This window comes from Ahaetulla prasina, chromosome 5, assembly GCF_028640845.1.
Source record: "Ahaetulla prasina isolate Xishuangbanna chromosome 5, ASM2864084v1, whole genome shotgun sequence".
Taxonomy (NCBI): Eukaryota; Metazoa; Chordata; class Lepidosauria; order Squamata; family Colubridae; genus Ahaetulla; species Ahaetulla prasina.
This window is the reverse complement of record NC_080543.1, coordinates 119777794-119849882: the sequence shown is the minus strand read 5'-3', so window position 1 is coordinate 119849882 and position 72089 is coordinate 119777794. Positions and strand designations below refer to the sequence as shown.

General features: G+C 41.9%; 1 protein-coding gene and 1 long non-coding RNA gene across 3 annotated transcripts in view; both read right to left on the bottom strand.

The window, feature by feature from the left end:
- Positions 1-8314, bottom strand: part of LOC131199357 (uncharacterized) — a 10575-nt gene extending 2261 nt beyond the window's left edge. The window contains exons 1-3 of the long non-coding RNA XR_009155332.1: positions 8153-8314; positions 2584-2664; positions 2423-2505 (exon numbers count right to left, since the gene is read on the bottom strand). This is a non-coding gene — a long non-coding RNA (uncharacterized LOC131199357). The remainder of the gene's footprint in view (positions 1-2422; positions 2506-2583; positions 2665-8152) is intronic.
- Positions 8315-61512: 53198 nt separating this feature from the next.
- SPRY2 (sprouty RTK signaling antagonist 2) lies at positions 61513-68804 on the bottom strand. 2 transcript variants are annotated; one of them, XM_058185060.1, is made up of 2 exons: positions 67813-68804; positions 61513-63320 (listed from the first exon to the last, which is right to left on the bottom strand). In XM_058185060.1, the coding sequence occupies exon 2, from the start codon at positions 63267-63269 to the stop codon at positions 62325-62327; it is 945 nt and encodes a 314-aa protein (XP_058041043.1). In that variant the 5' UTR covers positions 63270-63320; positions 67813-68804; the 3' UTR covers positions 61513-62324. The 2 variants fall into 2 exon arrangements, with proteins under 2 accessions (XP_058041043.1, XP_058041044.1); XM_058185061.1 differs by lacking the exon at positions 67813-68804 and adding an exon at positions 67425-67611.
- Positions 68805-72089: the final 3285 nt, after the last annotated feature.

Genomic DNA, 72089 nt, shown 5'->3' with positions numbered 1-72089 from the left:
AAGCTCCAAATTTGGGTGCAATTTATTTCTTTTAAATATCAAAAATATACCTGAAACTCTGACAATGGTATAAAAATATCATGCAATATGAAAGGGAATGAATATTTTTTCACATATCTATATTTATCACAGGCACAATTTTCACATAGCTATTCATATCCCACATTCAACATTTTCCATTGAAGCTGCTCTCTTTCTCTCATCTGTCTGTCATTTATGTCTGTCTGTCTATCTATCTGTCCTATCTATCTATCTATCTATCTATCTATCTATCTATCTATCTATCTATCTATCTATCTATCTATCATCTATCTATCTATCATGTCTCTCTCACACTCTCATTCCCTCTCTCTCTCTCATCTAGTGAACTTCCCTAACTGAGGGTGGATTAGAATTCTTCTTTGCTTTAATTCCAACAACTTAACCAAGACACCATGATGGTTCTCTCTGTAAAGCTTTACCTTCCTATATAGCAAATACAGGAAACCTGTGACTTTACAAACCTTCTGAACTAGAAGTCCCAGAGTTCCCCTCCACTGGCCATGCTGACTGAGAATGATACAACATGCATTCCCCACCTGTTACATGACTAAAGATAAATGTGACAAATATCCAAACATGGATATTTGGCAGCTGCTTCACCTCTGAATCAGTTCCGCCATATAAACTTACCCCCATGACTTCGGTAAGCTATGACAAGAGAGATCGTCTAAAAAATCTAAAAATCTAATAAAATAAAAATCTAATAAAATAAACTGTCTCGTACCGTTGTATGCTTCTGTCTCCTACGCTTTATATTGTACCCCAAGACTTTGCTTCTGTGTCCTGGTAGCTGTCAGAAAAGATAATAATGGGACATTTACAGCTACCATATCCTGAAATCTACCATACCATCAGCTGTTTTCTGGACTACACTCTGGTTTAGATAGACTGCTGTTCTCTTGCCAGCTCTTCAGAGTCCAGGAATAAATATAGGAAACAATGGAAGGTCGAATGCTTTCATGCCACTTTGGTGGGGGGGAGGTTCAGTAATCATATCTAATGATCTAAGTGCTAAAGCCCACTGTAACAACATCTCCAAAAAGGCATTAAGAGTTGTAAACCTAATCTTGCATAGCTTCTTCTCTGGTGATATCACACTATTAACCAGAGCATACAAAACATTTGCTAGACCAATTCTCAAATATAGCTCATGTGTCTGGAGCCCACACTGCATATCGGACATTAATACAATTGAACGTGTCCAGAGATATTTCACGAGAAGAGTCCTTCACTCCTCTGCTCACAACAAAATACCTTATGCCACCAGACTTGAAATTCTGGGCTTAGAAAACTTAGAACTATGCCACCTTTGGTATGACCTAAGCACAGCTCATAAAATTATCTGCTACAATGTCAATGACTACTTCAGCTTCAACTGCAACAATACACGAGCACACCATAGATACAAACATAAGGTAAACCGCTCCAAACTCAATTGCAGAAAATATGACTTCAGCAACACAGTGAGCAATGCCTGGAATGCACTACTGACTCTGTGGTTTCATCCCAAAACCCCCAAAACTTTAACTTTAGACTGTCTACTGTAGACCTCACCCTCCTAAGAGGTCTGTAAGGGGTGTGCATAAGAGCACCAGTGTGCCTAACATCCCTGTCCTAATGTTCCCTTTAATTGTATTCATTTTATGTATCCAATCCATGTTTAGAATATTAGAATTAGAATATTTTTATTTATAGACCGCCCTTCTCCCAAAGGACTCAGGGCGGTGTACAGCCACGAATAAAATACAGAAAGAAAACAACAATACAAAACTAAAAACAACCCTTAAAAAACCTATTTGATATGGTTTATACTTATTACTTAATAAGTTCTTGACAAATAAATAAATAAAATAAATAAATAATTCAGAACATCAAAATTCAGAGAAAAAGAAAGTTATGTGGTCTGTATCACAAAAATTTAAAAGGAAAGGTAACTATTTGGGGGATAAAATAAACTTGTAGTACAAAAATTGCAGTTTGGAAAAACCAGATTCTTTATGGAAATTTAATAAGTTAGTGAATCTCATATCAGCAAATCAAAATGTCTTTTCATTGAAAACATGAATTCCCACCAAAATTGCAGTCCCATTTCTCCTGCTTCTCAGTAATATTTATTTATAAAAGCTTCAAATGTAGTTTCAATCTTATGGGATTCTAACTGGTGTTACCTGGTTCTTTCTAATAACATAGAAGTGTGATGTGGATTCATAGTTCTCTGTTCCCCACCCTTTCATAAAGTAGTCAGAGGTGCAGAGTGATGGCAGGAAATGCTATAATCCAGTGAAATTAAGACCCATTTGCAGTATAACCTATAATACAGCACAAACAAGAGAGGGGGAAATTTGAGCTACTGTTTTTCAACAGCCGTCACTTACAGTACCTTCTAAACAGAACCAGCTCTGTCTTTCTGTTTTGAATGAAGGATGAAACATGTCTCTTCACCCAGTTATCCAAGGGAAGACCCTAAAATAGAAAGATGGGATAGAGAATGAATGAATGAATGAATGAATGAATGAATGAATGAATGAATGAATGACCGACCTTCTAAACAGAACCAGCTCTGTCTTGCTATTTTTAATGAAGGAAACATGTCTCTTCACCCAGATAGTGAAAGGAAGGACCCTAAAAAAGAAAAATCGGGTAGAGAATGAAAGAATGAATGAATGAATGAATGAATGAATGAATGAATATAGAAACTGGTTAGACTATAGTTTAGAATATTGCTTATCAATACTGCAGCTGGCCATCATTCTTTACCACATAGAAGAGAAGAGAAGAGAAATTTTATTGGCCAAGTGTGATTGGACAAACAAGGAATTTATTTTGTTGCATATGCTCTCAGTGTACATAAACAGACAAGATACGTTCATCAAGAATTCTAAAGTACAACACTTAATGATAGTCATAGGGTATAGATAAGCAATCTGAAACTGGCAGATGACTTAAATGACACAAAACAGGGTATGTGTTCCATTGAACAGTCCTTTAACAGTACTTTTGTCCTTTAACATTTTATTATCATTCTCACCACCCAGCATTGGATATATATTGTAGTAAGTCAATTGAACTGATTGGTCTAGTTTCTTTATTCATGTCAAAAATGCCTATGAATTATCGACATAACGCATTCAACACACAGCAGATACAATAGGTATAAAATTAGTCATTGAAATATAATATGCAGAATAAATAGGATTAAAACTAAATGACATTTGTCCAGTATTGGGCTATTTTCTCTCACAGGTATGGAGTCTTCCTTCATACATGTAGAATGCACCATAGCTTATGTGAGATGGATTGTTCTTCATCATATCAACACAGAGTATCTTCTATGGGGAAGCCCCATTTTGTTAGATCTTCCTATCCTGGTGCACAGTATATTTAGCAATTTCCATACAGGCCAAGATTGTTTTTGAACAGGTGGCAGTATTGTACTTGGCTACAGTATTTATGGTGTCTTGTTTTCTTTCCATCTGGCAGCCAAAGAGCTGGATGGCTGACATTTTAGTCGGGGTGGGCTTCAAAAATTTTAGCAAGGGGTTCTGTGCCTGGTTGCTGGGTGGGTGTGGCCATGGTGAGCATGGCCTAGTTGGCCTCCTGCACCATGATGGGGAGGGAGTTTTTGCCTTCCCCAGACTCCGGAGACTTTTCCTGAGCCTCCGGGAGGGTGAAAACAGCCCCCCCAGGCTCCAGATACTCTCTGGAGGCAGGAAGCAGGAAACTTAGAACAATTAATAAGTGGAATGACTTGCCTGCAGAAGTTGTGAATGCTCCAACACTGGAAATTTTTAAGAAAATGTTGGATAACCATCTGACTGAGATGGTGTAGGGTTTCCTGCCTGGGCAGGGGGTTGGACTAGAAGGCCTCCAAGGTCCCTTCCAACTCTGTTGTTTCTTTGTTTGTTTGTTTGAAACAGGCCTGCTTCCGGCCTTTCTGAACTTCCAGTAGGCCCATTTTTCATCCTCCCCGAGCCTCCGTGCACACCCTGCACTTACCTGGATAAAAAATGGGCCACGTGGGGACTTCTGGGAGGGGCAGGGCCAGCCAGGAGTGGGATTTGGGGGTTCTCCAAACTGCACAGAATCTTAGCTAGAGGTTCTCCTGAACCCCTGAGAACCCCCAGCAGCCCAGCCCTGATTTTAGTCCAACACTTCCGTTTCTTTTTGGTTTACCACCATCCATAGTATCCTTCTAAAAGGGGGAGCCTAGTATCTACGCATTGTATTTTCTAAGCAAGGCCCAACAATTTGATGAACATAATGCATCAGAAAGAGCTGATCACCTATTCTGGTGTATGAGGGGAACAGATGGTAACAAAACCAGCTTTTCTCTCTCTCTCTCTCTCTCTCTCTATGTATACATGGTAAATATTTGTTTGGCTCTTGTCAATCTGATATCACAGCTGGGAGAGGAAGTCGCTTGTGAGAATTATTGACAGAAAGTTAGTCGTGGAAAGAATCCTTTAGAAGAGGAACAGAAAGGAACAAAGTGCATATGGTTGCAAGGAGATGAAGGTCTCGGTTGACTCAAAACAGATACATTAAGCAGACTTGCCTGTACAAAGAATGAACTTGAAAAAGCAAGTTCAGCAGAAATATCGAAGGAAAATTAAGCCTATAACTTCATTTCACTCAGATCTGATGTCCACGAAACAAAAGGAAAAGCAAGATGCTCTGGGCATGGCCACCTTGGGAAATTTCATAAATAATTCTTTGCTGGTGCTCGGTTTTATGAAATATCAGGTTTTCATCAAAATACATACAGGCCACAGTCATATATTTTGAGAGCCAAGGAGACCCAGTTCAAATTCCCACTTGACTATGGCTCTTGAACCAGTCACTCTGATGGAAGTCTGTTTAATGGAAGTCACCAGGGGTGTCTCACAGTACGGTCCATATAATCAAGATGGAGCAATGGCAGTGTGATCAAAAGTCTGGGATCCTCCTAAACATGATTTGGAATGCAAATTGTCCAATGACTACTTCAGCTTCAACCACAACAATACACAAGCACACAATAGATACAAACTTAAGGTAAACCACACCAAACTCAATTGCAGAAAATATGACTTCAGCAACAGAGTGGTCAATGCCTGGAATGCACTACCTGACTCTGTGGTTTCATCCCAAACCCCCCAAAAATTTAACCTTAGACTGGCTACTGTTGACCTCATCCCATTCCTAAGAGGTCTGTAAGGGGCGTGCATAAGAGCACCAGCGTGCCTACTGTCCCTGTCCTTTTTCTTCTATTTGTATCTATTTTATGTATCCAATCCATGCTTATACATTTTACCTAATACATTCTTGACAAATAAAAAAATAAAATAAAAAACCTAAATTGGCCAGCATGAATACAAATGAATTGAGGTAAGGACACAATTCATCCTCCCCTAAGAATTCTAACATCGTAAATTGCAGATGTCTACATTCAATAATTAAACCTGATTTGCTTTCCGTAGAAGAGACTACAGTGGGCTTTGGCACATCTACTGCATATTTTATAACGCTTTCTCCATTAAAAAGAACTGTAGCCAAACTAATGACTCACTGCATGTATGTGTTTTACTGTCCAAGAGTTTAGAATAGAATAAAATAACTGACCCTTGGCTCTTGACTTTTCAGTTTATTCTTAAGCCCTCTGCTATGTTCTTTTTCCTATAAAATAATAAAACACCCTATTTTGGGGTAGCTGGTTATGATTTGAGGAATGGGAATCCAAATGCAGCAGGCTTTATGTAGTTTACAGCCTGGCAGTCATTCAGAAATGTTTTGACCAAGGAGAAATGGGGGGGGGATTGGGGGGGAGGGAGAGATGGAGGGAGAGAGAGAGAGAGAGAGAGAGAGAGATGTGAATCATCAGCAATAAAAGACAGAAATTGTACACACAGGAAAATGCATATCATGAAAGACAGACAAAAGCAGCTACATTCTGCTTTTCGCTTATGCATGCTAGTGGGAAAGCAGAGTTAATTTTGTCACCGAGTGTCATGCATATTGCATACTAAGGACCACTGCTTAAATGAAGGCTCTTCTTCTCTAAATTGTGTATGTGTAGATGGGAACATTTATGGCCTACAGTTGCCAAGTTCTTTTGTCTGCTCCACTTGGGAAATTAACTCTACTAGGGCATGATGGAAAAGCAGCTCGCTCAAGCTCAACTTGTTCCCTATTTTTCACTCGCTTTGTCAACCGGTCAGCAGTAAAAATGGATATCCTATAATTGACACTGGGGGTTGAAAAACAGATCAATTCCAGACTTTGCTAGTCCAGCTTACATCCTTATACCCGTAGCTTCATATCCCTCTAACCAAATTTTAATATATCATGATCTGCACAAAACCAGAAAGTGCCTTTATGTAAAAATTAGATTATGAGTACTTCCAGAAGAAGCTTTTAGTCCAGGGGGTCTCCAACCTTGGCAACTTTAAGACTTGTGGACTTCAACTCCCAGAATTCCCAGCAAAGATGTCTGAGGAATTTTGGGAGTTGAAGTCCACAAGTCTTAAAGTTGTCAAGGTTGGAGACTCCTGTTTTAGTCTGTTTTAGTCTACAATTGTCCTGTTGCACTCCCCAAAGTGTATAAATGGCCAAGAGGTGTCATTTTCCTGTATTTCCCCACCATTCCTTTTCTCTGTCCAGCAAAAAGCCAGAGACAGCTGCACAATGTAGATGACAATTTAGGGCCAACATCTTTTAATTGTCTACCAAACTACAATATTTAAGCTGTAAAAATCTGGGCGTCCACTAGATGACAGAAAGATTTTTGCAAAGAAAATGTGCTAGCTTTATTCAATGATGTTCATTCTGACTAGCAAAAGTTCACCAGTACCCTGATTGGTTTAACTACTGTAAACCTTCTGCATTGACTAAACAGCATTTCAATTTTGGCACACAAACTACTTCATAAAATGCTTACCTAAAGGGTCAATATTTTTGCTGTGAAAATTGGTAAATCTCTTTGATACAAGAAGCATTATAGTGTTCAGTGGCAGAGCCAGTTCTGCTAAAGCCTAATTATTCTTAGATTATTTTTTTAATCTAAAGAAGGCATTAAAGATGTCTTAATCCTCTCAGTTGGAATAATAAGTTTACAAAAGAATTGGGGGGGGTGCTAAATCTTATATATAAATCATGCGATTCAGTATATGCCATGTGATTTAAGGTAAAACTTCAGTTTTGCCATTGCAAAGTTGAGAATTTAAGCAAATCATCATGCTTTATACCAGAGGTGGGTTTCAGCAGGTTCTGACCAATTCTGGAGAACCGGTAGCGGAAATTTTGAGTAGTTCAGAGAACCGGTAGTAAAAATTCTGATTGTCTCCGCCCCCATCTATTCTCTGCCTCCCAAGTCCCAGCTGATCAGGAGGAAATAGGGATTTTGCAGTATCCTTCCCCTGGATTGGGGAGGAAATGGAGATTTTACAGTATCCTTCCCCTGCCACGGCCACCAAGCCATGCCAAGGCCACCAAGGCACATCCATAGAACCGGTAGTAAAAAAAATTGAAACCCACCACTGCTTTATATCTTATAGAAAAATTCTCACTATCTAGAGCTGGCTAGATATTACAATTTATATCATCTAATTCTAATTAAACATACTGCCAGTAGTAGAATGCCTAGTTGCTTTCGAATTGTGCACTTGGAGATTTTTGAGAGTCCCTTGGACTTCAAGGAGATTAAATCAGGCACTCCTAAAGGAAATCAACCCTGACTGTTCTTTGAAAGGACAAAGACTGGAGCTCAAATATTTTGGCCATCAAATGAGGCGAGAGGACTCATTGGAAAAGACACCGGTGTTGCGAAAGGCAGAGGATAGTAGAGGATGAGATAGTGAGATAGTGCTATCGACACAATGAACATGAAGTTGAGCTGGAGACAGTGGAGAACAGGTGGGAGGGGGCTAGCATACTATGATCCATGGGGTCACAAAGAGTTGGGCATGGCTTAATGATTGAACAACAACAAAGGGTGCCTAGTAGTGCTTTAGGCGTAGATGCTTGTTTTAAGCAAAAGGGAAATTGCTCTTCCCTACCACGAGGTAACATGTGGTTCAGAATAGACATTGAATCTTCTTGTAGATAACACACAAGCCTAAGACTTAATCCTTACCTTAACCTCGGGGAAACAGCTGCTTCTGTTCTTGTCTTCCATCTTTTTAAGATGCCCTGCCTAAAGATAAATTTTGCTGTGATAAGAGGTAATGGGTCTTAGTTAATCCTAGGAATGTAAAGTTTAAGCCCCAAGAGTCAAATTAAAGTAGATAAATATATTGCAAGGACATCCTCAGAACATTTCAAATGCCTAACCACATGAAAATCAGTATCCTGTGGTATTTCACTGTAGAGAAAAAATAAATAAATAATAGATTTCAAAGCTTCCCTTGTCAAAAACATCCTGGATTTTGATTGCAGAAGAGATAAATTGCCATACTTCCTGTTGGGTTGCTTTTTTAAGAAACCAAGGGAGTTATGTATCTAGACAAAAATACTCAATCATGTGATCACATGGTCCATGGAAGCAAGTCCAGAATTATAATTCTATTCTACCGGTAGAAATATTCATCCCTGTAATCCTGCTAGACTAGATTTTATTTGCGTAGTCAAGACCAACATTGGGGAATGTGTACATGAACACACATTGAGAACTTGTCCCCACTGTTAACATCTCAATTTCTACAATTTCTAAGGTTTTAGCTTTATCAAATGGAACCAGTGGAGGGATTCAACCAGTTTGCATCATTTCAGCCAAACCAGTTGTTAAATTGCTGGCTGGCCCCTCCCCTCCCTGCCCCTCCCCTTCCAGAAGTCCCCACACGCCCCATTTTGGCTCCCAGGAGGCTGCAGGGAGGCCTACTAGGCCCAAAATGGGGTGTGGGGGTGTGGCATAACCCCCTGTGGCCCATTTTTGCTCCCAGGAGGGTGCAGGAGGCCGAGTGCTATCTATCATACCCCTGGCCACGCCCACCATGGCCACACCCACCCAGCCGGTCATTAGAACAGAGAACCGGTTGTTAAATTATTTGAATCCCACCACTCGATGGAACAGAAAGGATTTAGGGGGATTTCCTCTCATCGTTGCTTTAATGCGAATTGAAATGTCCATGCCACAAGAAACATGGAAGCTTCTTGGAAAGCTGTACAGTAACTTCACATTTGTAAGCAAAAGGACACCAGTGCTTGAAATAACTATTTCATCTAGTAGGGCAGTTTTTAATCACTAAATTTCTAAGCTTTCTTTAACATTTTCGACAGCTCAAAAAACAGTTCAGATAAATTGTGGCTAACTACTGTATAGTCCAGTGGTAGTCAACCTGGTCCCTATCACCAACTAGTGGGCGTTCCAGCTTTCATGGTGGGCGGTAGGAGTTTTGTCCGATACTGAAGCACTTTCCTTTTTTTTAATTGACTTTTTTAAAAAAATTCATAGTATTATTTAAAAACATTTTCTGTAGGTTTTCATAAAATTCCCCGTGACAATTTAAATTTCTGAAAATATACTATTTGTATCGCTCGCGCATAAGTTTAGTTCATGTTATGTAAGTGAAACTAATGGTGCTATAGTGCGACCATGCATCTCCCCCCACACCACCCAGCTGTAACAGACAGGCAGAGCTGGTAGCCGACGCTCCCCCCTCAAACCCAATCCAAGATGCGTGAGAGGCATGCACAGATGACAATACATGGCGCATTACTGTGGAACCGGTGGGCGGTTAGAAAATTTTACTACTAACAGAGATACAAAAGTGGGCGGTAAGTATAAAAAGGTTGACTACCCCTGGTATAGTCTATTTCAGGGGTGAAATCCAGCAGGTTCTAACAGGTTCTAGAGAACCGGTAGCAGAAATTTTGAGTAGTTCGGAGAACTGGCAAATACCACCTCTGGCTGGCCCCATCTATTTGGTACAGCCTGCAAAAGTAATTGAACAATCAGAAGGCAACTTGCTTAGAAAGGGTTACAGGTTTTATAAGGAGCGGTTGGTCGCAGAATTTTTCACTAGGAAGCCCATTACCAATTTGCAAACCACATGCCGACCATCTCCTTGTAATGAAGTAAAAATATTACCTTCCTGGTATTTCTTATCTTACTACAAATAGATACTTGCATGCGGTTTGCAAATGAATCCCACTACCGATCTTTCGATAACTATTTGTAGATGATGGAATATATCAATCCAACGATCAAGATCCATGAGTGGTATTTTCTTTGTGTCATTTAACAGTACCCTATACTTACAGTTGTTTTAGCCATAAAACCACATCCTAGTGGCTTTATTTCAAAATCCCCCCAAACTCAAATTGCACTTTAAAACCAATGTGTGTATTGGTTTAAAGGCAAGTATTATGTTAGCAAATCTGGAAGTTAGTTCTAAATAGGACTGTTTTTACAGCACCACAGATTCTCTGGGGTGGTAGTGGGGGAAATAATGGTGGTTTCTATTCTAAGACAATATCCACAAGCTGGGAGAAAAAAAGAGAGAACTTTGATGTCTTCTTTCCCTCCTATTCACTAGTAAGATCTCTAATTGCCAGGGTTTCTAATGATGACCTATGGTTCCTTGCTGGGATAATGCAAATGTTAAAAAATGGGGTTGCTGCAAAGGCAAATGGTATTTACTATTTCCAGGAAGCTCCCAGGTCTCAAGCTGTCTAAGTTCAAGTTCCAATAGTGCAGCTCAGCCGGGCTAGGTGTAAAAATTCAGAGCAGGGGTGAAATGTGACCAGTTTGGCCGAACCAGTAGCAGCAATGGTGGTATGTGGTTTGGAGAACTGGTAGTGGTGGTAGCGCAAGGCTCTGCCCACCTGCCCAGATGTCATTACTTCCTGGTTTTAACCTGTTTTTGACCCTCTGTGCATGCGCAGAGAGTCAAAATATCACACCTGAGACGTGTGGGTGGAGCGGTAGGGAAGGTAAGTAGATTTCACCCCTGGTTCAGAGCCTCTTTAGCCAAGTGAGGGTCACCAGATAGAAAGTGGCAAAGGTAGACGAAGCAAAACAGGTTCGGCATTTGGAGAAGCCATGGATAATATGGACAAGTTGAACCCAAATGAGGCTGACGTGCAGATTGACTTATCCTCTTTGAAAACTGCAAGCCATATCTACATTCTTGACAATTGATTTCAAAAATAACCGAATAGCAGTTAAGGGTCAGAATATTCATGAACTGGAAGGAAGACATGGTAACAAGGTCACAACAGCCAATGAATAAACATAGCAACTAATAGACATAGCAACTAAGTCAGCAAATGAGGACTGTTTGGAAACTGAAACTGGAAGGAGCCTGGGTGTGGCTTTGTAGCTCTGAGTCTGTGCAAAAGGAACAAAACTAGTCTGGTCTCTGAACTCTGAGCCAAAACTGATCTCTTCTCTCTACCATGTTGGAAGAACCACTCTTGGTATTGTATATATGTCTTATGTGTAATTATGTATATAAAGAGAAGTTAATGAATTCTACTGAATCAGTTACCTGTGTGTGCTTTCTGGATTTGATTACTGCAACAAATTCTGACAAAAGGGACCTTGAAGTCTTCTAGTCTAACTCAGTACTCAAGCAGGAGACCCTATTCCACTTCAGGTAAGTAGTTGTCCAATCTCTTCTTAAAAACCTCTAGTGAGGAAGCACCCACAACTTCTGAAGGCAAGCCGTTCTACTGATTAATTGTTCTGTCAGGAAACTTCTCCTTATTTCTGGGTTGCTTCTCTCCTCGATTAGTTTCCATCCATTGCTTCTTGTCCTGCCTTCAGGTGCTTTGGAGAATAGGTTGATCCCTTCCTTCTTTGTGGCAGCCCTTTAGATATTGAAACACTGCTGTCATGTCTCCCCTGGTCCTTCTTTTCATTAAACTAGACATACCCAGTTCCTGCAACCATGTCTCATCTTTTTAGCCTACAGTTGCCTAATCATCTTTGTTGCTCATCTCTGCACTATTTTTAGAGTAATAAATAGAATCATCCATGGTGGAAACTCCTAAGATCCAAAACTGAACTATTTGTTACTGGAAGGCCCATTATAGTAATGGCTACAAATTCTACCTTAGCATTTTATATACAGTACTTGTATATTTATATCACTCTGTTTTTCTGGTTTGATCTTTGGTAGAAAGATGGCAGTACCTCTGCAACATCAGCTACTGATCCACAAAGCTAAGAAGGATTGAATCTGGTTAGTATACGGATGGAACATCATCAGACCTGTATCTGAGATTGCTAAATTGAAGAACCTTTCCTCCTTATTATTGTCTAACAAGTCATTACACGTTGAATTTTACTAATGGTCTTTGGCTCCAAGGGGTTCTCTAAGTAGTTTCAACTATATGAGACTTTACAGAAATTGAATTTGCTGGTGGAGACATGCGACCATCATTGATAAAGTCCTATTTTATTCGTTTTTGAAGAGAGTGGTGAAATCCTGCCGGTTCTATCCGGCTCACGCAAGCCTGTAGCGCCAGCGACACATGGTTCAGTGAACCAGTAACAGAGGCAGCTTAAGGCTCCGCCCAGCCACTTGGACATCATTACTTCCTGGGTTTACACCCTCTGTGCATCCTCTCGCCCCTTCTGTTCAACATCTATATGAAGCCGCTGGGTGAGATCATCAGTGGCTTCGGTGTGAGGTACCAGCTGTACGCTGATGACACCCAGCTGTACTTTTCACACGGGCCACCCCAAAGCTATGGAAGTGTTGCCCCGGTGCTTGGAGGCCGTCCGGGCCTGGATGGGGAGAAACAGGCCCAAGCTCAATCCCTCCAAGACAGAGTGGCTGTGGATGCCGGCATCTCGGTACAGTCAGCTGAGTCCTCGGCTGACTGTTGGGGGCGAGTCATTGGCCCCAATGGAAGGGGTGCGCAACTTGGGCGTCCTCCTGGATGAGCGGCTGTCTTTTGAAGATCATTTGGCCGTCTCCAGGAGAGCTTTTACCAGGTTCGCCTGGTGCGCCAGTTGCACCCTTTCTGAACCGGGATGACCTATGCACGGTCACTCACGCCCTCGTGACGTCTCGCCTGGATTACTGCAATGCTCTCTACATGGGGCTCCCTTGAAGGGCATCCGGAGGCTGCAGTTAGTTCAGAATGCGGCTGCGGGTTATAGAGGAGCCTCATGGCTCCCGTATGACACCAATCCTGCGCAGGCTGCACTGGCTACCTGTGGCCTTCCGGGTGCGCTTCAAGGTTTTGGTAACCACCTTCAAAGCGCTCCATGGCATAGGGCCGGGTTATTTACGGGACCGCCTACTGCTACCGGATACCTCTCACCGACCCGTGCGCTCTCACAGAGAGGGACTCCTCAGGGTGCCGTCAGCTAGGCAGTGTCGTCTGGCGACGTCCAGGGGAAAGGCCTTCTCTGTGGGGGCTCCCACCCTCTGGAACGAACTCCCCCCAGGACTCCGTCTACTTCCGGACCTCCGAACCTTCCGTCGCGAGCTCAAGACACATTTATTCATCTGTGCAGGACTGGCTTAGATTTTAAATTTATAGGGGTTTTAAATTGGTTTTAATATTTATATTTCTATTTTTAATAATTGGGCATTAGAATAAGTTTTTTAATGATCATTTTAATTTGTATATAAATGTTTTATATGCCTGTGAACCGCCCTGAGTCCTTCGGGAGATAGGGCGGTATACAAATATGAATAATAAATAAATAAATAAATAAAAATCAGACCTGAAGTTGACGCGCGTGTGAGCGGAGCAAGCGCGAGCACACGGTGTGCACACTTCCAAACCGGGAGGGGAGGTAAGTAGATTTCACCTGGATAGGGCCCATAAACTTTCAAACTTCAGACAGGTGTTTGTGCAAACAAGCTACCATTCAATTTTGCAAATCCTAACCAATAACTGGTCAGAATCCATAATTGGCATTTTAAATGCCAATTATGGATTATGCCCCCAATGAACTGAAACTTCACAGACATTGAATCTAATTTCAGTATTTTGTAATGCTAATATAAATTTCAATTGAAGAGGCTTCAATTTTTTGCAGTCCTCAAACACGGCAAGCCGAACTATTTCTGGATAGGATGAGTCATAGTTGGTACATTCACTGACGTAGTGGGGGGAAGGGAGAGGATGTTGCCAAGTATAAAATGCTTTATTGGGTCCAAAATACGCATTATGCCCCAAGATCTGACTTCTGGAACCCCTTATTTAGATGGATGGTGCAAAATCACCTCTCTTGGGAGGTAAACGAAGACTAGAGTGGCACCTGTAGAAAGTTAGCATCCTCCCCCCAGAAGAATGAAATATTTTAGAAAATATTAAAAAGGGCAGAATATTATATTTCCCTGGATAAGAAATGGAGAAATATGATTTTAGGACAAAGCAGCTTCCTGCAACTTCCTGCCACCCCCCACCTTTGTCAATGGGCCATTAAGGCCTCAGCCAAGCTCACTCATTTCCCCCCACCTTTGTCAATCGGCCAGAGGCAGAAGCTCATTCTCCCCAACTTTATCAATGGACCATCATCTGCAACACAATAGGACCATCATCTGCAACACAATGGACCATCATCTGCAACACAATGGACCATCATCTGCAACACAATAGGACCATCATCTGCAACACAATAGGACCATCATCTGCAACACAATGGACCATCATCTGCAACACAATGGACCATCATCTGCAACACAATGGACCATCATCTGCAACACAATGGACCATCATCTGCAACACAATGGACCATCATCTGCAACACAATGGACCATCATCTGCAACACAATGGACCATCATCTGCAACACAATAGGACCAGAAAGAATGTCTGTTTCCTTCCTTCCTGTTGAGTGTTCTGCCCGAGTGAACAAACTGAATAGCCCTTCACTTCATAGCAACATCGGGCTCTAGCACAGGCAAAAACCAACAAAGAGCCATTCTAGGGCACTTCCAACTGTACCTAAGCCAAGCCGCTGAGCTATGGTATCATCCGGGCAGGGGGAGGACAACAACCACAAAGGCAGACAAGGCTAGGGGGAGGTGACAGCGACACAAAGGCACCGTAAACATCCAGGTTATTGTGCTTTTTTTTCCTCCCTTCCTTTTTTTAAAAAAAAGAAATGTCACATGGGTGGCTTGCTTTCTCCCCTCCCCATGCCACCACTCACATTTGGAGATCTGAAAAGAGAAAGAAAAGAAAAGAAAAGAAAAGAAAGAGAAAGAAAGAGAAAGAAAGAGAGAGAGAGAGAGAGAGAGAGAGAGAAAGAAAAGAAAAGAAAAGAAAAGAAAAGAAAAGAAAAGAAAAGAAAAGAAAAGAAAAGAGAAAGAAAGAAAGAAGTTTGGGACTTTTTCCCCCTCTTTGCACATTACTAGTTTTCAGGGACAGATTAAGGCCTTAATCCTCGCCCCATGAAATGAAGCTCTTTTAAGTCCACTTGGCTTTCAGGCAAAAAAAAAAAAAAGACTTCCGAGGTTGTAGTTCTGTATGGGCCTACCTGGGAATAAATGTCACAAAACACAATAGCAGTGATTCAAACTTCCACGTTAAACAATTGGCTATCAATCACTTCTTTTGAAATTAATCAGAACTCATAAGACTTGTTGGGTTGGCATCAGGTGCAGTAGTTAAAGTGCACCATTGCAGGCTAATTCTGCCGACTGCCAGAGTTCAATTCTCACTGGCTCAAGGTTGACTCAGCCTTGCATCCTTCAGAGGTCGGTAAAAATGAGGACCCAGATTGTTGGGGGCAATAAAAAAATTGACTTTGTATATAATATACAAATGGATGAAGACTATTGCTTAACACAGTGTAAGCCGCCCTGAGTCTTCGGAGAAGGGCAGCATATAAATTCAAATAAAAAATAAACAAAACACTGAAGTGGTCAAGGTGGCTTCGATCAGGTCAGCTTCAGGGTTGACACCTTCCTGCTCAGCATCAGGAAGGGCATCCGGCCAGTAAATGCTCAATTCCATCCAGTCTCCCTGATCCTGCCCCAAATTAAGGGATTACAGGGTCACAAAAAGGAGGGTTTTTTTCTTAATATAAGTCTGAATTCACGCGTGACACTAGGGCAAAATCAAATAAAAACACATGATGGCTTAATAAGCTTTCAGTGGTCCTACTTAACAGTTGGGAAAGAAGGTTGCAGTGGGCATGGTGATCATGCAAAGTAGGCAGAACTGAAAGTCTGTGTCGCACCCCCCATAGAATATACTTTTAAAAAATTGTGGTAAACCTATTGCTTTGGAAAAAAAGTTGGAAAATTGCTTTTCCAACTTGGATTGAATAGAATAGAATAGAATAGAATAGAATAGAATAGAATAGAATAGAATAGAATAGAATAGTATAGTATAGAATAGGATTGAATAGAATTTTTATTGGACAAGTGTGATTGGACACACAAGGAATTTGTCTTGGTGCATATGCTCTCAGTGTACATAAAAGAAAGAAAGAGAAAGAAAGAGAAAGCACACACACACCTCTCTTTTAAATGCAACACTTTGGTATAATTAGAAAGAAAGAGAGAGAGAAAGCACACACACACCTCTCTTTTAAATGCAACACTTTGGTATAATTAGAAAGAAAGAGAGAGAGAGAGAAAGAGGAGAAGAAAGAAAGAAAGAAAGAAAGAAAGAAAGAAAGAAAGAAAGAAGGAAGTTTGGGACTTTTCCCCCCTCTTTGCACATTACTAGTTTTCAGGGACAGATTAAGGCCTTAATCCTCGCCCCATGAAATGAAGCTCTTTTAAGTCCACTTGGCTTTCAGGCAAAAAAAAAAAAAAAAAGACTTCCGAGGTTGTAGTTCTGTATGGGCCTACCTGGGAATAAATGTCACAAAACACAATAGCAGTGATTCAAACTTCCACGTTAAACAATTGGCTATCAATCACTTCTTTTGAAATTAAGCAGAACTCATAAGACTTGTTGGGTTGGCATTTAAGAGATGTGCAGGTGCAGTAGTTAAAGTGCACCATTGCAGGCTAATTCTGCCGACTGCCAGAGTTCAATTCTCACTGGCTCAAGGTTGACTCAGCCTTGCATCCTTCAGAGATCGGTAAAAATGAGGACCCAGATTGTTGGGGCCAATATACTGAGTCCATAAACTGCTTAGAGAGCACTGTAAAGTACTATGAAGTGGTATATAAGTCTAAGTGCTATTGCCATTAAGTGCTAAAATGGACTGCCTGTTTTCTGCCTGTTTTCTGCCTGTTTTCTGCCTGTTTTCTGCCTGTTTTCTGCCTGTTTTCTGCCTGTTTTCTGCCTGTTTTCTGCCTGTTTTCTGCCTGTTTTTTTTTTCCCTCTTCTTCTTTCTCCTCCTCTCATCATCAACAGAGATTGACGGGAAAATGTCTTTTAAAAGACTATATGTAGGTATAGCTACAAATTATAGTTATTTCTTTTCCTTTCCCAGTTGTTGCTAACCATAGTCTGCTATGATATCAGAGTTATAAACCTAATGCTGGCTAAATAGTTTATATAAAGTTTATTTAAATCTGGTTCAGAGGAGCATGGTGGCCTAGTGGTGAAGATGCTTGCCTCCCACTTGGAAGTTTCAGAGTTCAATTCTCACTGGCTCAAGGTTGACTCAGCCTTGCATCCTTCAGAGGTCGGTAAAAATGAGGACCCAGATTGTTGGGGCCAATATACTGAGTCCATAAACTGCTTAGAGAGCACTGTAAAGTACTATGAAGTGGTATATAAGTCTAAGTGCTATTGCCATTAAGTGCTAAAATGGACTGCCTGTTTTCTGCCTGTTTTCTGCCTGTTTTCTGCCTGTTTTCTGCCTGTTTTCTGCCTGTTTTCTGCCTGTTTTCTGCCTGTTTTCTGCCTGTTTTCTGCCTGTTTTCTGCCTGTTTTCTGCCTGTTTTCTGCCTGTTTTCTGCCTGTTTTCTGCCTGTTTTCTGCCTCTATTTTTTCCCCTCTTCTTCTTTCTCCTCCTCTCATCATCAACAGAGATTGACGGGAAAATGTCTTTTAAAAGACTATATGTAGGTATAGCTACAAATTATAGTTATTTCTTTTCCTTTCCCAGTTGTTGCTAACCATAGTCTGCTATGATATCAGAGTTATAAACCTAATGCTGGCTAAATAGTTTATATAAAGTTTATTTAAATCTGGTTCAGAGGAGCATGGTGGCCTAGTGGTGAAGATGCTTGCCTCCCACTTGGAAGTTTCAATCCTAGGTAGCGGCAGATGTTTCTCTCTCCTGGGACGCAAAGAAAAAATACTTGCATAATAATGTCATACTATCAGGGTTCTAAGTAATAGTCCTATAGCAAGCAAAACTCCAAAGCAGGTGAATTCCTCAAAGAATAGCTTCATTAGAAATATCATATTGGCACAGATCTGCTGAAAACCGACTCTGAACACTCCTGTGGTTTTCCACCTAATTAAAAGTAAGAGTTTTTCACTTCCCCAAAACAATAGCAATAGCAATAGCACTTAGACATATACCGCTTTACAGTGCTTTACAGCCCACTCTAAGCGGTTTATAGAGTCAGCGTATTGCCCCCAACAATCTGGGTCCTCATTTTACCCACCTCGGAAGGATGGAAGGCTGAGTTCAACCTTGAGCCTGGTGAGATTTGAATTGCCAAATTGCAGGCATCTGGCAGTCAGCACAATGTACTGTATTTAATAAGAATATTTCTTTCCTTCAGATCTAGGATGTCTTACAGTATTTTTGTGTTCCCTTTATTTTTTTGAGCAGTGTATATTATTTTTCTGGCATCATATGCCAATGCTGCCTTATTTTCTAAAAGTTCTGTTCAAAATTATATTGGCTAATGTAAGATTAATACATTTCTTAATTTTGCAAACTGGGTGTCAATTTTATACACTTTGTATACTGTTCCAAAACATAGTGAAAGACTGAACAACTTTTTCTCTTGTGTCTTTGCCAGGAATCTCTGGAACTGCTTTGAATTTCAAATAAAAAATAAATAAAACACTGAAGTGGTCAAGGTGGCTTCGATCAGGTCAGCTTCAGGGTTGACACCTTCCTGCTCAGCATCAGGAAGGGCATCCGGCCAGTAAATGCTCAATTCCATCCAGTCTCCCTGATCTTGCCCCAAATACACTTTTCCCAAAAGTTTCCACAATTTTGGCCAAAACTGTAAATTTACATGGAAGGAAGCATGCAGTGGGATACCTCAGGAGTCAAACTGGAACTAAGGAGGAATTTCCTGACAGTGAGAATAATTAATTACTAGAACAGCTTGAAGTTGTGGGTGCTCCATCGCTGGAGGTTTTCAAGAAAAAATGGACCACTGTTTGTTGGGATTGGCCAGAGGTTTGAACATCTGGCTGACTGTGTGGTTGGAAGAAGACTTCCAAAGTCCATTCTATGATTCCAGATAAGGTGGCAAATTCTCTTTTTCCAGTATGTGGGAACGAAACTTCTCCGTTTCAGAAGCAGCTGATATCTGGAACAGTTTCCATTATGGAAATATATATAGCAGTGGTGGGTTGCTCCTGGTTCACCCTGGTTCGGGCAAACCAATAGTGGTGGTGGCAGGAGGCTCCACCCACCCATCCAGACATCATCAAAAACCGTATGCTTCAGGGGTGAAATGCTCCCGGTTCAGACCAGATCACTCGATCCGGTAGCGATGGGGGCGGGTAGTTTCGGAGAACCGGTAGCAAAATCCTGCCCGCCCCAGCCACGCCTCGTTGTTCCTTTTCTCTGTCCCTGAAGCTCTCGGTGGTGATATAGTTGCAAACGGCCTTAAATGACTGCTGTGGCGCTTCAAAGGGCCGCACTACAGCTGATCAGCGCTGTAGGCAGCTAGTAGACCAGTGACTTTATTTTTAAAGAAGGTAGACCAGTGACTTTATTTTTAAAGAAGGTAGACCAGTGACTTTATTTTTAAAGAAGGTAGACCAGTGACTTTATTTTTAAAGAAGGTAGACCAGTGACTTTATTTTTAAAGAAGGTAGACCGGTGTGCTCCCAAGTTTTGTATACTTTATTATTTTTATTATTTATTATCATTGGCCATGCCCCTTCAGTCACCTGACCACCAAGCCACACCCACCCAGCCGGTCATTAGAACAGAGAACCGGTAGCAAAATCCTGCCCGCCCCCGCCACGCCTCGTTGTTCCTTTTCTCTGTCCTGAAGCTCTCGGTGGTGATATAGTTGCAAAGCGGCCTTAAATGACTGCTGTGGCGCTTCAAAGGGCCGCACTACAGCTGATCAGCGCTGTAGGCAGCTAGTAGACCAGTGACTTTATTTTTAAAGAAGGTAGACCAGTGACTTTATTTTTAAAGAAGGTAGACCAGTGACTTTATTTTTAAAGAAGGTAGACCAGTGACTTTATTTTTAAAGAAGGTAGACCAGTGACTTTATTTTTAAAGAAGGTAGACCAGTGACTTTATTTTTAAAGAAGGTAGACCAGTGCGCTCCCAAGTTTTGTATACTTTATTATTTTTATTATTTATTATTTTTATTATTTATTATTTTTATTATTTATTATCATTGGTCATCAATGGAACTACAGTAGTGGCCAAAATTGTGGAAACCTTTTGGGAAAAATGTATTTTCTAAAACTAGCTAATCACACCACTTTTTTTGGGGGGGGGGAGTAGTACCATAAAATTATATATCAATGGAAAGATAATTTAATCAAGAATGTAATGCAATAACGTTTATGAAGGATTTGCTATTTAAATAGCAGTTAAAGTATAAAGAAGAAAAGTGAAACATGTAGAAAAAACGAGATATACAAAAATTATCACCATAGAAAAAATGAGATATACAAAATTTATCATCATGTCAGATAATACTTAGTTGGGTAACCTTTAGCATGAATTATGGCCTTATAACGTCTTCCCATGGAGTGAACGAAGTCTTTTAGTTCTGCAGCTGTTATAATGTGAAACCAAGATTGAATGATGGTTTCTATTAACTGGGTTTTATTGCTGAGTTGCTTCTGACTAACAAGTTTCTTTAGTCGGCTCCATAGATTTTCAATTGGGTTAAAGTCTGGGCTATTCCCAGGCCATTCCAGCAGTGGAATATGATTATCCTGAAAAAAGTGGTGTTATTAGCCCTCAAACCTCAAAAATACACTTTTCCCAAAAGTTTCCACAATTTTGGCCAAAACTGTAAATCTACATGGAAGGAAGCATGCAGTGGGATACCTCAGGAGTCAAACTGGAATTAAGGAGGAATTTCCTGACAGTGAGAATAATTAATTACTGGAACAGCTTGAAGTTGTGGGTGCTCCATCACTGGAGGTTTTCAAGAAAAAATGGACCACTGTTTGTTGGGATTGGCCAGAGGTTTGAACATCTGGCTGACTGTGTGGTTGGAAGAAGACTTCCAAAGTCCATTCTATGATTCCAGATAAGGTGGCAAATTCTCTTTTTCCAGTATGTGGGAACGAAACTTCTCCGTTTCAGAAGCAGCTGATATCTGGAACAGTTTCCATTATGGAAACATATATAGCAGTGGTGGGTTGCTCCAGGTTCACCCCGGTTCGGGCAAACCAATAGTGGTGGTGGCAGGAGGCTCCACCCACTCACCCAGACGTCATCAAAAACCGTATGCTTCAGGGGTGAAATGCTCCCGGTTCAGACCAGATCACTCGATCCGGTAGCGATGGGGGCGGGTAGTTTCGGAGAACCGGTAGCAAAAATCCCTGCCCCCGCCCCCCGCCCACGCCTCGTTGTTCCTTTTCTCTGTCCCTGAAGCTCTCGGTGGTGATATAGTTGCAAACGGCCTTAAATGACTGCTGTGGCGCTTCAAAGGGCCGCACTACAGCTGATCAGCGCTGTAGGCAGCTAGTAGACCAGTGACTTTATTTTTAAAGAAGGTAGACCGGTGCGCTCCCAAGTTTTGTATACTTTATTATTTTTATTATTTATTATCATTGGCCATGCCCATTCAGTCACCTGACCACCAAGCCACACCCACCAATTAAGCTACGCCCACAGAACTGGTAGGGAAATTTTTTAGATTTCACCGCTGGGTCACTCGCTTTGCGAGCACGCACGTGTACCCATGCGCTACTGATAGTGAACTGGGATTTGAATCCCGCTATTGATACATAGTCTCTGGAGGAAAAGGACTAACTGCCTTCAGTCCCCCTACTTCTTTCAATTACCATCAGCATTTTGAACATTTGCAAATTCTTGTTGGGCACTTTGGGGGCTGAACGTATCATGCAAATAGCATATTAAAAAAACATCAGTCGGATGTTTGAATGACTTGCTGTAAATGTGATCTGAAAGAACTCAGGTTGTCAGCCTCTTTGATGCTTGCTTGCTATCGGCTACCATAATAATGGGGAGGGACGATTGGCATTTGGGTGGGGAAGTGAGCTGGAGTGAAGACGGCCTGTGTGAACAAAAAGGGAGGGATGCTCTCATGGATCTACTGCGCAGCTGAATGGAGTTGTTTATACCCAGTCTGTCAGTTTTGGAAGGCAATTTTCTTTTTGCTTCTTAACTGCCACATATTTTAGCTAGGGAAGTTGGGAGAGGGTTGTTGTTTGAGTGGTAGAAAGTTAGTCATAACAACATTCCGTATTCAAGGACACCCTGCATCTGACGGAGACTGCCTGAAGGTAGTATCTAATTGAGTGTGAAGAGTTGATTGGACAATGTGATGAACTTGTGAGTGTGGGGCAGGGCTGTGAACTGTCAACTGGGTGTAGAAAACCTGGAAGCTTTCAGTTTTGGGTTTTCCCAGCTGTGCCAACATGACATCTCTAATAAATTGGAACTTTGAGGAACCTCAAACCTCAGAGCCTTATTTCGTTGTAGGTATTCCTTGCAACACTGACACAGTTAAGGTCAACTGTCCCAGAATACCAGATGGATGAAAGGACCTGAAGATGCGCCTCACATGACACCATATGGGATGGGGATTGGACATTCAGCCTGGGCCCTTGGGGGGAGGGATTTGGGGAAACTTTCAATCAGGGGTGAAATGCTCCCAGTTCGGACCGGCTCACGCAATCCGGTAGCAATGGCAGCTGCTGGTTTGGAGGACCGGTAGCAAAAATCTCTGGCCCTGCCCCCATGCCTCTGCTGAGCCGCACCATCAGCAGAGGGTTGTTTTTTTTTAAAGTTTTTCTTCAGCTGAAACATTTAAAAGTTAGAAAAAGACCCCTCTGATGATCGCAGGGCTGAGCAGAGATCATCAAAACCCTTTAAAAGTTTTTTTAAAAAAACCCTCTTCAGCTGAAGGGGGAAAAAAAAAGAAAAAACCCCGAGGTTTTAAAAGCCTCCTCTGGCAATCCCAGAGGAGTTTCCTGATCCTCACAGGCTTTTAAACTCACTTTTTAACAGCCCCCACTTACAAGAGCCCCCACCCATGCCCAGCCAATTCCCCCTCCTCCCTTACCTATAATTACTGCTCCTTTCGGGCATGGCATGCGTTTTTCTTCAGCTACTGATTACAGCTTGCTTTGACTTCCTGCTTTGCTGAATGAGGAACTCTGGAAGTTGAAGTCCACAAACTAAGTTACTAAGATTGGAGACCCCTGTTCTAAAAAAATAAAATAAAATAATAAAATAAAATATTTGTGCAGCTTTCTGAGATTTGGTGTGCTTCTGTAGTGTTTCACTCTAACTACACAAACACACAAAATCTCACAAAGCTGTATGTGGCATTGTGTGTGTGTGTGTGTGAGTGAGTGAGTCAGTTGTGTTGTGTGTGTGTAAAGTGTGAAAGTGTGGGGTTCCTGCTTGTTGCAGGGGCCATTTTGGGTGAAGTGCAGCTGCTTTTACATTGTGTGTGAGTCAGTTGTGTTGTATTGTGTGTGTGTATTGTTTTATATACCTTATTTATTATTTTTATTATTTATTGTTATTGGCCACACCCACCCAGTCATCTGACCACCAAGCCACGCCCACCAATTAAGCCACACCCACAAAACTGGTAGGGAAAATTTTTAGATTTCACCCCTGCTTTCAATAGGTAACATGCGCACCTTTTAGTTCAGATCTTGCCTTTCTTTTGTTGCTATCATTTCAAACTCAGTAAAAGTACCAGTAAAAGAAAAGGTTTTCTTTCTTGGGTTCTGAACAGAGGCATGCCTGACACAGGTAGTGCTTCACAGATAATGCTTTTCTGCTCACGTATTCATCTGCTCATCAAATGACCATTCATGCATGATCAAAATAGGCCCATCTGCACCAGAATCACATATAGGCAGTGGTGGGTTGCTCCGGTTCGGTCCGGTTCTTGCGAACCGGTAGTAAAACCGGCGGGAGACTCCACCCACCCGCCCGGCCATCATCATGAATGATCTGCACATGAAGCACAAGCACGCGCTCCTGTTGCAAACCGGTAGTAAAGGTAAGTAGAACCCATCCCTGCATATAGGGAATATCACTTAGACATGAATTTGTGCTATTCAGGAACAGGAACTGGGCAGTCTAGCCTTGTTCATATAGGCATTGTATTGTGACTATAAAGATAAACGTAAAGATTCCCCTCACACATACGTGCTAGTCATTGCCGACTCTAGGGGGTGGTGCTCATCTCCATTTCAAAGCCGAAGAGCCAGCGCTGTCCGAAGACGTCTCCGTGGTCATGTGGCCAGCATGACTCAACACCAAAGGCGCACTGAATGCTGTTACCTTACCACCAAAGGTGGTCCTTATTTTTTCTACTTGCATTTTTACGTGCTTTCGAAACTGCTAGGTTGGCAGAAGCTGCGACAAGTAACAGGAGCTCACCCCGTTACATGGCAGCACTAGGGATTCGAACCACCGAGCTGCCGACCTTTTGATTGACAAGCTCAACGTCCTAGCCCCTGAACCACTGCGTCCCTTATTGGACGCGGCTTATTATATTGTGACTATACAAACTCCTTAACAAACAACATAGTTTGGAACTACAGATCTGTTGTTCCTGTCTAGGAAGCTGAGCTTATTACAGGAAGTCTTTGACATTTAATTTGCAGATAATCAAAGGGATTTAAATGTTTACTTCCCCAATCGCAAATCAAACTTTTCTCCTTTCTGTTGACAGAGAACCTTGTTTACAAAGTTGGAAAGCTCACACCCTCTCCAAAAGGAAGTCACGAGGTTGCTGCTACAGATATGTGGCACCTGGTTTTTCTCTGGGAGCGATGCCTAATTCAAAAAGACCTGGAAATAATCGCTAAATGTTTGGAATGAGTTTATTGAAACCCAGGCAACTTCTCATTTATTCCTCCTCACTTCCAATGAAATACTTCAAAACAATGCTGTATAGGTATTTATAATTTGACTTCCCCTTCTAGAGTGGATGGATGTATTCCACAAGGCAATATATTAACATTTTAAATAAAAAACTGGGTGTAAACTCTTCCCAGGTGACCTATAGCCAGGGGTGAAATTCAGCAGGTTCTGATAGGTTCTGGAGAACTGGTAGCGGAAATTTTGAGTAGTTCAGAGAATTGGCAAATACCACCTCTGGCTGGCCCCAGAGTGGGGTAGGAATGGGGATTTTGCAGTAACCTTCCCCTGGAGTGGGGTAGGGAATGGAGATTTTGCAGTATCCTTCCCCTGCCATGCCCACCAAGCCACACCCACCAAGCCACACCCACAGAACCGGTAGTAAAATAATTTGAATTCCACCACTGCATATAGCTGTATGTTCTGTAATCCTATTGGCATCTCTATTATATCTAAAAGAAGGTAAAGGTTTTCACTGTCCAGTTGTGTTCAACTTTAAGGTGTGGTGCTGATCTCCATTTCCTAGCTGAGGGAGTTAGTATTGTCTGAAGATCCGTCCATGGTCATGTGACCAGTATGACCATAACCCAAGGTGCCCAGAACTCTATTTCCTCCATACTGAGTGATATTTATATATCTAGTTGCATTTGCATGCTTTCAAGCTGCTAGATTGGCAGATTGGGGCAAGAAAAGTGCTTGGGTCTCAAGGCGCTTGGGTCTCAAACTGTCAACCTTCCAATCAACAAGCCCAGCATCTTAACTGCTAGGCCATTGCACCCCCATTATATCTACCAATGATGTATACTTATTGCATGCACTCATTTAATAGAAGAAAATTATGGAACCCAGAAGTTCAGTCCTGATGGATTTTTCACATGGCTTTAATGCATCTGAAGTTTATCATAGGATTGTCTGAAATATACAATTCTGAATAATAATGGGTCTATCTATCTAATAGAAATAGAACTATAGCAGTGTCATTCTGGGTGAAAAGGTGAGATATGAAATGACTTGTGCCATATAGGAGAGAGAAATAATATTGATGATAAATTTAAACATAATTTATAGAAGCAGTAGATGGGACATTAAGTTCAAAATATTTCTATTAGGAAAATTAAGGTAGTGTGATTCTATATTCTATATAGGGATGTGGTGGCTCATTGGTTAAGATGCTGAGCTTGTCGATCGAAAGGTCAGCAGTTCAGTGGTTAAAATCTGTACTGCCACGTAACGGGGTAAGCTCCTGTTACTTGTCCCAGGTTCTGCCAACCTAGCAGTTCGAAAGCACGTAAAAAATGGAAGTAGAAAAATAGGGACCACCTTTTGGTAGGAAGGTAACAGTGTTCCATGTGCAGCCAAATGACCACAGAGACGTCTTTGGGCAGCGCTGGCTCTTCGGCTTTGAAACGGAGATGAGCACCGCCCCCTAGAGTCAGGAACGACTAGCACATATGTGCAAGGGGAACCTTTACCTATATTCTCCTCCCTTATATCTCCAATGTATTTTAGAAATTTGATAGCAATTTTGATCCAGCAGATTCGAAGGAAGGAAAAACTTTCATTGCAGTTCAGTTCACACAACATGAATTCCCATTCCCCATGATTTATTTATTTATTTATTTTTGCCCAATCTATCATATTACTTTGAATAAAGCTATTTTTGTTTCATGGCAAAGTATTTTTTTAAAAGCAGTCAACTCATTAAAATCATCATCTATTCTAATAGGATTTTAAACAAGCCACAGGAAGTATTCCTATAATTATTTCATAATCTATTTTATAGTCAATCTGGCCCCTTGATCCATTTAAAAGCTTTCCAAAATCAACATTCCAATCACCCTTTTTCTCCTGATTTCCAAATAACAAAGGTTTTCTTTAATTTCTTAAAATTACATGAAACTTGTTTTACTGAGGAGTGAAGGAAAATCATCCAATATAATAAAACCTAACTCATTGAAGATTCCTACTATCTTTCCTTCCCCCAAATAAAACAATTTACAAGCCATTTCTAGTGAAGCTGATTAAGAAAGGGTGAACCTTTAGTACCTGTTTGAAGGCTCTGAATGGTGGCTTGAGCAAAGGTGACGCTTCCATCTATCAGAGCTCTGAACCTAAGAAGAGACTGCTATTTTATGGTATCATCATAGGGACTATCTGTATGAATTACTGTGGGTAATCCCAGGTCCTCTCCTTAATCCAGAGAGGAGTTCAGGGAAGTGATTCATTCACTGACTTCTCTTTCCTTCAGAGCAGCGGTTCTCAACCTGTGGGTCGTGACCCCATTGGGGGTTGAATGACAATTTGCCAGGGGTCGCCTAGGACCATCGGAAATATGGGAAGTATACTTGCGAGTCGAAGAATCGCGCTCCAATGGTTGACTCCACAAGCCAGCTGCAGGCTCTTCAAATCGCTAGCCGAATTCGGCTTCAGGCGCGATGAATTAAAAAAGAGAGAAATCTTTGCTCTGATGTCTCCCTCTCAAGCCAGCTGCAATCACTCCCAATCGCTAGCCTAATCTGGCTTCAGGTGCAATAAACTTAATAGGGGAGGAGTCTCCGCTTTAATGCCTCCGTCCTCAAGGCAATCGCAAGCAGTTCAGATTGCTAGCCAATACGGCTTCAGGCGCGATAAATTCAAAACGAAAATAATTTTATGGTTGGGATCGCCACATCGTGGGGAATTGTATTAAAGGGGTCACCACATCGTGGGGAATTGTATTAAAGGGGTCGCAGCACTATAAAAGTTGAGAACCACTGCTCCAGAGTCACTGGCTCTGCTCTTGTGGGGAAATTGTATTCAGTTGCTCATACTTCTCCAAAAGTGATCAGGTTGCCTTAGAGCAGAGGCCCTCAAACAGGGGGCCAATTCACGGTCCTCAGGTCCCGATTATCAAATTTACAATCACTTCTTTTTTCATTTCATTTAGAATAGGTTCTATCTGGGTTCTATCATATCGCAAGATCTCAAATGGACAGCTAACATCAAAAACATCATTAAAAAAGGACAACAAAGAATGTTCTTTCTGCGCCAACTCAGTAAGCTCAAACTGCCCAAGGAGCTGCTGATCCAATTCTACAGAGGAATTATTGAGTCTGTCATTTGCACCTCTATAACTGTCTACTTCGGTTCTGCAACCCAACAAGAAAAACACAGACTTCAGAGGATAATTAGAACTGCAGAAAAAATAATTGCTACCAACCTGCCTTCCATTGAGGACCTGTATACTGCACGAATCAAGAAGAGGGCCGTGAAAATATTTACAGATCCCTCACATCCTGGACATAAACTGTTTCAACTCCTACCCTCAAAACGACGTTATAGAGCACTGCACACCAGAACAACTAGACATAAGAACAGTTTTTTCCCGAAGGCCGTCACTCTGCTAAACAAATAATTCCCTCAACACTGTCAGACTATTTACTGAATCTGCACTACTATTAATCGTCTCATAGTTCCCATCACCAATCTCTTTCCACTTATGACTGTATGACTATAACTTGTTGCTGGCAATCCTTATGATTTATATTGATATATTGACCATCAATTGTGTTGTAAATGTTGTACCTTGATGAACGTATCTTTTCTTTTATGTACACTGAGAGCATATGCACCAAGACAAATTCCTTGTGTGTCCAATCACACTTGGCCAATAAAAAAAAAATAGAATAGAATAGAATAGAATAGAATAGAATAGAATAGAATAGAATAGAATAGAATAGAATAGAATAGAATAGAATAGAATAGAATTTTTATTGGCCAAGTGTGATTGGACACACAAGGAATTTGTCTTGGTGCATATTTATATCCTGTTTTTCCACCAGCAACAGTAAACCTGTGTTTCAAGAACCAATAAAGGAGAATATTTGTAGCTCAGGATTGAATCGAGGGGTCCTTGGTGCTCTCTGAACTTGGTTGTTTTCTTGCAGACATTACATTACCCAAACTAGGTAACAGCATCAGTGCTGATGATGTTACCTCATTTGGGTAATGAAATGTCTTCAAGAAAATAATCAAGCTAAGAGAGCACCAAGGACCATGTGTAAGTGATCAGCAACACTAGAATGAAAATGATAAAAGAAAAATAATGAAGAACCACTAGTTCCATAATGCTAATGGAACATTCTGATTTCTTATCCAAGTATGTCATTTACTGATTACTGACTTTTAGCGGTCTGCATAGGATTTTTTTTTTTGAAGGGGTAGTTAGGTAGAGTTTCCTATCTGAAGGACTATCGCAGAATAATCCTTTACTTCAGAAGTGGACAATTTATGGTCCTCTCCAGATCTTGAGCCCTGAAAATAAGAGCAAAATTTCCTGCCATTTGGAGATCTGATACATAAATAGAAGCTCTAAAATAAGCACATCAAAGAAACCCTTATTTCTCCAAAATAATAATAATAATAATCCAGTCGTACCCATATAAAATACTGTGCATTATCAATTCATTCTAACAAAAATGATAAGGGCACGATAAGGACTTATGTATATGATAACATTGAACATATGATGCAATAGTTGCATTCTTCTTGTTGTCCCATATCCATTATCCGACGTCTGGTGATCATGCTGGCAATCCTATTTTTATCTACAGCTGCACGAAAAAGTGCAGCTGTAGTTTTGTCCAAACCAATCCCTTAGATTTTGAAGCTATAATGTTCTTCTTCTGCCTTGACCTCGTTTGCCTTCAATCTTTCCTTGGAGGATTAAGTGAAGTCGTATTTTTCCATGTGTCGCATCACATTTCCAAAATATTCTAACTTTCGCTTTTTATGGTTTTGATGATTTGGCTTTTCCAGGTGGCTTATCATGTCCTCATTTCTGATTTTGTCAACTCAACTTAGTTGGGTTGTGCATATAATAGTGCATACAAGTGGTTAAAATTGTAAATCAGTCAGAGATGAGGAGTTTGAACTTCTCCTCCTGACTACGCATGTATGTATGTATGTATGTATGTATGTATGTATGTATGTATGTATGTATTTATTGTTGGAAGAAATGTCCATCTAGGTTCAGTTCCAAGTGGGGATAAAGACACTGGAAACATGGAGGCTGCTTGGAAAGATGGTTTGATGGTGGATAGGATCCTTCCAACAGTATGTATGTATGTATGTATGTATGTATGTATGTGTGTGTGTGTGTGTGTGTGCCTGTGTGTGTGTGTGTGTGTTTGTTTGTTTAAATTTATAGGCCACCTCGAGGTAAATCTTACCTCAAGGTAAATCTTACCTCAAGATATATCTGGGCTGGTTTATGATCATAAATCGTCTCTTGGGAGACAACATTATCCTCATCTTGTTACTGTCAGAACTGCCATCCTTCATTCTCTATGCTTCACTAGATGCCAGTCTGCCATAAGTCATGGGGAGAGGGAGCTGTAGGAAACCAAAAGTTATTTTTGTACCACCCTGAGACATCCCAAGACCATGAACTTGGGAATGGAATGCAACAGCTATCCATCTATCCAACTGTTGCAGGGACAGTTACCAAAATGTCTTCAAATGTGACTGGACAATGGGGAGATAACAAGAGGATGGAACGGAGAAAGGAAAATTAACTAGGGAACCTTTGTGTACAAACAGTTAGATCTGGCTTTTCTGCTGTAACCACTTGGCTGTAATCTTTTCATTATAAATGGAGTCAAGAGTGTTTGACCAAGTTGGGTGAGACCAGACATCTGCTTAAATGTGTCACTAGCTGGTTTCCAAATAACGCTTTCTCTTTTAATCCCAACCAAAGGAAAACAATAAGGGATGTGATGGCTAAGTGGGTAAGACCCTGAGCTTGTTGATCAAAAGGTCGGCAATTCAGCGGTTCAAATTCCTAGTGCCGCGTAATGGGGTGAGCTCCCGTTACTTGTCCCAGCTTCTGCCAACCTAGCAGTTTGAAAGCCTGTAAAAAATACAAGTAGAAAAATAGGGACCACCTTTGGTCCCTAGAGTTGGGAATGACTAGCACATATGTGCGAGGGGAACCTTTACCTTTACCTTTTTAAAGGAAAACATCCAAGAAGCTTCATCAGTCACCACTGATGAAGTTTTTTGATGATGGTTTTTTTTCCTCAAGGGGAAAAAAATAAATAAAACCAGTCCGGTTGCCTTTTGTAAAAGCACCTTTGAAAGAACTATGACCTGGATGATTGAGAGCCTCCATAGATGTTTTCTCCTTCACTTCTTCTCCCCTTCCAGGTAAATAAAATCTAATTGTCAGCCGTTAGCTTGGAGGTAAGAAGATAGCTCATTTGTTGTGGGTGTGACCAAAGGCGTGCTGTGGAATGTTGGGAGGTAAAAGCACACCCAGTTCCCTTTCCTCTGGTTACTAGCCAACTTGTACCACAGCTATTTCCCTCCTAGCTGTTGCCCTCTCTGTTAGCAATGTTTCCTGGCTTATCCATCACTTCCCTCTGTATTTGCATCCATCTCCTTTCCTGGCTTCCAATAAAGAAGTCAAAAATACCATCTCTTTTATTTGGGGGTGGGTTGGAGAAAAATGGGGACATACTACTGTTATTTGGCTTTACTGGTATCCTGAACTGGCATCCATCAGTATCCTTACCTTTAAAGCATGGGTGAAATCCAGCAGGTTCTGGAGAACTGGTAGAGGACATTTTGAGTCGTTCAGAGAACCATCAAATACCACCTCTGGCTAGCCCCAGAGTGGGGTGGGAATGGAGATTTTGCAATATCCTTCCCTCAGGAGTGGGGAGGGCATGGGGATTTTGCAGTATCCTTTCCTTGGAGTGGGGTGGGAAGGGAGATTTTGTAATATCCTTCCCCTGAAGTGGGGAGGAAATGGGGATTTTGCAGTATCCTTCCCCTGGAGTGGGGTGGGAAGGGAGATTTTGCAGTATCCTTCCCCTGCCACGCTCACCAAGCCACACCACGCCCACCAAGCCACGCCCACAGAACCGGTAGTAAGAAAAAATGGATTTCACCACTGCATTAAAGGCAGCAACCCCCACCTTGTCTCACTGTGACGCCAAGAAAATAGCAGCAGAGTTTATTTGGGCTGGTGCTTGTTTATTTCATTTTGTTCATTTCATTCACACCCATTCCTTTCCCTTTAACAAAGTGTGCTTCTCATCAATTAGTCAATTTTCAGTTCTCTTGCTTAGAGCCAAAGTAGTTGTATTGAAAAAGGCAAGATCTGTCTTCCTTCCTTCCTTCCTCTCCTTGGCTATTTCTGCCTTTGGCATCCGTCCCCTATCTTTCTTTATTTCACATGATTTAGTCTTGGGAGATGGCCAACAGGAGTGGCAGATAAACCAACCTAAAGAAGTTCAGGCAGAGGCCCAAAATCACACCCATTTGCATTTCCTATCTTGAGATGTTCTCTGTTTGCTGATGAGGTGCCGAAAAGGAACAGCAGCAAAGAAAAACGAGTTGCCTATATAAGCACAGTCACATTCATAAACCAGAGCGCTATCAACTCAGCACTGACTCAGAACATGAAAAAAAAGGTGGCTTGTGAATATTATTCACCCTTATGACCATTGCAGCATCCCCATGGTCATGTGATCAAAATCTGGAGGCTTAGCAACTGTTTCGTACTTATGTATAAACACAATTAAAACCCATAAATTTAAAAAACTAACCCAGTCCTGCGCAGATGAATAAATGCGTTTTAAGCTCGCGATGAAAGGTTCGGAGGTCCGGAAGTTGACGGAGTCCCGGGGGGAGTTCGTTCCAAAGGGCGGGAGCCCCCACAGAGAAGGCTTTATTTGGCTGTGAACCGCCCTGAGTCCTTCGGGAGAAGGGCGGTATAGAAATTTAAATAATAATAATAATAATAATAATAATGTGCCTTGGGGTCACGTGCCTTGGGGTCACGTGATCCCCTTTTGCAACCTTCTGCCATGCAAAATCAAGGGAGAAGCCAGATTCACTTAACAAGCTGGTTACTAACTTAACAGCTGCCAGGATTCACTTAACAACTGGGACAATCAAATGGGGCAAAATTCATTTAACAAATGTCTTGCTGAGCGAGATATTTTGGGCTCGATTGTGGTCGTAACTCAAGGATGACCTGTATATATGCAATAGAGCAGGGGTGAAATGCTCCCGGTTTGGACCGGATCGGGCGACCCGGTAGCGATGGGGGCAGGTAGTTTGGAGAACCAGTAGCAAAAATCCCTGGCCCCCACACTGCCCATGCCTCGCTGTTTCTCTTCTCTGTCCCTGAAGCTCTCGGTGGTGATATAGCTGCAAACGGCCTTAATGACTGCCGCGGCGCTTCAAAGGGCCGCACAACAGCTGATCAGCGCTGTAGGCGGCTAGTAGACCAGTGCCTCTATTTTTTTTTCATAAAAAAGTTTTATTTTACAATCATATCAAACAGCTCATCCAATGTACAGTTATATACAATTAGTCGGGTTTGCCCAGTCACCACCCCCCTTTTTAACACTCTTCCCTCTTCTACCTTCTTCTTTCCAGACCTTCGTCTCCTTCTCTTATCTACATCCTCTCCTCCCTCCACCCTACACCTTCCTTCTCCCTCTTCTACCCCTCTTCCTTTCTCTTCTCCTCTTTCCTACCTCCTACTCTCTCCTCTTTTCTCCCTCCCCATCGTTCTAAAATGGTAACTGGGCAGACCCGACCCTACATTAATTATATTTATACATCTTCAATAATCCCTGTACATTAACCATCACTCCATCCTCTACCCTCAACCCCCCAATTCCCCTCCCCCTTACCCCCCACCCCCCACCCCGACTTCCCAGAACAAAATGCAGGGTATCAAAACTAGCAATCATAATCCAAAATAATTCTTAAATTATAATCTCTAGTCACCCCACACATAATCACATAGTGCCTCTATTTTTAAAGAAGGTAGACCGGTGCCTCCCAAAAAAAGGCAATTGGTAGACTGGTGCCTCTATTTTTAAAGAAGGTAGACTGGTGCGCTCCCAAGTTTTGTATACTTTGTTTATTATTTTTATTATTTATTGTTATTGGTCATGCCCGTTCAGTCACCTGACCACCAAGCCATGCCCACCAATTAAGCCACGCCCACAGAACCAGTAGGAAAATTTTTTAGATTTCACCCCTGCAATAGCGTTGGGAATAACGTTTGGCAATGAGAAGAGAAAATTTGAAGTTAGCATTACTTTGTGCTGACTCAGGGAAATGGCACTCTAACTCAATTTATGTAATTTTATTTAAAGAATTTGTACGGCTGCTGAGTTCGAACATTATGACTTTGGGGGATGCACAAGAAATCACAAACAAAGAAAAATGAATAACTGCGAATGTTTGATAGCAGAAATCGGACCCAAGATGCCTTGGGAAGGAAGCTTCCATGGAGTCTAAGCAGAAGCAGGAAAACGTCCAGATCACTATTTGTCAGAGTTTGTGGCAAAAAATCAAATCCAGAAAGCACATACAGGTAGACTGATTCAGCAGGACTCATTAACTTTTTTATATACATAATAACACATAAAGTAAATTTACAATACCAACAACAGATTCTTCCAACATGGTAGCAGTTACAGGCAGAGGAGAGAACAGTTCTTAGTTTCAATTCAGCAGAGCAGACAAGTCCAGACTTGTTTAGTTCTCAGACAGATCCAGATCTGCAGAGCCACGCCCAGGGTCCTTCCAGTTTCAGTTTCCAATTCAACTCCCATTGGCTGATCTGTTGCCATGCCTATTCATTGGCTGACCTTGTTACTATGTCTTCCCTGTCATGAATATTCTGTCAGTATACCCAAATTAGGTTGCTCCTGATGTAACAAGATTCAGTTCCTATCACTTCCTGTCAATGGGCAGGAAACTGATGGAGGATGGAAGGTGTAGGGGAACTATCTACAGAGGCTCAGACTACAAAACCTTTCTGTACACCCCTGCTGTATTTCAGTGGAGCTGTTATTTTGAGGCTGACATTGACAGATCATTCCTGAAAATAATTGAATGACTATTACTGTAGTACATTTCTTTTGGGGGCATCAAAGTACTTCCAAGTTGAAAGGTGACCTCACCATTACCTGGGGACACCCAGTTGGGGCCGCCTTTCATGTCCCCATTAAATTGGCCACCAAAGTGCTACCCATCTATCTACTTGCAGTTGTCCGCTTTCTAATTGCTGGGTTGGCAGGAGCTGGAACAAGCAACAGGAACTCACCCTGGTACACGGCAGCAACTGGGTCTCAAACGCAAGCCTGCCGATTATCAGCTCAGCATCCTAACTTTATGAGCCACTACATTCTTAGCAATTGAACTAAGTAATATCTACCATTATAGCGCATCTTGCACTTGGATGGATGGATGGTTCCTTTTGTATGGGTTGTCATGGACACAAAATTACCCCTTCCAGTTTTCAGCGCCAACTATGTAGGGCTTCTCGTGGACCAAAAAATAGGCCTGACAATAATCGGCTATATAAACTTACAGTTAGAAAATGTTTTTGTGCAGTTAGAAAACCATGGAACAGGATTTCAGTGGGCAGGTTGCCAGTTCCCTGTGAAAACATGAAGATTGGATGAAGAAACCTAAATCAACTTTAAAAAAAAATAAAATCCTTTTTTTAAGAGAACAATCAATCTCCATGAATGTAAATAACAAATTGAGCAACTTTTTACATTCTTCAACACAATAACCAGTTCTCTTCTGTTCCAAAGGAGCCATACAAGTGACAAGGTACCTAATTCATAATCCAATCAACAAGGCAATAAATTAAGAAATTTTGCGAAATATCTGAGTGTGCAGACATATTCAGTCTGTAGTATAAAAAGGAATAAGAAGAAATAAGTTATTGTAAGTATGATTTTCTTTTCCTATTTTGCATTATTGTAGATCACATTATGACCGGCTGTAAACTGAGGGCATATAATCCAGTATCTGATTTTTTAAAATGTAAACAATGCTGCCCTTCAATGGTTAGATGGTCTTGACCCGTGATGGCGAACCTATGGCACGCATGACTGAAGTGACACATAGAACCATGTTGCCTAGCACGTGTGCCGTTGCCCATTCCTCTTCCGAGTTTCTGGCATGCATGCGTGTGTGACGATCAGCTGGCCTTTTTGCATGTGGCAGTGCCGGAAACGAGAAGATCTGGTCTTCCGTTTTCCTGTGTGAGCATGTACACCAGCCAGCTGATCGTTGCACAGAAACCCGGAAGAGTAGCTGGCTGGAACTGGAAATTCAGTAACTGAAACTGAACGCATGCACCCTGGCCTGTGGTCCAGATGTGCACTTGTGCTCCCTTTTCACCATCACTGGTCTAGACATTGGTATTTAAAGATAGAGCATCTTAACCAGGGGTGAAATGCTCCCAGTTTGGACCGGATCGCCCGATATGGTAGTGATGGCGGCAGGTAGTTCGGAGAACTGGTAGCAAAAAACCCTGGCTCCTCCATGCCCAGCTGAGCCGCATGATCATCAGAGGTTTTTTTTCCTTACTTTTAAATGCACTTTTTTCTTCCGCCAAAAAAATGCTTTTAAAAGTAAAAAAAAAGCCTCTGATGATTGCGCAGCTCAGCTGGGATCGTTACAGCCTTTTAAAAGCATTTTTCTACAACCTTTTCAGCCAAAGAGGTTATAGAAAAAATGCTTTTAAAAGTTTTTTTAAAAAGTTGGCTATGGAACAAATTTTACATTTCACCATTGGTCTTAACATTTATATTCTATTGTGTTTTACTAATTTAGGTGAAAGTTAATATGTTATGCTAGTAAAATATTAACTTTATGCTTCTAGTTATGCCATATGCTAAATAAATAAAAAAGTTATTGTTTTCATGTACTAAGAGACAAAGAGGTATTGAGAAAAATTAACTTTACACTAATTAATTTCACTTTAATCAGTAAGTTAAAATGAAAGTGATCGGTCTATTAAAAATTGTTGAATAGGTTACACAGCTCCATTTTTATTTCATATTCCTTTGTAAATAGAATAGAATAGAATAGAATTTTATTGGCCAAGTGTGATTGGACACACAAGGAATTTGTCTTGGTGCATATGCTCTCAGTGTACATAAAAGAAAAGATACGTTCATCAAGGTACAACATTTACAACACAATTGATGGTCAGTATATCAATATAAATCATAAGGATTGCCAGCAACAAGTTACAGTTATACAGTCATAAGTGGGAAAAGATTGGTGATGGGAACTATGAGAAGATTAATAGTAGTGCAGATTCAGTAAATAGTCTGACAGTGTTGAGGGAATTATTTGTTTAGCAGAGTGATGGCCTTCGGGGAAAAACTGTTCTTGTGTCTAGTTGTTCTGGAGTGCAGTGCTCTATAGCGTCGTTTTGAGGGTAGGAGTTGAAACAGTTTATATCCAGGATGCGAGGGGTCTGTAAATATTTTCACAGCCCTCTTCTTGATTCGTGCAGTATACAGGTCCTCAATGGAAGGCAGGTTGGTAGCAATTATTTTTTCTGCAGTTCTAATTATTCTCTGAAGTCTGTGTCTTTCTTGTTGGGTTGCAGAACTGAACCAGACAGTTATAGAGGTGCAAATGACAGACTCAATAATTCCTCTGTAGAACTGAATCAGCAGCTCCTTGGGCAGTTTGAGCTTACTGAGTTGGCGCAGAAAGAACATTCTTTGTTGTCCTTTTTTAATGATGTTTTTGATGTTGCCTGTCCATTTTAGACATTTTAGACATTGGTATTATGCAGGTAGGAAATCTAGAACATTGAAACAACCGTTTACGCTTATGATCCCCTAGAAATAACTCAACTGACTCAACTCTTTAATTAAGTGTGGCTGAACACTATGCAGAAGAAGATATAGTAATTCTAACAGAACAATAGAGTTGGAAGGAACCTTGGAAGTCTTCTAGTTCAACGCCCTGCTCAAGCAGGAGACCCTATACTATTTCAGACAAATGGGTGTCCAATCCCTTCTTAAAAGCTACCAGTCACTCTGAGCACTCATAACTTTTGGAGGCAAGTTGTTCCACTGATTAATTGTTCTCATTGTCAGGATATTTTCCTTAGTTCCAAGTTGCTTCTCTCCCTGATTAGTTTCCATCCATTGCTTCTTGTTTTGCCTTCTGGTGCTTTGGAAAATAGGTTGGCCCCCTGTTCTTTGTGGCAGCCCTTCAAATATTGGAGCACTGCTATCATGTCACCCCTAGTTCTTCTTTTCTCTAGACTAGACATAAACTTGACTACATAGTTCCTGCAACCATTGTTTATATCTTTTAGCCTTCGTTCCCTAGTCATCTTTGTTGCTTTTCTCTGCATTCTTTCTAGAATCTCAACATCTTTTTTTATATCATGGCAATCAAAACTGGATCCAATATTCCACGTGTGGTCTTACCAAGCCATTATAAAGTGGTATCAAGATCAAATGATCTTAATTCTATATCTCTGTTAATGCAGCCTCGAACTGTGTTGGCTTTTTTGGCAGCTGCAGCTCATATTTAATTGTTAATTTGGACTCCAGGATCCCTCTCAGAGTTACTACTATTGAGCTATATGTACTACTTATTCTATACCTAGGCATAATTAGAAATTGCAATGAGAAAGACATTTATCTGTGTGATTTGTTGTGCGGAAGAGAAGGAAAAGAATCATTGGCCACGTTTGCAGGGTTGTCCCCCACAAAGATTTTGCTGGGCTAAATACATTCCACCATGATGGCACACAATCACTGATGCCTGTATGAAACAGGAAATGCTAATCTTAGTTATATTTGAAGGGTTATCCCAACAAGTTCAGTGTTTATAAACTTGCGTAAGGTAGGATAAGAGGCACCAATTGTCCTTTAGCAATTGTCTAATGGACATGGAGGAAATAGTTTGTGTACACTGTTGTTAATTTGATTGTGATCTCCTTGATCTGTTGAGCTGCAGTGGGAAGTGATGTAGACCAAAATAAATTGGGGGGGTGGGGAAAAACCCACACGAAAATCTCTTATCCTTTTATTAGAACAATTAAAAGACGGTTAGATTCTTGACTCAAAGTACTTGAAATCTTGCTTCTCACCTACGTCAGAGATAAAGATCGTCTCTCTAGATACAACAGTGGGAAGTGGAAGAGACAAAAATACATGAAATAAAAACATGGAAACCTTTTATCCTTTTATTAGATACAATTAAAGGTGATTAGATTTTTTTTTTACTCAAAGCACTTGAAGTCTTGCTTCCTACTTTATGTCAGAGATTAAGATTGTCTCTCTAGATACAACAGGGCGGCTTTAATAGACTTATCCTGCCAGAAACACTGGATAGTTGAGGGTAGCAAAAACTGTAAAGTATTTACAAGGAATGTCCTGGAACTTCAAGCTAGTGTGGATATATGCTGTTGGGATGGCTGATACAACTCCATCCCACATTCCATTGCTGGTTTGAACCTTGAAGATAGTAAATAGTTTGGAATCTGTAATATAGTTTCAAGATAAGGAACAGTTTATTCTTTTTTTTCCTAAACATAGTTTAATAATTGAAAAGCATTGCCCCATGCCCAATTAGTAGTCTAGCTGAAGAAAGTGCCTGGTTGAATTTCAGACCTCTTTTGCTTGAAATTATGAGTAGAGTAGAACAGGACAGGACAGACAGGACAAGACAAAACAAGACAGAACAGGGCAGGGCAGAATACTTTATTTGTTCAAGTATGATTGAACAAGGAATTGGTCTCCGGTGCAAAAGCTCTCAATGTACCTTCAAAGCAGCGGTGAAATCCAATATTTTTTAACTACTCATTCTATGGGCGTGGCTTGGTGGGTGTGGCAGGGGAAAGATACTGCAAAATCTCCATTCCCACCCCACTCCAGGGGAAGGATACTGCAAAATCCCCATTCCCTCCCTATTCCTGGGGGAAGGATATTGCAAAATCTCCATTCCCACCCCACTCCAGGGAAAAGATACTGCAAAATCCCCATTCCCTCCCTACTCCTGGTCGAAGGATATTGCAAAATCTCCATTCCCACCCCACTCTGGGGCCAGCCAGAGGTGGTATTTGCCGGTTCTCCGAAATGCTCAAAATTTCCGCTACCGGTTCTCCAGAACCTGTCAGAACCTGCTGGATTTCACCCTGCTGCAAAGCAACAGAGTAATAATAACCATAATAGAGAATAGAATTCTTTATTGGCCAATGCACAAGGAATTTGTCTTTGGTATACAGTATATGCTCTCAGTGTACATAAGGAGAATAAAATGCATTCTTCAATAACAACACTTAGTGATAGTGAAGGTTACTAATAAGCTATCAAATCGTACTAGGAAACAAGTAAAAACAATATAATTGAAAGCTATAAGCAACATGGTTATAGTAATAAGTGGGACGAGATAGATGCTAGTAAGGAAGACAAGAATAATAGTAATACAGTCTTAGTAAATTATTTGACAGTGTTGTGGGAATTAGTTGTTTACCTGAGTGATGGCGTTTGGGGAAAAACTGTCCTTGTGTCTAGTTGTTCTGGTGTGCAGTGTCCTATAGCGTCTTTTTGAGGGTAGAAGTTGAAACAATTGATATCCAGGATGTGAGGGGTCTGTAGATATTTTCACAGCCCTTTTTTTGACTCGTGCAACATACAGGTCCTCAACGGAAGGCAGGTCGGTAGCCGTTGTTTTTTCTGCAGTTCTAATTATCCATTGAAGTCTGTGTCTGTCACAACCAGACAGTTATGGAGGTGCAGATGACAGACTCAATAAGTCCTCTGTAGAACTGGATCATATTATTATGATCTCTTATAATAATAATATGAATATAATAATAATAATATGAATGTTATTATTCAATACCCAATAATAGGGAGTACTAAAGAAGATAAAAAGGATAATAATAAGGCCACTTCATGGCACTAAGTCAACATGCTTCTCCACGTGGGGAAGAGGCCATATAATTCTATTCAACAATATGTTTCTGTATCACTTCAAAGCCTCTCATAGCTTGTAGCATAGTCGGAGGAGTCAACTAGCACGAAGCTTATGTTCTCAGGTATTGTTCTTAGGAAAAGTAGTAATTTTGTTCTGCTGCCTTCCAATGTTTTATTTTCCTGAATTCTGTCCTTTGAATTCTATTAATTGAAATGAAATAAAGCACAAGTTTCCAAAGGGCAATGTCAGAGAAGGGCCTGCATTTTGGCTTTGCATACAAATTCAGTTCCCAACAAAAGAACTTGCCTGAAAATACTGTGTGGTAAAAAGTGAGCTAGATGAACTAATTACTTACCGTACTTAGTAATAAAACAGGTTCTTCTGTCCTTAGGGAGGAAAGAGATCTAATTTGATCATTAGATGTTATATTTTATTCATTTTCTTTATATTTGCATGGGTGCTTTATTTTACAGGTAGCCCTTGACTTACAATTTACAAATGAACCCGGAATTTTTGTTGCTAAGAATAGAATAGAACAGAATAGAATAGAATAGAATTTTTTTTTATTGGCCAAGTGTGGCCAATACACAAGGAATTTGTCTTTGGTGCTTATGCTTTTAGTGTACCTAAAAGAAAAGATATGTTCGTCAAGAATCATAAGGTACAACACTTAATGATGACTTAACTTCAAGGTTTTGGTGACCACCTTTAAAGCGCTCCATGGCATTGGGCCGGGTTATTTACGGGACCGCCTACTGCGACCGAATACCTCCCACCGTCCCGTGCGCTCTCACAGAGAGGGTCTCCTCAGGGTGCCGTCAGCGAGGCAATGTCGTCTGGCGATGCCCAGGGGAAGGGCCTTCTCTGTGGGGGCTCCCACCCTCTGGAACGATCTACCCCCCGGACTTCGTCAGCTTTCGGACCTTCGGACCTTCCATTATTTAATTGTGCAGGACTGAGCTAGATTTTAAATTTTGGGTTTTAAATTGGGTTTTATTTCTATTTTTAATTGGACGGGCTTTAGAATAAGTTTTTTAAATGTTTTATATTGTATTTATATTCTATTTATCTGTTTTTAGTGCCTGTAAACCGCCCTGAGTCCCTTGGGAGATAGGGCGGTATATAAATACGATTAAATAAATAAATAAATAAATAAATAAATAATAGGGTAAAGGTAAAGGTTCCCCTTGCACATACGTGCTAGTCGACTCTAGGGGGTGGTGCTCATCTCCGTTTCAAAGACGAAGAGCCAGTGCTGTCCGAAAACGTCTCCGTGGTCATGTGGCTGGCATGACTCAGTGCCAAAGGTGCACGGAACGCTGTTACCTTCCCACCAAAGGTGGTCCCTATTTTCTCTACTTGCATTTTTATGTGCTTTTGACACTGCTAGGTTCGCAGAAGCTGGGACAAGTAATGGGAGCTCACCCCATTACACGGCAGCACTAGGGATTTGAACTGCTGAGCTGCCGACCTTTCGATCGACAAGCTCAACGTCCTAGTCCCTGAGCCACCGTGTCCCTTATAGTCATAGGGTACAAATAAGTAATCAGGAAATAATCAATATCAATATAAATTGTAAGGGTACAAGCAACAAAGTTACAGTCATGCAGTCATAAGTGGAAGGATATGGGTGATGGGAACGATGAGAAGATTAATAGTAGTGCAGACTTAGTAAATAGTTTGACAATGTTGAGGGAATTATTTGTTTAGCAGAATGATGGCATTTGGGAAAAAAACTGTTCTTGTGTCTAGTTGTTCTGGTGTGCAGTGCTCTGTAGCGTCGTTTTGAGGGTAGGAGTTGAAACAGTTTATGTCCAGGATGTGAGGAGTCTGTAAATATTTTCACAGCCCTCTTTTTGACTCATGCAGTATACAGGTCCTCAGTGGAAGGCAGGTTGGTAGCAATTATTTTGTCTGAAGTTCTAATTATCCTCTGAAGTCTGGGTCTGTCTTGCTGGGTTGCAGAACCAAACCAGACAGTTACAGAGGTGCAGATTCTGTTGCTAAGCAAGACAGTTGTTAAGTGAATTTTGTCCCGTTTTACGACCTTTCTTGCCACCGTCGTTCAATGAATCACTGCCGTTGTTAAGGTAGCATCATGGTTGTTAAGTGGATCTGGCTTCCCCATGGACTTGGCTTGTCAGAAGGTTGTAAAATGAGACCTCGTGACTATGGAATGCTGCAACCTTCATACATATGAGTCGGTTGTTAAGAGTCCAAATTTTGATCACGTGACCATGGGGATGCTGCAACAGTCGTACGTGTGGAAAACGGACATAAGTCACTTTTTTCAGTGCTGTTGTAATTTCAAACGGTCAATAAATGAACTGTTGTAAGTTGAGGACTACTTGTACAGTCCTGAGAATCGAATATTATTTTGCCAGTATTTGGGGGGGAAAGGATGAGAGAAAGAATAAGGGAAAAGGAGAAAGGGAAAGAAAAGAAAAATGAAAGGTAATGAAATTTACAAACAAAGCAGTAGTTGGACTGCATTAAATACAGGCATTCTTGCCCTAATAATCACACGTTAAATGGCAATTAAGGTTTCCTATCGTACTACAATGGGACACGGTGGCTCAGGGGCTAAGACAGCTGAGCTTGTTGACTGAAAGGTCGGCAGTTCGGCGATTCGAATCCCTAGTGCTGCCGTATAACGGGGTGAGCTCCCGTTACTAGTCCCAGCTTCTGCCAACCTAGCAGTTTCGAAAGCACATAAAAATGCAAGTAGAAAAAATAGGGACCACCTTTGGTGGGAAGGTAACAGCGTTCCGTGCGCCTTTGGTGTTGAGTCATGCCGGCCACATGACCACGGAGACGTCTTCGGACAGCGCTGGCTCTTCGGCTTTGAAACGGAGATGAGCACCGCCCCCTAGAGTCGGCAACGACTAGCACGTATGTGCGAGGGGAACCTTTACCTTTTACTATGATACTACATGTATTTATTGTCAAGTAAGTTGCCCCAAAAAGGGATGCAGTGGCTCAGTGACTAAGACACTGAGCTTGTCGATCGAAAGGTTGCATAACGGGGTGAGCTCCCACTACTTGTCCCAGCTTCTGCCAACCTAGCAGTTCGAAAGCACATAAAAAATGCAAGTAGAAAAATAGGGACCACCTTTGGTGGGAAAATAAGAGCGTTCTGTGTGCCTTTGGCATTTGTCATGGTGGCCACATGACCACAGAGATGTCTTCAGACAGCACTGGCTCTTTGGCTTTGAAACGGAGATGAGCACTGCCCCCTAGAGTTGGGAACAACTAGCACATATGTACGAGGGGAACTTTTAAGTTGCCCAAGCAGAATCCCATTTTTTAAGGATTAAATTGTAGAAAAACATTGGAATTTAACTGTAAAACTTGGAAATTTCTATTCCATTTCCCATTTTGTCGTTGGAAAATGACAATCTCATGTAAAGGTCACCCTAAGAACGAAGAGCTTAGTATAAAGAGTCTTGGCATGATCACTTTGATTCCTAAAGACATGTTAAAAGAAAAAACGAATCTGATTTTTAGTTGAATATTTTGTAAGCCACCTGAAAGGGACAAGCATAAGTCCTAGCCCAGAGTCTTATCAGATAAGCCTCATCAATACTGGCTTTGTGATCAGCCAGCAAGAGTAGATTTTTCAGCCAAGTCCATTAAGGTCAGGTCAAGTTCTTGTTAAATAATACAAATATACATTTTTCTATTCTTTGTTTTCTTCCCACACTGGCATCATCCTTCCAAACTGCCAATTTGTCTTCTGAGGCCAAGCCTAATCAACCATACACAGGCCTTTTGTCACTCTTCCACCCCACCAAAAACGCCCCCATCCACCCACACTAATATCGACATTCCAGGATTCTTTTGTTGAGGTAGGCTAAATCCAACTGAAATGCAATCAAGTTTTTGTTTCCTTTGTGGCTTGTTCTATACCTGCCATCTCCTGCAACCAGCAATTTGTAACACAGTCTTTTAAAGTAATTTGACACTACAACCTAAGACGCTTGTCTCCCTTGCTTCCCCTGGCTGTTTCTTAAAACATCTTCAGAAATCCCAGTCTGACAGTGGTGAGTTAGTAATGATCCTCAGTCTGGACTATGGACACCACAGGACCTACTTGGCCTGCCCTGCTTTTTTGCCCTTCCTAAAGGTAGGGTAAGACAGGGCAGGGTAGAGCAAGGTAAATAGGGTAGGGTCATGTAGGGAGGGGAGGGGAGGGTAAAATAAAGTAGGCTAGTCTAGTCTAGGGTAAAGTAAGATAGGGTAAGGTAGGTAGGGTAGGGCAAGATAAGGTAGGGTAGAGTAAGGTAGGGTAGGGTAAGGTACGGTAAGGTAAGGTAAGGCTGGACAGGATAGGGCAGATAGGGTAGGATAAAGTAAGCTAGGTTAAGGTAGGGTAAGGTTAGGTAGGCTAGGACAAGGTAAGTAAGGTAGGGTAATGTAGGGTAGGGTGAGGTAAGGTAGGCTAGGCTAGGCTAGGCTAGGCTAGGGTAAGGTAAGATAGGGTAAGGCTAGGAGGGTAAGGTAGGGCAAGGTAAGATAGGGTAGGGTAAGGTAGGGTAGGGTAGAGTAAGGTAAGCTAGGCTAGGCTAGGGTAAGGTAAGATAGGGTAAGGTTAGGTAGGGTAGGGCAGGGCAAGGTAAGGTAGGGTAGGGTAAGGTAAGGTAAGGCTGGATAGGGTAGGGCAGGTACGGTAGAGTAAAGTAGGCTAGGCTAGGCTAGGGTAAGGTAAGATAGGGTAAGGTTATGTAGGGGAGGGCAAGGTAAAGCAGGGTAGGGTAATGTAGGATAGGGTAGATAGGGTAAGATTAGGCTAGGCTAGGCTTGGATAAGGTAAGATAGGGTAGGCAAGGCTAGGGTAAGGTAAGATAGTGTAGGGTAAGTTTGGGTAGGGGAGGGGAAGGTAGGAGAGGATAGATAGGGGAGGAGGGGTGGGGAGGGGAGGGGAAGAGAGAGGAGGATGGAGCAAGGAATGGGAAAGCAGATGTAAGGGTTGAGGGTTGTGGTAGTTAATTTAATAGGCCATTATTGGATCTACTGTAGTATTATTCAAAACAAAACAAAAACAATTGCTGACTATCACAGAACAGCAGAAATTCAATACAAAATGCCTGCATTGCATAAGGTGGTAGCCAGCCACTGGGAAGGAAGGAACATTTCACATACAGTAGCCATTCAGTTCTGGGGCTGTTACTAGAGCCGAACAAATTGCCAAAGACCATCCTTTTTTGAAGGACATAAGCAGCTCAGGTTGTAAAAGCAGTTTTGCACTGAAGTTTTAAAACATGGACATGTTGTGCATTTGTACTGGTCTGAGAGTAGGTGGACACGTACTCAAGTGATGAACGGTCTGTATTGATGATGGGCTAAGCAGATAATGCAGAATTCAGGCGAATCCATATTTTTAGCAAAGCAGCAGCCTTGAACATATTTCTCTGCACTTTTTCTAGAGAAACCCAGAGACAATGAGGCCCAGTAAGGTGGCCACATTCAATTGCTTTCCTTCAGTCCATGATCCACTAGCAAAGAGTACTGGAATGAATGGTGGAGTAGTCACTGCTGATCACTATTTTGTCAAAGCAATAAGCCTAGTGATTGTTCTCATGAACTAAATACAAGAGAAGAAAATTGACTGATGGATTATCATGGCTTTGTTCCTGTCATCTTATCAGCAGGGGAAAAAAAGTAGCTATCTGATCATGAATCAGAGCACCAAATGAAGAATTTGTGGTTGTTAGTTGTGAAGTCGTGTCTGACCCACCATGACCCCATGGACAACGTTCCTCCAGGCCTTTCTGTCCTCTACCATCCTCTGGAGTCCTTTTAAGCTCATACCGACTGCTTCAGTGACTCCATCCAGCCACCTCGTTCTCTGCCGTCCCCTTTTTCTTTTGCCCTCAATCATTCCCAGCATTAGGCTCTTCTCCAATGAGTCCTTCCTTCTCATTAAGTGGCCAAAGTATTTGAGTTTCATCTTCAGGATCTGGCCTTCTAAAGAGCAGTCAGGGTTGATCTCCTCTAGGACTGACAGTTTGATCTCCTTGCAAGTCCAAGGGACTCGGAGAACTCTTCTTCAGCACCAGAGTTCAAAGGCCTCATTTCTTTGGCACTCAGCTTTCTTATAAATGATAAATAAAATATGATCCAGGATTGATTCCTTACGGATATCTGCTACATGGGGAATATTTGCAGGACTGAAATATTGAAATAATGAGAAGTTAAAAAAGATTCAACCCTAAAATGCATAGGCAATGATGTCCGTTCCAGTATCCGCACCCCAAAAGTAATATCCAGTGGTCAGCTGTGTCAAATTCTGCTGACAGGTCCAAAAGAATCGGCACTCATGTAAAGACTTGAGACATGAGTTTGAGACACCAAAACATAATTCAGAATTTGATAAAATGCCAACTCAATTGAATGACTTAGAGACAAATACCGATTAATATGGATCAAGAAGACCCTTAGAAGACAAAGAATTGCAAAGATGTTCCCAAATAATACCTCAACGTATTGGAAGTATAAGAAAACTAATGGAACATATTATCATCTATGGTGGACATGACCGGTGGCAAAAAAAAAATTGGGCAAATATAAAGAAATGGCTAGAAAAGATAATAGATCAACCAATTGAAAGAAAGCCAGAAATATTTTTATTAGCAATATTCACGAGAACATATACCAAAGAAATAAAATATCTGATTTTACACATCATAACAGCTGCATGAATAACATATACACAAAAATGGAAATAGGAAAAGGCACCAACAGATGAAGAAGTGATAGAAAATTTTTTAGAATGTGCCAAGATGGACAAATTAACAAAAGAAATTAAAGAAAAAGAAGAGACAGATTATTATATAATTTGGAACAAATGGTATGAATGGCTTGAGACTAGAAATAAAGAACAATATATACAGGGGAGAATCTAAAAATGTAAAATATGTATATAACAAATATATAGAAATGTATAAAAGTAAGGCTATTAGTGTTAGAAAATACAATGTAACCAAAGAAAAAGGGACAATGAAGAAAATAAAACAATAAGAGAGAGATGGGGGGGGGGGGAAGGTAGAAAATGGAAAGAAGACCACTAAGAAACATTGGTTAAAAAGAGAATATATTAATATGTTGTATGTTATGTGTTTGTCATACTGTGTCATAATAAAATATTAAAAATTAAAACAAAAAGAAGACAAAAAATTAATTGTGAGAAGGCAACTATTTCAAGAACTTTAGATGTTTGTAAGTCTGGTAACCTGAGCACAGAAAGAGATCTAAAAAACAGATTTGCTTCAACTAAGGGCCAAAAATAGTTCACTTAACAGAGTATGGGAATCATCTGCCATTCAAAAACACAAGACATGGCTGAGATAAGACTAGGATCAAAGAATGAGAAAAAAAGAATGAAGAGTGCAAAATCAAATAAGGGAAGTCCTCCATGGTTTGTTGATTCTCTTGTTTCCAGAAATGGGGTCAATAAAATACAGATGGTATAAAAGAAATAGAAAAGGGAATGAAGGAGAGGTTAGGTGGGGGGGAGAAGGAATCATATTAGAGAAAATGATCCCAACATCTTGGCTGAAGGAAAGGAGTTGAGAAAGAGACATTTCCACATTCAGTGGAGGCTGGTACTTTACTTTAGTGGTGACTGGGACATGTTCATGATGCAGTTGATGAGACATAAGGATGACCCCTGCAAGCTCAGTTAAAAGAAGCCCTAAACCTCTGACTTCCTTGAAGTCTTGGTGTTCACAGCAAGATCACTAGTTCCGAAAGAAATTTCTTGACTTTCTCATGTAGGAAGGGAACTTCACCTAGGCAGTGTTGAGCAAAAGGAAACCAAGCAAGGGCACATCATAATAACAAAAGACACTGGCTCAGAATTAAATCTGGCCAGGGAAAAACCCACAAACCTCAAGGCTATTTAAAAGACAATACCAAGAAATACAGGAAAGGAAATAATTAGGTCACACAGACATAGCCGACCAAATAAAGAAATAGATTAGATCAGGACAAGATTCAATCACAAGCCTAAATAGATTAACTTCAGTCAAAGCATATGAAAAACAACTAACGGAAGGGAGAATACTTGAGGAAATCAAATCGTTAGAATGAACAGATTAAACCGGAACGCACGCCCGAACACGAAACCCACCCACATTAACATAATCAGAAAGACAAAACACAGAAAATTTAGCAAGCACATACACAAAGGGAAATCCCATCAAGTACTCCCAAAACAAAGAAATGAAAAGGGAAAAAGAGTATTAAAAATGTATACTTACTGTATATGGTTGTCAGCTCACCCAGGAACGCGGTCCTTGCGCTTGCTGGATTCGTCTTCCTGAAAAATAAAGAAACCTCGCTTTCACGCAGCTCGCTTCGATCTCAATTCTTCTAATACATCGGCAACGCTCCAATCTGCTGGAGAGGCTCTCCCAGCCGGGAAATTCGAACCCATTCGGGGAACGATCTATCACTCAGATACAGCTATCCCTAGTTCCAAAAGACCAAACTTCAGTATCTCTCTGAAGGGGCAGTAGATGCCCAGGATAAAAACTGAGCTGAAGTTTATCTAGAGCTCAGAGGTGGGTTTCAGCAGGTTCTGACCAGTTCTGGAGAACTAGTAGCGGAAATTTTGAGTAGTTCAGAGAACCGGTAAACACCACCTCTGACTGTCCCCGCCCCCATCTATTCTCTGCCTCCCGAGTCTCAGATGATTGGGAGGAAATGGGGATTTTGCAGTAACCTTCCCCTGCCATGCCCACCAAGCCATGCCACTCCCACCAAACCACGCCCAGAGAACCGGTAGTAAAAAAATTTGAATCCCACAACTGCTAGAGCTACAGCGTAAAGACACATTACAGCAGCCAACACAGCTAAGACAGGAAAAGATATCCCACAGCATTTTACTAATGGGGTCATCATACCATATTGAGCAGGGGTGTCAAATTCGAGTTCATTGAGGGCCGCATCCTGCATTGGGTTTGACCTCAGGGGGGGCATGGCCAGGGCATGGCCAGGTGAGCGTGGCTCGGCTGAGCATGGCCAGCTGGATGTCACTTGTGTCTGGGGCACCTATGGATGGCTCTATTTCAAGGGTGAAATCTAAAAATTTTCCCTACCGGTTCTGTGGGCGTGGCTTGGTGGGCATGGCAGGGGAAGGATACTGCAAAATCTCCATTCCCACCCCACACCTGGGGGAAGGATATTGCAAAATCTCCACTCCCACCCCACTCTGGGGCCAGCCAGAGGTGGCATTTGCCAGTTTTTCCGAACTACTCAAAATTTCCGCTACCGGTTCTCCGAACTACTCAAAATTTCCACTACTGGTTCTCCAGAACCTGTCAGAACCTGCTGGATTTCACCCCTGCTCTGTTTTCAGCTGGGATAGCCTCCTGCGGCTGCCTGCCGGCAAAAACAGAACTCAGAGGGGCCACGCTCCCCCGCCCCCCGGGCTCCATTTTCAGCTGGGTTGGCCTCCGGTAGTACCTCTGCCAGTGAAAACAAATCCCAGCCTCCTGAGCTCCGTTTTTGCTGACAGAGGAACCGCAGATCGGGCCTTCGCTGTTTCTAGGGTGGCTCCACGGACCAGATCTAAGCACTCCACAGGCCGGATCCAGCTATGGGCCTTGAGTTTGATACCCTTAATACTGAGAATTTTTAAATTAGCTGTTGGCCTAAATACAAGCCACTCCAGCCCCTCTAACTTCTCTTTATATTAAGTAATCCAGCAAGATTTTATGAAATTTTTGAAAGCCTTCCAGTCCTCTGGAAGGATTTCTATCTCCAAATTAGAAACTTCCCACATTTTAACAACAATCCTCTTGAGAGGAGGATGTGAGCTTGCCTTCTCTCTCTCTCTCCCTCCCTCCCTCTCTCTTTCTCTCTCTCTCTAATTTGTGACTCTGTTTCCTATTTTTGGCATTCTCTGACATCAGGAAACAATCGTTTTGAGCATCCTTTGTCCCAATGCATCTTCTGGATTTTCTATTTCTGCCTAAAGCCACTCTTTCTCAAGCATTGATGATGGTAACAGACCGATTAAAATAACCAAAGTCCCGGGCCCAAACATCATTTAAATACGCCGTTGAAGCTTCCCTTTAAAAATACCGTAATTCTAATTTAAGATATTCTTTTCTCAGTTTGCTTTCTGTATCACTCATATTTATTTTCTGCTTATTTTGATTTGCATTTTATTTTATTTTTTGTTTTGTATTTTGCATGGAGTGGCTAATCGCCGCAAGTAAAATCATTTAAATTTTCTTGCGGATTTCTTTTTTTTAACAACAGATAATCCTCGATTTATAATCATAATCAAGCCCAAAATTTCTGTTGCTAAGCCAAATGTTAGTTAAGTGAATTTTGCCCCATTTTATTTTATTTTATTTTATTTTATTTTATTTTTATTTATTTATTTATTTTTACATTTATATCCCGCCCTTCTCCGAAGACTCAGGGCGGCTTACATTGTGTAAGGCAATAGTCTCATTCTATTTGTATATTTATATACAAAGTCAACTTATTGCCCCCACAACAATCTGGCTCCTCATTTTACCTACCTTATAAAGGATGGAAGGCTGAGTCAACCTTGGGCCTGGTGGGACTTGAACCTGCAGTAATTGCAGGCAGCTGTGTTTAATAACAGGCTATCTTACAGCCTGAGCCACACCGCGGCCCTTATTTTATGACCTTCCTTACCACTGTTGTTAAGTGAATCACTGCAGCTGTTAACTTAGTCGCACGGTTGTTAAGTCAATCTGGCTCTCCCATTGTCTTTGCTTGTCAGAAGGTCACAAAAGGGAATCATGTCACCCGGGGACACTGCAGCTGTCATAAATATGAGTCAGTTGCCAAATCTCTGAATTTTGAACATGTGACCATGGGGATGCTGCAATCGTTGTAAGTGTGAAAAATGGTCATAAATCCCTTTTTTTCAGTGCTGTTGTAATTTTGAACGGTCACTAAATGAACTGTTGTAAGTTGAGGACTACCTGTATTCTATTCTCCTGACCTCCGGCTTACTCCACTCTCGTGATTCTGCTTGCATGTTAATAAAATAAAGTAATAATAGTGATGCTAATAGACTCTACTTACCAAGGAACATAGGTGGGCAGAGAATAGCAATAGCAATAGCACTGAGACTTGTAACTTTGTTGTTGTAACTTTGGTTCACTATATGAACTGTTGTAAGTCAAGGGCCACCTGTATGTTTAATAGCAAAATGAAGAGCACATAACATTGCTGAGTAGATGCCAGAACGTCAGGCATCTTTGTTAAAATGCAATCGTCTCAATCCTGTTGTGACGGTTACAATTTTCTGTTTCTGCCATGGGAAATTTTCAGAGCAATATTATTACCAACGTAGGTCAAGCAGTCTTTTATAGAGATGCAAATTCATAGAACAGGAAGGAGAATACAGATTTGGCACGGGGGCAAGTGCTGGGTTCTGTCCTAGAATCTGCCGAGGAAGGTTGAAAAACTCTTCCCTAGAATTTGATAGCACGGCATTAGAAAATGATTCTGTGGCTTAAAGTTGATGTCAGCCAACTTCCCATTAGCAGAGACTGAAAACCTCTGATTTATAGCATCCAGGGAAAGACACCCTTTGCCTGCCAAAGTCTGTGCTCATTCAGAGATATCATGCAGGAATCTAACAGTGGAAGAAGCTGGGCATGGGCTGATAAAAAAAAAAAATCAACAATTTCAGCTATTTTAGTCTACCCTATTAAAACTAGTGAGATGTTTTTTCCCCGTATGCCATCACTTTGCAAAACAACTAATTCCCACAACACTGTCAAACTATTTACAATGACTGTATTACTACTATTCTTTTCATCCTTCCTATTTTGAATAGAATAGAATAGAATAGAATAGAATAGAATAGAATAGAATAGAATAGAATAGAATAGAATAGAATAGAATAGAATTCTTTATTGGCCAAGTGTGATTGGGCACACAAGGAATTTGTCTTTGGTGCATATGCTCTCAGTGTACATAAAAAGAGAGAAAAAAGTACATTCATCAAGAATAAAAAGATACAACAATTAGTGATAGCCAAGGTTACTAATAAGCTATCAAATCGTACTAGGAAACAAATAAAAACAATATAATTGAAAGATACAAGCAACATGGTTATAGTAATAAGTGGGAAGAGAGAGATACTAGTAAGGAAGAGAAGAATAATAGTCTTATTCTTACAGTAATAGAGTCTTTGTAAATTATTTTAGTGCATTGTGGGAATTAGCTGTTAAGCAGAGTTATGGTATTTGGGAAAAAACTGTCCTTGTGTCTAGTTGTTTTGGTGTGCAGTGCTCTATAGCGTCTTTTCGAGGGTAGAAGTTGAAACAATTTATCTTTTTATATTCCTCCTACTTATAACTATAACCTTGTTCCTTGTATCTTTACAATTTATACTGCTTTATTTAGTTTCCTAGTGTGATTTGATTGCTTATTTAATATCCTAAGACTATAACTAAGTGTTGTATCCTATGATTCTTGATGAATGTATTTTTATGTATGCTGAGAACTTATGCACCAAAAACAAATTCCTTGTGTGTCCAATCACACTTGGCCAATAAAGAATTCTACTCTATTCTATTCTATTCTATTCTATTCTATTCTATTCTATTCTACTCTACTCTACTCTACTCTACTCTACTCTACTCTACTCCATTCCATTCCATTCCATTCCATTCCATTCCATTCTGTGGGATTAGTTCTGTGCCCTAATCAGGTCTTCAACAATAAAGTAGGCAAGGAAATAGAGTAAACTCCATGAAAAAAGATGGATTGGAAAGGGAGAAGACCACAGAGAGAGAAGAAATTGAAGCAAAGCAAAGAAGAGATTTTAGCTTTCTTCATAGAGACTGAACACAGGGTTAGTATGAATCCAATTCACCAAAGATGTTCTATTTGAAGCTTGTTCATCATCAAATCAACCACCATTTCAGAAGTATAGCTGGACACACATGTAGCATTAAATCCTGGTTTCTTGAAGCCTTTATCGACATTAAGCATCCAAGTGCTTAATATGGGATAAATAAACACACAGTAAGCTTCTGTTATGGAATGTCATAGAATCTGTTTGGTTTGGTTCTGTTTATGCATTAAAATAAAATAAAAAAGACAATAACATGATGTGAAACTTATAAAGAGATTTTCTGCTCTCTTGAGTAAAACATTAAATCCAGAGGCAGCAAGATCATAACTAAAATGATCAATCTCATGGTTTCAAATGGTTTCAAATGGCTCTGTTGATTCCATCCTGGGGTATATCTTTTTTCTGTATCTCAACCTGTCTGGATCTCTAGATTACACGTGAAGTGCAGGCCAGGAAACTTATATGTTGGACAAGACAAAAAATGCACCAGTGATGGATCACTATAAGCATTTTCAGTTAAGTCTGATCCTTCAAATCCTTGAAATAACCACATGCTATGGTCATATGCACCATCAAAGCTGACACAGCAAAGTATAGAAAAACTCAAAGAAGTAATACAAGATCAGAAGATGTGGCGAGGCCTGGCCCATAAAATTACCAAGAGTCAAGAGAGGACTGAATGGATATCATCATCATTATGGTCATGTGAACATCTGCCTTCCTGCTCATTTTCTGAAAGCCATGCCTGGCTTAAGGTGAAACCAAGATTCACTGAAGTGAAGTTGATGCGGGAGGAGGCCACATTGCTAGGCCAGATGGTAAAATTATATGGGTCAGAGACAGTCTGTGAAGAAATGATTCATTGTCCTTCTTTAGCAATGCTAGAATTCAAGGTTTGTTCAGAACTGTTTCCAACCCAAGAAGGAGGAAATAGGATGGTGCCATTATTAGACCAATCCTCAAGTGTATTTGTTGAATGGAGATGTTGGAAACGGCATGTTGGCATGGCCACTTAAATTCTTAAAGCCCACAGTTGCCAAAACTCTAGCTATGGGATAGGAACGAACCTTCCCGTAGTTCTGACAAATGTGTTGGATGTTGAACAAGCCTTTCAGCTAAAGGTCATAAAGTATTTATTAAGAGAAATATGCGATTGAAATAAGCTCAGCTGTCATTACTTTCTGAGGTAATTGGGCTTGCACAAAACAAATGGCAATAGAAAAGTATGGAAATTTATAGGAACCAGCAGCACACAATTATGGAAAACGTTGATAATTCTTTTTTGAGAGGCAAAACAGGCTGTTTTCATCACCTCATCATAAAACTCTCAAGGGTGCAGCAATGCTTCTATGAGGGATACAATCCATGCTTTTCTTTTGCATTTTATAACGAGGTTGCAACCAGACTTTGAACATTGCAAACCCAAGCCAGAGACATATTAGCAGTCTAAGGGAAGGCAGGGGTATAGTTCTTTTTTGGAAAGCAAATACTTAAAAGTTTCACTTTTCAAAAATACCGATCTAATAATTTAACTGGAGGGCTGAATCACTGTGTAAAAATGTAACACATTTGCTAATAAAAGTGGCCATACAACCTTGAGTTTTCACTCTTAAACATAAAGTGAAGCGTTCTTGGAATGAAGTTCAACTCCTACTGATTTCATTAATAGTCCCATGTGATTTTCTTGCAGTGATATAAAAGATGCTTATCATGGCTTTCTCCATGGTCCCTGGAATTACTTGATGGTCTCCCTTTCAAGTACTAACCAGGTCTGATTCTGCTTGGCTTCTAAAATCTACAAGGTTTAGGTAGGCACTGCCACCTGCTGAAGCCTGAAGGTACCAATGCCCTCAAATGAAACTCAACTGCTGATGACTTTGTGGGCCCATCAGGTGACAACACACAGCTTTCCTATTGAGTTACTTGTTTAACAGGGTCTGTGCTGTTCCATTTGAACAATTACCACAGTAAGACTGGATTTAGTTTTGGGTCCCTATCTTGTCGACTAAATAAACCTTACAAATTTGAGTAGTGCCAAGCTACAACCAAATACCATGCTTCCTATAAGTAGTACATGCAAGTCAAGATGCTAAATGTTTTTTAATGGTGTAAGTCTGACAAGTTGACAAATTGCCATACCTTTTAGCTTTCATAATTTAAAGAACATGAATGTTTGGTAAGGAAGACGCACGCATTTCAGGCCAATATGGATTTGTCGGTTTGAGAGTTGCCAATGACTTCATTTTGGATTCCTTAAAAGCAAAGCTTCAGAATTAAATATTGCCAATTTAACGGATGGAAGCAGATTTATTAACGTTGGGTACAAAGCAACAAAAGTTCATTTCTCACCGTTTAAGCAGGCATTTTTAAGAGTTTGAGGGAACCACAGGTAACTTATGATTTGCCTCAAGGAGAAGTGTTCCCAGGTTACTTTTCCTTTAGCTCAGCCAATAATTAACTTATTGTAATAAATATGTATAATAAATTAAAGCTGTTGACTGTTCATTTAGTGGTCTTTCAGTTGTATTGAACTCCAACACACGTGAGCATCTGGCAATATAAGTTTAATAAACCCTGAGATCCAGCGAACATCTAAAAATTGGCTGTCTGAGCTACAGCAAGTAATTTTCCAAATGGGATACACTTAAGTGAAAATACATACACACACTCTCATCAAGATAAAGACTAATATATGCTTATGGCCAATGGTTTCAATAAGCCATGCATTCTCAACTCTGCTTTGGATTTGGACTGAAATCTCTGATACTTTTTCTCAATAAACCAGCATCTGTCTTAAAACATACACGTTCTAATCCATCTGCATTAAGATGTCACTAAATCTCACTAAAATTAGAGGAAAGAGTTTGCTGCAACCATCTCAAACCTTATTGCCTTAACAATTATTGCTGTAATGTGCAAATGATTATTTTTGAAACACTTAAGTTTTTCACTGTTCAGGGGGATATTTTTATGCAACTAATAATCAACGGGTGTTTTCTTTTTTTATATATTTCTATAGGCCTTCAGATGGTACTTAATGGATGCTAGAATCATTTAAACACAAGGATAATGCTTCTCAGCAAGATTTAGTGCTAGGATCACAACCCAGATTAATTTATCATATGGGAGCATTAATTTAGCTCCTGTTCATCCAAGGATGTGCTGAATTAATCAGGTGCAAAGATAAAGAAGTCAGGCTGATATTTTCACCACTTCAATTCCACACATATTGAAGTAGAAACAAATTAAATCAATCCTGTTTTATAATAAACCTAACATCTGTGTCCAGATCAGGCATGTCTAATTTTTCATGAATTTTATTGTATGCCACCTTGTGTGTGAGATAGGTGGCCATGTACATTTGATAAATATATTTTTTTTTAAAAAAAATGATTACAGGTAGTCCCCAGCTCACAACTGTTCACTTAGTGACCATTTGAAGTTACAACGGCACTGAAAAAAAGTGACTTTATTTTTCACACTTATGACTGTTGCAGCACGTGATTTATATTCGATGCTTGGCAATTTATTTATGATGGTAGCGGTGTCCTGGGATAATCTTTTGCAACCTTCTGACAAGCAAAGTAAATGGGGAAACCAGATTCACTTAACAACTGTGTGACTAACTTATCAATTAATTGATTCACTTAACACGTGTGGCAAGAAAAGTCCTAAAATGGAGCAAAACTCACCTAACTAATTTCTCACTTAGCACTTTGGACTCAATACTATCTGTATTTCAGGGGTCTCCAACATTGGCAACTTTAAGACTTGTGGACAAATTGGAGTTGAGGCTGAGGAACTCTGGGAGTTCAAGACCACAAGTCTTAAAGTTGTCAAGGTTGGAGACCCCTGCTGTATTTTATATATGGAAACACCTGATTTTTTTAAAAAAAACAAAAAAGAGATAGACTGCATGTGTGAGGTTATACATGGTCTGTATAGAATTTGTTAAAAAGTGTTCTTCTTGAGGGATTAACTTGAAATCGATTGCTACAATGTCAAGGGTTAAACAAGTTCTCCTTCATCTACTGACCATCATCCCCAGCAAAACAGCCTTTGGGGAAAGTTGAACCACATCTTAGATCAGGGGTCTCCAACCTTGGTCCCTTTAAGACTTGTGGACTTCAACTCCCAGAGTTCCTCAGCCAGCTTTGCTGGCTGAGGGACTCTAGGAGTTGAAGTCCACAAGTCTTAAAGGGATCAAGGTTGGAGACCCCTGTCTTAGATAACAGTTGTAGACTGCAATGCAATTCACAAATTAGAAGTATTTTAAATAGGCTATTCCCCTTCATTCCTGATAGAATAATACTGGATCAGCTACTTGAAGAATGTTTTTCTAAAAAAATACAAGAACCACTTAACCAATTAATTTATAGCATAATAATTTTGCTAGTTTATGCTTTTCTTAGACTAAGTTTGGACTTGCAAATATCAGAAACTCCTTCCTACTCCTATTTTCCTCCCAACAAACTTATAAATTGGATTGAAAGGGAACGATTGGCCCAAAGTCACCCAGCTAGCTATTATGCCTAAGGTGGAACTAGAATTCACAGTCACCTGGTTTCTAGCCTGGTGCCTTAACCACGAGAGCAAACTCACTCTCTGATTTGATAATTTGGTAATCAGTTTATAACTGACAATCTGATCAAATTGACCAATCTGATTTAATCAAATCTTGATGATCATTGTTGGCAGTTTGGAAGATGATGGACCAATACATTTACATGGTACCAGATTTAGAAAGGTTGTTTTATAATGCCCCCAAACTTGCAATAAAACAGGAACAATACGGCTTGTGTACAAAAGCAAGTTTTGGAGGCAGACTAATCTAAATACGTATCTCTGTGGAATCATTGCTTAAGAAAGCATAGCAGTCACATTTTTCCACATTGCCAGAAAAATATGCAGATCTCCATGCACGATGAAAACAAGATTTCAGAATTACATATATTTTCTTGAAAGGCGAAACCATCCTCTGGTTAAACAGCAGTGTCGCAATATCTGTCACAGAGAAGAGGAGGTCAACCTGAAAGCACCTGAAGGCAGCACTCCAAAGCACCTGAAGGCAGGACAAGAAGCAACAGATGGAAACTAATCAAGGAGAAAACAAACCTAGAAATAAGGAGAAATTTCCTGACGGAGCAATTATAAACAGTGGAAGGACTTGCCTTCAGAAGTTATGGGCGCTCCAAGACCGGAGATTTCTGAGAGAGATTGGACAATGATTTATCTGAAATGGTATAGAGCAGGTGTCCCCAACCTTGGCAACTTTAAGCCTAGTGGACTTCAACTCCCAGAATTCCCCAGCCAGCTTTGCTGGCTGGGGTATTCTGGGAGTTGAAGTCCTCCTGGCTTAAAGTTGCCAAGGTTGGAGACCCCTGGTATAGAGTCTCCTACTTGAGCAGAAGGTTGGATTAGAAGACCTCCAAGGTCCCTTCCAACTCTGTTATTCTGTCATTCTATCAGGTGTCACAAATAAAGTCATAGGTTACATCAACAGGAGCACTTTGTTGTCTGAAATCATAGATCCAACTTCAACTTGCAGAACTGTCTCATGTTGGCTGAAGATGTTGGGAGAGGAAAGACAACATACACAAGGAAGCCACTGGCTTGCAAAATTGTGCTGTTAGGCAGAAAATGTGTCAGCAGCTTCAACTGCCCAAAGATAAAAAGCTGATTTTATCATATACAAACAATCATGTCTGATACGCTTAAATTCAACTCTTCCAACATGGAACATCCATGGGCAAATAAACGGCAGTATATAACCGCACCAGGAATTCACAAAACAGGCCACATTTCCACGTCCACTTGTGAATTTAATTGATGAGGCATCTCATTATCCATCACTGGACCGAGAATTTCCCAATTCCTTTCCAGAGTTTTCTGCTGTGATCCAACCAACACAATCATGATGACATTCTTAAATTATTTCAGATTGGAAAAGACAATGAGGGCACCTCAATACAGCCGTCTGCTGATTTCATAAAAATAACCATCTCATTTCTCTTTCTCTCTCTCTCTTTCTCTCTCATGCACAGACTTGTGGCAGGTTTTATTTACTTGTTGTCTGTGTAATCAGCATTAGGGACTTGAAAGGACGGCCTTTGAAAGACAAAAAGATTGTTTAATACAACTGGGCATTAATTTTGTTTTCCTGTGAACTTTGGAAGCAGAAGTACACTTACCCTCACACTGGGAACAGGCTCCAGCTGTTTGTCTGCCTCACTGATGTCTGACTCCAAAGGCAGTTGATAACTGGCATATGGCCCTGGCCCCCTCTCTGCCTCCGACGCAGAGCCCTCATCAGAGCCTTCCCCAGACTCCAGGACTGGCCCATCTTCCTCCCCAACTTCCTCACTGTCTGACTCTGCTGCCAGATCCGCTGGCTGCTGGCGGGCCGTAACCTCTTTCCCTTTAATACCTACAACCACAATCCATTTCCCCAGGCCACGTAATTCTGTAACTGCTCCATATTCATTTTGTTGTCATTAGTGGGGGAAAGAAACATTGCTATCAAATACAGGTAGTCCTCAGATGTACGACCACAATTGAGCCCAAAGGGGCCGGGATAGCTCAGGCAATAGAGAAGCCTGTTATTAGAACACAGAGCCTGCAATTACTGCAGGTTCGAGCCCGGCCCAAGGTTGACTCAGCCTTCCACCCTTTATAAGGTAGGTAAAATGAGGACCCAGATTGTTGGGGGGGCAATAAGTTGACTTTGTAAAAAAAATATACAAATAGAATGAGACTATTGCCTTATACATTGTAAGCCGCCCTGAGTCTTCGGAGAAGGGCGGGGTATAAATGTAAACAACAACAAAAAAAATATGTTGTTAAGTGAGACATTTGTTAAGTGAATTTTGCCCCATTTTACGACCTTTCTTGCCAACGTCGTTAAGCGAATCACTGCAGCTGTGAGGTCCTTAAGTGAATCTGGCTTCCCCGTTGACTTTGCTTGTCAGAAGTTGTGCAAAAGGGGATCACATGACCCCCAGGACACTGCAACCGTCATAAATATGAGTCAGTTGCCAAATGCCCGAATTTTGATCACGTGACCACAGGGATACTGCAATGGTCATAAGTGTGAACAATGGTCATAAGTCACTTTTTTCATTGGCGTCGTAACTTTGAACAGTCACTAAGTGAACTAAGTGAACTAAGGGTCCTTGAGTGGTGCAGACTGCTAAACAGTCTGTTATTAACAACAGCTGCCTGCAATTATTGCAGGTTCAAGTCCCACCAGGCCCAAGGTTGACTCAGCCTTCCATCCTTTATAAGGTAGGTAAAATGAGGACCCAGATTGTTGGGGGCAATAAATTGACTTTGTATATAATATACAAATAGGATGAAGACTATTGCTTAACATAGTGTAAGCCGCCCTGAGTCTTCGGAGAAGGGCGGGGTATAAATGTAAATAATAATAATAAAAAAAAAACTGTTGTAAGTGGAGGACTGCCTGTATAACTGGCTTTTTTTTTTTTTTTTGGACAGAGGCCGTAGTTGAATGTAATATGGGCACTACGGACGGTCTTAAGTTCTTTAACAACCATTATCATTTAACTCTACTTTTGTATATATTTCTGGATCCTCTGAACACCAAACGAAAGCTTACAAAAATACTTTTGATACTTGCTTCTTTTTCTAAGCATCCTAATTATAGATGCAATTGCTCAGTTAGTTCAAAGAAGTGAGGGGAACGGAGGGGTGGGGGAAAAAAAAGACAAACAGCCCAGTTTAATTTCAAACGTTAATATATTTTCTATTTTATAGGGAATATATGTATTTCTCACCCCTAATTTGCAGCAATGGTGGCATCCTCATAAAAAGGGGTGAAATTTGTAAGATGCCTCTTAAAATAAATATTTTTTTTTTTTATAAAATAATAAAACTTCAAATAAATATTCTTTACACTAGACAATATATTGAAAAAAAAAAAATTAGAAAATAAAGACTCCATTTTACTGCAACTTGTCCAGAAGGGGAAAAAAAAGAATCAAGAGTCTTGCCATTGAAGGGCTTCATAAGGCCAAAAAAATAAAAATAAAACAAAAATACAATCTAAGCCATATGGATTGATTCACATTCTTTTGAATGCACAACATTAGTATAATATTTTGTGACCTGTGTGCCATATTTGCTTCTATGACACTTGTGTTTTTCACAGTTGAAAATATCCTATATACAAAAATATAGCGCATCTCTGGCAGAAAATAACCGGGAGTGGGTTGAAGTAGTTTCCTAATTTACAAGTGTACTAATTCCTTTAAAAAAAAACACACAAACGCACAACACGCGAGTTTGCTTAGAAGTAGCTCGAGTCTCTTAGCTTATGCAATACTTTAGGTGCTGCCAAGCGTATTCTCACTCTGGATTTCCCCTGGGCGGATTCTTAAGAAGGGTCTCCACGAGGTTGCACTTTTCCCATTGCTGCCCCCCCCCCCGCCACCACAACCACCACCAAGAACCAGTGCCACAGTTATAGATCACTTAGTTGGCCCCCTTTTGATGTTCGGTCGTCATTCCTTGTTTACCCGATTTAGTGATGCTATGTTGGCTTGTCGATATTCCTGGGTGGGACTTTGGGAACTTTACAGCAAACCGTGTTGGATTGTTTACAACGACAGCCTGGTCTGTTGACTTGGTCGTAACAGCCCTGGCACAATTTAAGGCAACCCTTGGCTGGTAGGTAACACCACAAGCAAGGCAGAACAAGGGACACAACGCCCATGGTGGACCACCGAGTGCAACAGTGGGCCTGGCTACACGAACAGGGGTTATCGGCACAGTTGTCCTCATCGTCGTTGGAGCAGTGGTAGAAAAGACCCTTCACACAGCAGACACAGGTCCCGTAATCTACCATGTTCTGGGCTGAGCAAAGACATTGCTTATCACAGATCCAACAGGACGGAAGAGTCCGCGGGTAAGTGCATTCCTTACACTTACATTTCCCGCAGTCCTCACATCGGTAGGCGTGCATATGCAAATTTTCTTTGCTGGCGGGTTTCAACTCCCGAGACTTCAGTTCCGATTTCGGCTGTACTCGTATTATCCCCTCGACAACGGTCCCCAAGGATGACCCCAGAAGTCTCTGTTCTGATGAATTGCTACTCGTACTTGTCCTCGTGCTACCGCGCGAGCTAGTGCTGCTGACCGTGCTGATGGAACGGGAGAGTGGGAGTCGAGAAGACGCATGGACTTGGGGATGGGGAAGCCTGCTCAGATGACGTTGCTCCGTCAAGTCGTGGGGTCTTTCACTCTTGTGCTGGACCGCTGGACGTGGTGCTGGCTTCAGCCCCGGTCGGGGAGCCACCGTAGGAGGTTCTGTGTATTCATTCGTGTTTCGGATTGCCTTGATCTGGTCCAAGGACAAAACATGAACTTGTTGTGCTAAGACATCCCTCAGGTCAGAATCTCCAAATTGTCTCCCGGTGTCATGCTGGCTTTGAAGCAAGGGTTGTAACCCACTGCCATTCTGAGCTCTCGTCTCCATCAGTATCCTGAACAGCTATCACTCCAGGAAGCTTAGAACACATCTGAAATCCTAAGTGAAAGAAAGAGAGGGTTAGTTAGTTTTTCTTTTGCCTATCCAGGTGTGAATGTTTGCTTTGCCAGGCAATGCAACTGGCTGCAGACTTGCACCCAGTCTCAGGAAGGAAAATCAACCAACTGAAGTCTTGATCTTGAAATAAACACACGCTTTAAGGAAACCAACCTTTATTTGCTAATCTGAATTGGGCCAAGCTTATGGCAATGCAACCCTACTTCCAATACTTCCTTGGGATTATGGCTTTCAATAGCAACGCTGACCTGCATGTAAGTCAGTCTGCAGCTTTTTCCACACTTGACACAAACTTAAAGTGTACTCTGAAGTGGACACTTGGCAAGCAGCTGCATGTGGCTCACTCCACAATCCTTCCACAAACGAACCTAGTGAAAATCTGTCCCTATCTCCTTCGCTTTACTTTTAGGGTTTACACCTGAATGATGCTCCAGATGAGCTTTTCAAATTCTTGCCCCATATAAAAAAAGCTTACATAAGTACAAGTAGGAGCCACTGATTTCAAGGAACTTATTCTGTAAGTAAGAGAATATAGGATTGAGGATTTAGCTGGGAGAAAGCTGGAACTTGGAACTTCCTCTTCAAGTTGTAGAATTATAATACAGGTGGTCCTTGACTTACACCCATTCATTTAGTGACCATTCAAAGTTACGACTATGGAAAAAGTGGCTTATGATCACATTTTATATGACTATTGTATCATCTTCAAGGTCATGTGATCAAAATTCGAACCCTTGGCAACTGGCATGTATTTATGACACTTGCATGTATTTATGCAGTGTCCTGGGGGAGCGGGGGGGTGTCATGTGATCACTTTTTGCGACTTTCTGACAAGTCAATGGGCAAGCTAGATTCACTTAACAACCGTGTTATTCAATTAACAACTGCAGTGATTCATTTAACAAATGTGGCAAGAAAGGTTGCAAAACGGGGCAAAACTTAACCAAGCATCACTTAAGCAACAGAAAGGTTGAGCTCAATTGTGGTCGTAAGTCGAGGACTACTGGAAGTAGCCCGGAAACTCTGTGAGCAAAATGGGGCCAGCAGAACAGTAGCTCTGACACTATATGGCAATCTAGAAAAATTTTTTTGGCAGCACATGAAACATGAAGACAATGGAGAGCGGGAAAAGGGAATAATTCTATGCAACGGTAGCAGGAAAAACAGTCAGGAACAATAAGGTTGTTTGAATAAACAAATACTTTTTTGAGTATTAGAGATTATTCTTAGATGAATAGATGAATTAGATGAATTCATCTAATTAGATGAATTCTTAGTATTAGAGATGAAAATAAGAAAACAAACCCCCCCCCAAAAAAACCAGACCTTCTCTCTCTTCACAATTTTGCATTTGTCTTCCACTTTGCAATTCAAAGTACCAGCAGTAAGTACCAACATTACAATGCTAAGCACTGTCAGGGTTTGCATTGTGCATTCATAACACCCAGAGATAATCCATTCACTTCCTGAACATTGCCAGAAAAGGTGGTTTGGCTTACACGGGCAAACATCCTACACATTAACAATAAATCACACAATTCCAGGAACAGCATGTGACAACCGCTTGCTTCAACTTAAAACTGTGCTTGCTAAAAGCATATTGCTTAGCTGCAGAAGCACAACGAACTATGCTCAGAGTGACAAAGATGTCAAACTAGAATGAGGTGGGGGGGAAGGAGAAGAAAGCTAAAATTCTTACTTTCTGGAGATTGTAGCAAGATCTATTTCACAAAGGTGAACGATTTCCTCCAATGGGTAAAGACAAACAAACTAAACTTCATTATATTCCCTGCAATTCAGCAGAGCACACTTTCAAATATACAAACATTAAAACACTGCCTGTCCAGTAAACTTTGCAGGATTTATTTCTGGGGGTGGGCAGTGGGGGGGGAACCTTGCAAGAAAGGGTCACAATCTTGTGCTCATTTGTCTGCAAAGTATTTAATAATTCCTCAAAAACAAAAAAACAAAAAAAAAAAACCACTTTGGAGAAGCGCTTAAAACCCTGACTTCAATTTGCCTTCTAAGAACATGAACAAACAGAACTCGGCTACTGCTGAATGAAAGTCAGGTACAGACCTATTTTGCAATAACCGTATAAAAAAGGGTGTTGCTTTTTTTTTTAATCCTGCAGGAGGGGGGGCGGGCAGTGGAAATGCAGGAGCCCAGGAGGTTTCGTATTGTAAATTTAGGATTTCCGTGACAAAGCTTTGCCCTAAAAAAATAGATTAGTTTGACATCTTTCCACCTGAGCTCACAAACAACATGGAGATGAGCAGGAAACATCCTGGCTGGGCAGAGGTGGGAGAGAAAAAGCAGTTGGGAATGGAGCTAGTAATAAGATTGCCTTATCAGGATAGCTTATGCTCCCTCTCTTCCTCTCTCCACCCAAGCAGGGATTTATGCTTATGTAAAGCCTTCTAGAATAGCAGCTCCATTCAGGAACGCCAAGTCAGGGCTTCTCTCTCCCTTATTCCTTTACCTGGCCTAAATCGTACAAGACTCCCACAGTGTTACTTTTGATAGGATGTTAGTCTCCCCAGAAAAAAATACTGCTTTAAAAGGCAGTATTCTCTCTCTCTCTCTAATCACTCTTTGGATTTGACCTGCATGTAATTGTCAAGCAATCTCTTCCCCACCCTCCCCACACAAACACATACACACACATCAAGGCACAAAAAAATCAACAGGCTGAACTTTTCCTCCCAAAATAAATAAAATAACCAGCCCCCAGAATGTCATTGCCCGTAGGGGGTCTGGGGGTGGAGGCGGCTGCGGAGGTATCTTGACCTATGACCACTTTCCCTACTCTACAAATAGATGGATTTCTCTATGAATGTCAGGCAGGTGTTGAGAAGGGAATTAAAAAAACCCACTGGCAGTTAAACTCCTCTTTTAAAACGTTTCTCCCACCACTGATATATATATATGTGTGTGTGTGTGTGTCTATTTTAGCGAGATGGCTTTTCTGCCAGTGTTAAAAAAAATCAAGGTTTATTCACAGGGAGAGGGGGGAAAAACAATCCCAGTAAATTTCTTAAACAGTTTTTCTCTCTTTCCCTACTTCTCTCTCGATATTAGGGGAAACTGACAAGGCACACAGCCAGATCCCTTTTGACAGACAGAAGGACATCAGGGCAAAAAAAGAATAAACTTTTGAGAAACCTCCACCGTTTCCGATCACCGACTTTCTCCTTGTCTTCTCTGGGCCGGAGGTTAAATCTAGAAAATGGCCCAAACTGAGGGGAGTGGAGGGTCCCCCAGCTATTTCCAAAACAAGGAATGCCCCCCTCCCCAAATAAAACAGCAGGCAAGGAAAGCGGTGGGGCAAATGTCAACAAGCCGTCGCTCGCAAAAGTTGATGTGGCAGCCGCCTCGCTCCCTTTTCCAGTCTTGTTTTCCCAGCAGAAGGGGAAGAAGAGGGAGGGCGAGGGTGTTAAAAACACACACACAAAATTTTACATTCTCTCACTTCCGAATTGCACCCAGAAAAGGCTCCAACGACGCAAGTTTTTTTTTTTTTTTTAAAAAGCTTTCTGTTTAAAGCCGCACAAGCCCCAAAGCCGATTTCAGAACCCGGGGCTTGGAAGTCCAACCTTGACAGGTTGAGAAGCGCCCTTCCCCACGGCTCTTAAAAAATTGAGTCGGAGCTCAATTTTTGCAAAAAGCGGCCGGGCTGCAGGCGAGCTGCCCCCCCCGCCAACCCACGTCCCGATCCGGGGTGGGGGGGAACCTCCACAGAGAGTTGCTCCACCTTTGCAAACAGCTCTCTTGAACCTTGGAAAGGGGTAGATTTTTTTCCTGTTCCTTTGGGAAAACGCCACGCAAGTTCCCCACTGGCGATGGGTCACGGGTGTGTGGCAGGGTGGGCTTGCAAAGCCTTCCGCAAAAGCGGAAGGGACCCTCCAGCAGGGTTGATCCCAGGCGAGAGATTCGGACTTCAGCACCCGCAAATCCCCCGCGCCCTTTCCAAGCCACCTCGCCAAGGCTCCATCGCCCCCTCTGCCTGTCCCCAACGCGAGGAAGAAGGGAGTGCAAACCGGGGGACACCCCCCCCACACCGAAGCCAACGGCTCAGATCCTCACATTTCTTTGACAACCCTTGGCTTCTTTCTTTCTTTCTCTCTCTCTCTCTCCTCACCGGGAGTCCGCTTTGCAAACGGGAAGGACAACGCTGTAGCCGTGCAAGCGAGGTCACCCCAAGCCTGCTCTCTCTCTCTCTCCCATCCTCCCTCTCCACCACGACCCCCGAGGTCTCTCTCTCTCTCTCTCTCCCTGTCCCCCTCCTCTCTTTTTCTCTCCCCGCGTCTTCCTGCGGTGGGCGAGTAAATCCAGACCCCGAAGCCAAAGAAAAAGAAGGAAGGAAGGAAGGAAGGAAGGAAGGAAGGAAGGAAGGAAGGAAGGAAGGAAGGAAGGAAGGAAGGAAGGAAGGAAGGAAGAACACAACCCGTCCCTCCCCCTGTTGCAAACTCACTTCGAGTCCAGGTTGTAAGCGAAAAGCATCGAAATGTTTTGCGTTTTAGACCGAGGGAGGGAGGAAAACAAAAAATCCACCGCAAACTTGGGAAGTCTCTCTCTCCGCTTTCAATCTTCTCTTCTCCAGAGAGGGGGGGGGGAAATAACAAGCCGTAAGCCAGACAGCCACACGCCGCTGCACCACAATCAACGGATTTCTTGAAAAAAAAGGAAAGAAAAAAACAACACGCCCTTTTCTTTCCCGATCCTGCGAGGATTTTGCTCCCCCTCCGCGATCGCCTTGTCGCTTTTTTTTCCTTCCTTCCTCTCTTCTTTTTCTCAATGAAAAGGCCGATTCGTCATTCTGCAGCCACTTTTTCTCCGCATGCACCGTACGCCGAAGGGAACGCGAGGGGGACAGACAACCCCAGCGAACGACCCGAAGTGGTCCTTTTTAAAATAATAATAATAAAAAAAAAAGTACGATTCCCGGAGTGGCTTAGATGAGATTCTCGCTCAGAATCTTTTCCAGATTGCTTTTTTTTTTGGGTCGGATCGGATCGCTGGCTTCTTTCCGCCCCGCTCCCCGACTCCGAACCGTTTGCAAAAAGAAAAATTAAAAAATTAAAAATAAAAATGGGAAAAGGAAGGGAGGATAGCTGGGTTTTTTAAAAAAAGTGGTCGGTGGCTCGCTTGCTCGCTTCCTCGGAGTTTGTGTGCTGTACGTGAGTGCGTGTTTTTTTTCCCTCTCTCTCTTTCTCTCTCTCTTTCTCTCTCTCTCCCAAGGCAGCTTTACTGATTGCAAAAGGGGAGGGGGGAGTTGCTGTTGTTTTAAAGGGGAGGGGAGGAAAGGAAAGAGAAAAAAAAAACAGCGGGGGTTTTGCTAAGCGGCTGCTTTCTGCTTTGCTGTTTATATCTTTGCAGAAAAGCAGGTTTGAGATCCGGTCTCTTAAGAGCTTCGGCGTTTTGCTGCTCCCTCGCTCTCCCCCTCCTTTCTCTCGCCTTTTTTCCCCCCTTTCCTTTCCTTTTTTTCCCCCCTCTCTCTCTCCCTCCCTCCCTCCCCTCCTCCTTCTCCTTTCCGGAGGAGGCAGGGTGATCTCTCGGCAAAAGCAAAAGTAAATGGCGTCATGTGGATCTGAGGAGGAACAGAGAGCAGTTGTTGTCCTAGGAGGATATATCGCATCCGGTCTCCGCTCATTGGCTCGCGCGGGGCTAACATTCATTTCCCTTTGCCAGGGCGATCGCTTCGGGCTTGGCAAAACTCGCACGCACCAGTCGGGGCTTCGTTCGAGACCCCGGCTGGAGGAGGCAGCCGCTCCGCAGCTCCGCTCCTTTCCTTGGGGTGGGGTGGGATGGGATGGGGGTGCGGGAACGCCACTGAAATCCCCGATGCACCCCAGGAATAAAATGAGGGTGAAGGGGGAGAAATCGGCGGGCATCCTTCTTTGCCCCTTAAAAACGTCTCGCTTCGGAGAAGCTGGGGGGGGGATGGGATGGGATGGGAAGAAAAGGGAGACGTGTTTTTTTACCCATCGGTGACATTTTGGACAAAGGGAAAGAGCGCAGGAGGGGACTCGAACTTCCCCCCCTCTCTTTCTTTCCCTCTCCCTCCCTCCCTCTCTCTTCTCTTTCTCTCTTTCTTTCTCTCTCTCTTTCTTTCTCTCTCATTCTCTCTCTCTCTCTCCCATCCACCCCCCGTCCTGTTTGCCTGCTTGCTCCGAAATCCGACGGGATTCGCATCCTCCAAATCGGGTGTGTGTGTGTCCCCCAGTTCGCTGGAGCCGCTTACACCAGGCCGGGATCGGTCTTACCAGCCCCATCGCTTGCACGCACGGGCCGGTTCCTCTCCTCTCCCACCGCCCCATTCCTACCCCCGCCGGGCCGCCAAACCCTACGAAGGGTTAGGGACCTCTGCTCTAAATGACTGGGTTGAATCTTTGATCTTAGCAAATGGTCGTGTGTGTGTGTGTTTTGTTTAACTGAACGGAAGCAAGAACTTTTTCTGGTCCAGTTGGCGATGTGAAAAAATCAGGCACTCCCCCCCTCCTCACCGCTCTGCTCTCAACCATCCCAAATTTCAAACGAGTTTTATTCGGGATGAATTTTCCTAAAAACGAGGCTCCGAGAAGGGAAGGGGAGGTGGCTCCCTCTTTGAATGCCCCCTTCTTGGGGTAGGGAAAATAAACCCCAATGAAGTCGCGGCGATGACTTTCTGAGCCTTTCTCCAAAGGAGCGCGACGTTATCGCCCTTTGGATGGGGCGAGTTGCGATCGGAGGGTTAGGATGGGAAACGGGCGCAAGAGAGGCTTCCAGGGACCGCGCAGAGTTAGACCAGGCATCCTCCCTCCCCTCTCGCCTCCCGAAGAGCCAAGGAGGCTGAAACAGACCTAGGCAAGGCAGCGGGGCCGAAATAACACGTGGGGCGGGGGCATTGCATCACGAATGTAACTTCGCGGCTCGTTCCCACCCACCTCCAACTTACCCCCCACCTCCCTCTCCGCCTTGTTCCCCCCCCCCGCGCCTCCATTCAAAGAAAGGTAATCCAATCACCTAGCCGATTTTCCAGGGCGCTCCGCGGGGAGGAGAAAAGGGAAGGGATCGTGTTTGGGGTTGGATTATCCCAAGGAGACGTTTGAGTACAAGTGTTAGCTGCGATTCCGCTCTCCACCCCTCCTATCCTATCGCCCACCCTCCCACCGCCATTTCCCCGCCACCCGCCTCCGCTCACCCTCTGCGTGTTGGTTAGTTGTACGTGAGGAGCAGAACGCTGCCCGTTGCTTTTTTTTTTCAACCCTGCGAAAAATGCGTTTCTGTAAAAACTTTTAATTTTTGGAAAACGCGTAGAGGAGGCTTAGTAATAAGACTAGGAAAAGGGCAGGACGTGATGCGAAGGTTTGTTTTATTATTTGAAAAGGCTTTTCCACTGGGGATTATATAGGAGGGCATGGATTTTTTTATTTATTTGTATTTATCTTTTTTTTTTTTTGTGAATGAACGTACAGTTGGAAAGCTCCTAAGCCTTTTAAAAGCCTCTGATCTAACTTGGCTGGTTGTGAAAGCCTGGAAGATTTCCTGCGTGGGAAATCGGTTGATAGTTGTCCCGTTGGCTCGTGGAAGCCTTCTCCAACCTGAGAGAAGTCAGTTCTCCTGCAGACTGTGCAGGCAGAGGAGAGCAACAAAAATGAGGAAGGGGGCTGCTGGAGGGTAAAAATCTAAGGAAGAACCATTGCAGGAATTGGGTACCAGACAGATTAACAGAGTTGGAAGGGACCTTGTAGGTCACCTAGTCCAAACCCCACCCACCCCCACTGCCCAAGCAGGGGACCCTACCCCATTTCTGACAGATGGCAGGCCAGTCTCTGCTTCAAAGCCTCCAGTGATGAAGCCCCCACAACTTCTGAAGGAAAGCTGTTCCTTTGGTTGATTGTTCCCACTGTCAGAAAATTTCTCCTTACTTCCAGGTTCCTCTCCTTGATCTGTTTCCATCCATTATTCCTTGTCTGGCATTCAGGTGCTTTGGAAAATAGCTTGACCCTCCCCCCCCCAATATTTGTGGCAGCCCCTCAAATACTGGAACACTGCTATCATGTCTCCCCTGGTCCTTCTCTTCACTAGACTTGCCATGCCCAGTTCATGTAACTGTTCTTCATATGTTTTAGTCTCTACTTCCCTAATCATCCTGATTGCTCTCCTCTGCACTTTTCCTAGAGTCTAAAACTTCTTTTTTTTATAGTGTGGTGACCAAAACTGGATGCAGCACTCTAGGTGTGGTCTTACTAGGGCTTTATAGAGTGGTATTAGTACTTCACTTGGTCTCCAGCTAGGGCGGGGATTGGACTAGATGACCTACAAGGTCCCGTCCAATTCTGTTAATCTGTTTATCTGAAATGGTATAGGACCGTGATGACGAATTTATGGCACACATGCCTAAAGTGGCACACGGAGCTATGTCGCCTGGCATGCGCGGGATCACCCATTCTTTTTCTGGATTTCTGGCGTGCCTGCACATGTGATGATCAGCTGGTCTTTTTGAGTGCAGCAGTGCCAGAAACTGGAGGTGGTTTTCCTGCGTGAGCATGCGTATCGGCCAGCTGATCGTTGCACGGGCATGTGCGCCAGAAACCCAGAAGATTAGCTGGCATGCACACACTGGGAACCGGAAGTTCATTTTCGGGTGCACACATGTGCCCTGGGCAGCTCCCCTTCCAGGTTGCGGTGCAGACGACACGCACAAAGCGCACGCAGCACATACTCCCTTTTCAGCACTCGGTGCTGACAAGGTTCACCATCACTGGT

What these genes read in the sequence shown, in the direction of transcription:
- SPRY2 (XM_058185060.1), bottom strand. Translation starts at nt 63,269, where the DNA reads ATGGAGACGAGAGCTCAGAATGGCAGTGGGTTACAACCCTTGCTTCAA.